Consider the following 69,266-nt stretch of genomic DNA (forward strand, 5'->3'; position numbering starts at 1 on the left):
AGACTAGGGATGAATTACAGCAAGGCTGTCTCACGGTATCTGGTTGAGTAAGTGCTAGAATGGGAAATCCCAGATCAAGTTCCATGTTCCATTGGGTTGTGTTACATAGAGTGCCAGGAATGCTTGCGGACTTAAGAAAGCTTCTTTCCATTGGCTTTCTTTTCATTTCACAACAGAGGGGAAAGAAGATACTGTCAGGAAGTGCCTGGGCATCTCTGAATTTGTATAAGGATAAAAGAGGGTCATCAGGCTTTTTATTACTGTGGTTGAACTTCCCACCAAGACCAGTTTTGCAGGTGGTATTTCTAAAACAGCAAGCACTGAGGCTGGCTGACATTCCAAGCTCAATTTCAAGTAGATACTACAACCTTCAGCATTGTCTACAGACCACAGCTAAATTTTGTAATACCCAGAGATTACCAAATTATTTGCACAATTTCTAATTTTTGACATTTTCCACTTTCCTCCTAAATTTTAAATATGTCAATGTTATTTTTATTCCTCCTCTAGTTTATTTGGTTCTTAAAACTGATGCTTAAAACAATTTTCTTACTATGGGAGAAAAAATTAAAAAAGAAGACACTCTCAGATGAATACTTCCTAGCTAGGTTCCATCCAAGGGAGTTATGAGAGGTCCGTGATACAGGACACCTTTAAGTATCACTTGAAGGATACATAGACTCATGATTTATAAGGTCTGTGATCTGTGGATCATAGCTATGTGCTGGCAGAGACATCAAGATGACACTTATAGTGGGGTGTTCCAGGAAAGCACTGGACAACAGGAGAGGGGGTATCTGTCCGAAGTTTACTCCTGACAGAATGATGGAAAGGACTTTCAGAGGTCAGACAAGGGAGGCGACCAGGGAAACTCAGTGGATTACACAGGTCCTCACTGTTAGAGTCTCCCTGTTCAACACCCCTTTATCCTTGGTTTCTGGCCACTTCCCTAACACAGCCTGGCCTGTCAACAGCTAGCTGAGGCCACTCAGGGATACACAGAAACAGTGATGCGTGGAAGTCGTGGCGGCAGCAAGACCAGGTTAGGTTTCAGTGAAGCCATTTAAGTCTCAATGGAGAGGTTTTTTTTTTTTTTTTTTCTGCTCAATAACACATTCATACCAACTGAACAGGAAGCAGACAAGTTCAGTACAAGTTCAACTTCTACCCCACCTCTTCCCTGTGCCATGGTTTAAGACAGGCTGCAAGACCTAAACTTAGTTTCACATTACACCCACACATACTTTGGTTCCATTGTAAAGCGAGGTCAGCAGACAGCATATAAAACATGAAATACAAATCAGAGTTGTTGTGGATGTATTGCCAAGAGATCTAATCACTGGCAAATTCTACCTCTCGGGATTGTAATCTTTGGCTCACCTCCGCTGCCTGCCCCAGGTGGCCCATAGGTAGACAGTGCAGGATCAGGCCCGTCTATATCCCAGGCATCATGCTCATCACATTCTTAGTGACAAACAGTCTGAGGTGACAGTGTGACAGCAAAAGCAGATGGGAGCCATAGTTTTAGTCATATCCCATATTTCTCCATTTTTTTTACAAGCCAAGAAGACTGCTGATGATATTTGAAATGAGATGTCAATGACCAGCAGGGATGTCATTCTAGCAGTAGTGATGGAGTGGGGGTGAGAGAGGCCAGCTGGACATGACAAATGTCAGATTAGATCAATAGTCAAGTCATACACATGATAAATAGAAATGACAGTGACGTGCAAGGAAGGCTGTAGATATGTGTATTTAATGAGACCACACCAGCATTTCAAAGGTTCCTGACACAGAAAAGTTGAGAAAAACTGGGTTAAACAAAGACTGATTTCTTTGTGCAGGATTTTTCAGAGCCTTTAGTGTGCTATTGTGTGTTACGGATCTCCAAGAAGCAATTTCACCTTCAAACTCTTTTATTATGGACATTATTAATATCTCATGGGACATGTCTCCATTTGATAAATGCTAGACTAGACAGTTACCACATTGCATGATTTCTATTCAAGGTGAGGCTTTAAGAAAATAATTATTGACATTTCTTTCCATTCCATTATTTTAGGTTCTACCATTTATTTGGGTAACAATAGCACTAAAGGATCAAACAGACAATGTTAGCAAAACTGATCTAAACAAATGGGAAATGATATAAAGCAACTAAACTTTGATCTAATAATTGACCAATAAACCATCATCCCTATAAAGTCAATGCTTCCAAAAACAGAAAGTAATTTCTGGAAAATACTGAACATGATTCAGTAAACATTTGCAATGTAAAAGAACATGGGAGAAAACTGCCAAGGAGATTAACTTATATGTAGCTTCAGAAAAATTATGTAGTTGATAAAAGGTTATAAATGGGAATGTGATCATTATACTATCCCCAATAATAGCTACTTCTTCATTAGCTCTTGTATCAAGATTCTCACTTCCTTTAAATAGTCACTGATGTCTCGAATATCAGTCTTTTGGGCTTATTTTTTTTAATATAACAATATGGGGAAAAGGCTATCCCTGAGATTAAAAAAACAAGAGGCCCATGAACATGCTATGTAATGTACTTTTGAAAACTTGAAAATCTACAAAAGGAAATATGAATAAAAAAACAAACTTTAAATGATAATAAATTATTCTCTTGCAAAGAAATGGAAAATGTTTCAATCCTCTTAACAAAGAAATATTTTCAGAAATGCAGACCTGAATATTTTTCAGAACTTTTCTGTTATTTAATATATTTTGCAAACTGAGATAGATAAGCCCTTATGTAAGCGTTATTACCTTAAATAGGTATGTATTGTTAAATTTTAATTAGGGAAATTTGCTTCATCTCTGAAATATAAATATGCTTATATATTTAGTTACCACAACAATAGTGTGAGATTGGAGTGTGGACACTGAAAAAGAATGCCTGGCTGTGAATTTTTGCTGTTGTTATCAAAAGCAAATTCCTAGGAATTTCTAAACTTGCTCCATGGTATCTTAGAACATGAGAGTCTGATTGACTAGTTCTCTTAAACACACACACACAGACATATATGTATGACATATATGTATGTGTGTGTTTATTTATATGTATGTGTGCGTATACATGTATATATCAATACATATGTGTATATGTGCTCCTTGGTTTTTTCAGTTAAACTTTATTGGAGGTCAAGCTGTATCAATGCATATAAAGCTGCTTCATAATTTTTTTAGATTGCTGCTTAATAGTCCATTCTACGGCTATTTCATAGTTTACTTAACTGATTGCTTTCAAAAATTTAGATTTTATTGGCTTTTATTTTTGCTTTTGCTGTCACAGAAATGGTAAAAAAATATGTCTGTACATACTTGAATGTTTCTGAGTATGTCTGTATGATTAATTGCTAAAAATAGAACTGCAAAAGCAGAGTCTGTGCATTTTTAAGTTAGCTAGATATTGTTAAAAAATGTCCTTCAAACAGGTTTTTACACCAGGACCAACTACCCTTAAGAGGGCCCAATTCCCCTTTTCTGTATCTGGCTCTACTTCTGGAATTTAGCCTATTCCATTGGCAAGTACCACACTATTAAATTACTATAACGTTATGGTTGGCTTTATATTCTCTAGGGCAAGTTTTCTTTCCTTATTCATTTTCATTCTGAATTGTCCTGGCAATACTTGCATGTTTATTAACTCATATGAAATTTAGAATCAGCTTGAATAGATCTAAAAACTTAACAAGAATTAATAGCTTTATGATATGGAATTTTCTATTCAAGAGTAAGCTATGCCTTTCTACTTATTCATTTGTTTTATGTTTTCAGTAGAATTTTAAAATTTTATTTTTGTAGACTTTGCATGTAGCAGGTTTTATGTAGCAGGTTTACCTAAATTGTTACCCAAAACAGTTTTGTTAGATTAAATTTAAACTTCATGTTTCTACAGAGAAAGTACAAATCTTAAAGTTCCAGGAAGTTAGAGAAAACCTCTGGTCCTTTTGAAGTATTCCATGGGATTTTAATGAATCTCCTTTGTTTTTCAATTGCTTGGATGTGTGGAATGCTGAAACAGAGAGATGCTAGTGTAGCAAGATAATCAAATGAGAATTTATTTTCTGTTGTATTTTCAGAGAAAAGTATTTTTTCCCATCCCCATCTTAATAGCCAAGCTTGAGATCCAAGTCTGGTACTCCCTAACACAGAAAGTAATTTGTGACTTTGGTGTGAAACAGAAGATGTGAAGCCACCTGAAGGCAATTCTTCATCCAGGTTTTGTTTGGAAATATGAACTCACTAGGAAAGGCTGATGTTGAAGTTTGAATAGAAGAAAGGACCTGCCATGGAGAGGATGAGTATCCTAAGACTGGGAAGAGATCAACATGGGAGGCGCATTCCCTCCTACAGCAAAGATTCACACTCCTCTTCCATGCAGCACATGATGGAGAATGGCTGTGGGATGTCTTAGCCAAGTTTTCTATAAGGAAAAGCCCAGGGCAAAGATCAAGATCATAAAATTTTACTTAGGAGATGCAAGCCCAGGGCAGTGAGGGTAAGGAAAACAGGGAGAGGAGGCATGGAAAAATGAGAAGCAATGTGATGCAATGAATTATGAACTGGATACCACTTCAGAAAGCATGAAGACATTGCAGGCTGCTCAGAAGTCATGCTCACTTGGCATGAAGGTCTCCTCCAGGCGAGTGTGCAAGGAGGAACTGCACCTTATAACAGTCCACAAGGACCAAAAAAGACGGGTTCCTCCCATCTCCCATTTCTCAATGGTCAAGATTCACCTCCTAGGGAGGAAACTCCCTGAACTTCTGAGTTTCTCCTCCACCAGTCCCTTGGTGGCACTCGGGAAATCATATCCCACATCCTGCCAGAAGGGATATCAACCAAGCCTGAGATAGAGGGGCAACAAGGTTCAGGTGGAGTACCAGCCAAGCAAGGTGAAGGAGGAGGTGATTGGGAGAACTGGAAAAGTCATAGAGGGTTGTGTTCCCACGGAGTGGAGTCCTGAGCCTGAAGACAGTGATGGCAAAGACAACTACAGCTGTGCTTTCATCTCGTGGTTCATACACACCTTTAAATGATCCTAGGGATCCAAACCCTGGCACCTTAGAGACTAGAGGCTCAGAGTCAGATTTAATTTTATATTTTTGAAGTAGAGCAACGTGACATCTCTAACCATTGAAAGTTGAGAAGAAAATTCATTATCAGCTATACCAGAAAAAATATAGCATAATCATATTACGTATAGCAACAGCTCATTTTACTAATCCAAAATTCTTTCAAGTTCCCATTAACCTTCCTAAAATTGTCTAAGGACAGTTATAAAGAATTTTGCTGACATTTCTCACTTTGAATTTGGAAGAAAGGAGCAAAAATATCATGAAAAGTACTTACCTGTCTGTGTCTGTCATCCTCACCTTCATTTAACTTTGAGATGTGACCTCCACTTTCTAAAGAGCAGTGTCTTTGCTCAGATTCCAGCAAGAGTCTAATATGTGCTAGACAGTGTGTTAGACATTTTCACTTATTTTATTTGATCCTCATAACAACCCCTGTGGTTATATTACTTGAATACATTTCATAGAATCTAAGTGTAGAAACTGAGATCTTAGATTAAGTTGCTCAAAGTCACATTGCTGATAAATAGCACAGACAGATCTTAGAGGAGATGATGAAAAGTACCCAAAATAATTAATCATTAATGTTTGTGAAAATATCAAAGTGAAGAAAGCACTAAGAATTATATAGACTATTTTCACTCACCTGTTATGAACCTTAAGAAAAATTTAATAACTTTGTACCCAGTATGGAGTTAATCATACGAGACTCCTTTTTCCTCTCAGTGAGACACTAACACTATTTTTTTAAACAGAATTAGCACCAAGTCATGGACCTTTTAATACTCTAATTAATAAACCCATCATCTGGAGAGGTCAAGCACACATCACAAACAGACTCAGGAATTGTAGTTTTAGAATCTGATCAAGTTATATTTTCTCTATTTGCTGCAGATTAAAAAATGGCATTAACAAGTGAAACAGTCACATCTTTTCAGCATGCTTCCTTATTTTTCAGTATTTATTGTACAAGTACCTTGTGTCATATTATGGACTTTATTGCAGACATTCATCATCACTGGATATGATGCTGAAAATGGGGCTGTGTTTTCTTCCATATCGGCTCAGAAAGGGCACTCACAGACGTGAATGCATCTGAGCACAATAATGAATCATGGAACAAAAGACTATCATTAATAATTAGCACAGCTGGAGTAGGTTTCATCTGCATAATTACCTACCATCATTTTTTGTCTCACAACTTTGACATGACACAGAGCAGTCACTGGAATGTTTTTGTTATTTTAGAAAAATATCTTCAACTGTGGTAAGGATGCCTTGGAATGTGGCTTAAAGAGATGCCTTTCAGGATAAAGCACTTGACCTTTTAGAAAGAGCAAGAAAAGTTTTTCATTTTTTAATGTATGTCTGAAAAAAGAGAGTGCATTATTTGTCAACACCAACTCTATTGGACTTCTCATCCAGCCATAGAAGGTTTTGAACAAACACAGGCAAATGTACATGAATGCATTAAACTCAATATTGTTCTGTCTCAAATCCATAATAAGAGTAGTTCATATTCACCTGAAACAACTTGTACCAAATTGTCCAAACATACACGAAAACCCAATTCCTACCTGATCTCAGCATCCTGATGTATTTGTAATAAAGCAAGGAATCTGTTTTTTCCTTTTCTCTTTTTCTGGTGAGTATTTATCATGCATGGTATGAAAACAAAGAATGTGAGAAACATGATAGCTAGTGGGAAAGCAGCCACATAGCACAGGGAGATCAGCTTGGTGCTTTGTGACCACGTAGAGGGGTGGGATAAGGAGGGTAGGAGGGAGATGCAAAGGGAGGGGATATGGGGATATATCTGATTCACTTTTTTATAAAGCAGAAACGAACACACCATTGTAAAGCAATTATACTCCAATAAAGATGTTAAAAAAAAGAATGTGAAAAACAAAGAAGTAAAGTCTTTTAAAGACAGAATAAAAAACCTCATTTTGATATTGCCCCTATTGAAGAGCCAGGTTGATTTTTCTATAGTATAAATCTGATCATATCACTCTCCAAGGGAAGCCATTTGATGACTTCTCACTTCTCTTATCTACCAAACTCCCAGCATACTTATGGATATATGACCCCTTGAGTTAATAGTCCAGTCATACTGCCCACCTGACATCCCACAGTACATCGTGCTCTTTCTTACTTTCTGTCCTCAGCGTATGATATTGTCCATGCCTGTGATGCCTCCTCATCCTGTCACTGGTTGAATGCCTCCCTCTCCTGCCTGCATAGGGCATACAGCACTTACTTGTCTTTTTACGTCTCCGTCTCCCCCATAGGCTGTTAAGTCTCTTGAGGGCAAGAACTGGAACTTGTACCATATTATATCCCCAAGGTCTGGCTTGAAGCCTGAAATATCATAACCTCCCATTTATTGAGTGAATGAATGGAAATCTTATTATCCTCAAACTACTTATAAGTGATTACTGTGTGACAGGGCAATTTTTAAGGTTTTTATTAATCTGTGACAGACTAATCATATAGTATTTTCAATCTCCACTCTCGCAGATGTTGTAGGTTGATTTGCTTGACATGTTATGGTGAGGATGAGCAGCTCTGGGTTCCATTTCCCAGACTCTCCTGGAGTAAAACATGACTAGGTATATGACATTGAGAAGTTATTTCTCCTTTCCATGCCAGAGTTTCCTCATCTGTAAAATGAAGATGCTTATAAACCTTTCCTTGTGGAGTTGTTGGGAGGATGAAATATCGATAAAGCATGAAGGTTGCTTGGCACTGGGCGGGGCATATAGTAAAAACACCATAAGTGTTTGCCATTGTAGTTAGTGCTTGTCACACACAAATGACTGCCAATAAGCCTTGTTTCATTTGGAGTTTTCACCTGGGCAATTATCTTACTCTTTTTTCTCCACATTTCCTTTTCATTCGAGTAATAGAATTGAAATAGATCATCTCTAAGGTCCTTTTGGCTCTAAAATAGATTGTAAAATGTGTCCAGAGAACTATGCATTTGTAATAACCCAGAATGAAAGGCAGCAGGGTGGGAGAGGGTGTCAAGGATGGCAATGATGGATATAAAGAACAGGGAAGGAGTACATTCCAAAACAGTTTCCAAAATAGCAATTAAGGGGGATTGAGGGCAGGAAAGATGATCAAACAAAAAGCATTTCATTTTCATTTCTTCCTGTCAACTGTTTCAGCTATCAGAGAGGAGATACCCCTCTTGATAACTTTAGCCTTTGTGTATTGGTAATGCCAATTCTATGCACAGATAAAGGCAGACAATAGAACAGTTGGCCTCTAGTCTCCCCATGGAAGTAGCAGAAAGGATCCTATTGCAGAACTTACAAAAACACTGTCAAATTAAGCTGAGTCATTTAGGATTGCATTTGGCTGCATGAAAGAGAAACCAACCAGAGCTTAAACAAACAGAAGGCTATAGATCTCATTTTACAAGGACACTAAAGATGGACAGTCCAGGGCTAAGAAATTCTTCAGGGAAACAAGCTCCTCCTATACCATACTTTGTCACCCTTAGCATGTGACCTTTGTCTTTATGATCACAGAATGGCTACTGCACCTTCAGGTATAAAGTTCTCATTCCAGGCAGGAGGAAGGGGAAAGGGCAAAGGACAATAGACACATCTCCCCTTTTATTAGAAAAAGTACGGTTTTATTTCCTGGAAGCTCCACTAGTAGACTTCTCTAACATTCCATTGGCCAAAAGTGGGTCATATGACCACCACTAGTTGCAAGGAATTCTGGGCACATTGCCACTCCAAGCAAAAGCATGGAATTCTTTTACTGCAGAAGATAGATAAAATAGACTTGGTGTAGGGAACCAGCATGTTTACCACTTGCCTCCTAGTCAATAAAGTAAATTAGGCTTGACTAACACACAATGAAACATATAATATATATGTTGTTTGGTGACAGCTGAAATTAGATTAAGAGAAACAGGCTGACAACAAGACAACAATCTTTATATTGCTTAGAAATTAATCAGGTCTAACCTTCCTTCCCCTTGCACTCACTGGCCTCCCTTCCATCTCCTGTCCTCTGCCTAAAAAGAAAATTGTGTTTAGCACACCAAAAATCTATTACCACTGAGGCAAAAACTTTCCAAATAGATTCGTATGCCTTGTTATTTAACATATTTCAAGTTAACAACTCTCAATTTTTTCTACTCATTTTTATCAGATCTTCATAACACATTTCTATGTTAAATTTGTCACATTGTTTCTCAGTTTCTGTTCTTTCTACCATCACTATTCTGAGGGTGAGAGAAGTAAATGTTCCCAATTGTTAGGTCCCTGGAGATTCCAGATTGTAGGATCCACAATTATTCCTTTGTCTTTTCAATAGCTTGTGATACATAGTCTAAAATACAGGAAAGCTCAGTACAGAGAATACACAGACTATATTAAGGAAATCTCTAGAAGTAGATACTGTGCTGACTTAAAAAAAAAAAAGTGAGGAAATGTGAAAGTCAGCAAGTTTCTTACATGTAGACATGCATCTAACTCAAAATACTTGTACAAAGTCATCTAGGAGATATTCAAAATATAACCCAAAGAGATAGCACTAAATATCCAAGGCTCTAAATTTTCTAAAACAAGAAAATATCCAGGAAATTTAAAGCCAGAATTCTTATATCAAAAATTGCCCTTGGACTTGGAATGCCAAAATAATATCATGAAAATGAGAGAAATCTTGATGCCATCTGCTGAGAGGTAAGAAGAGAATCTGGCAGTTTACCCTTATATTTTGGGCCATTGATTATTTCCAGATAACTTATGGAAAGTTTCCTGTGTGAATCAGATTCTCTAGATCTTAGGGATTATCCAACAGGCTCCAAATGCTTCTTTACACAATCTCTGAGACTATACATATGGTGAAAGGGTGATAATCACATAGGGTTTTGATCAGAATTTTAGCCTAGGATGAGGAAATATATTTAATCACTGTTGCAAATCAGCTCCATTAATACATAAAAATGTTTTCTGGTTGATAAAAAGACAAAGCAACCTATAAAACCATAGTTCAAGACTTGGACAGATACAAGTTACAAAACCACTCAAACAATTCTCTGAAATCTATACCAAGAAAAACAGACAGTTGAGCACCAGGAAAGGTGTGCTCTGATCTCATGCCTTCAAGGACAAAGAATTGTTTGCTCTTGTTGCTGTTCTTGCTGTCATTTTTTGTTTATTAACTTTTGAATGTTCTCTTGAATTGCTGAGTAAAACGTTTTCAGTTTCTCATTCCATATTCTGGAGGTAAAAATACATCTACTATAAAAATATAATTAGCCAAGTTCCAGGATCAGTTAAAGAAAATTAATGACACATTTGTCCAGACCACATGCCAGTATGGCTGGTTGAAACCAGGGTCAAGGAAATCAAAGCACTTACTCTGTTAATAAAAGTAGAGGAAAAACAGGAAAAACAATGGAAGCTGATAATAAACCACTAGCCCATTGGAAGGGATGCATTTAAACAGGACCAAAAGAAATGCCAATCTGTTGAGAACAAAAATCTTGGAATCATTTTTCAGTTGGCTGAAAAAATAGAATATACCAGTATATGCAAATGACAGACTCTCTCCTTGCCCACTATCAGATTCCCCCTCTAAAATGTAACAATTTATATTTTAAACTACAGAGTAACATCAAATCTGCACTGCTAAGCTATTGATACCATGGAAGAGACAGTATTCATTACTTTTCCCAGCCACCTTTGCAGTGAGGAGAAAATGATATGGCTGAGTCCCCACCAATGGGGGTATGAGTTGAAGGGGTAGGTCCCTGCTGGTCCAAGGCAATTAAAGTGTTTGTGAGATGTCCACACTCCTCTCTGCTACCCATGTGGCTAGAAGTAAAGTCCTCAAAAATGACAGTTTCAAAGTGAAAGCTGCCTAGATCCCTGAATCACTGTTGGAGCAGAGGCTATGAGCTGACTTTCTTGACTTATCCTATTCCAAGAGCAGGACAGAGTTGAGTTGCAATTAGGTTTGAACTTATTTGAGTGTGTTCTCATATTCTTCTTCATTTAAAGGAATGAATGGTCACACTGATGAAAATGGAAATTTCCTCTTTTCTTTTTGCTTTTTAAGAAAAAGGTAAGAAAAAAAAGCCATCAATTTGGCAAGTGAAGAAACAGTAAATGCTCTTTGTCCTAAGATGATTAATCAATAATAATTTCTTCCTTTGATGACTTAATAGCATGACTGGTCACATATAAAAAAAATTGGTACATGAGTTCATTCAGCAAATATCTATTAAACCCTGCTAATTGTCAGGTACTGGTCTAGGCATTTGGTACATATAGAGAACAAAACAAATAAAGAGTCCTGCCTTGAAGGAATATACATTTCTGTCAATTGCCAAATTATCTTAAATCAATTCCTCTTTTTAAAAAATCATTTTCTTGGGACTTTCCTAGTGGTCCAGCAGTTAAGATGTTGCACTCCCAATGCAGGGGGCCCAGGTTTGATCCCTGGTCAGGGAACTAGATCCCACATGCTGTAACTAAAAGCTCCCGAGTACCACACCTAAGACCTGGCCCAGCCAAATGAATAAATAAAATAAATAAACATTGAAAAAATCATTTTCTTGATCAAATAATTTTTAAAAAAGGATTTCTTCAACAGTTCAAATTTTTATAGTCAGTATGATCTTTATCAAATGGCATCACCCTCACCATCCCCATCTCCAAAAAGAAAACTTGCTAAATATATGTACCTCTTGATTTTCTATGAAATCAGAGCTTTGGCTCTGCGTGGTTATAATGATTTATATTTGCTGACCAGAAGGTCTTTAAAAGTGAGTGCTATCATTGGTTCCCATGGGTGTTCTCTTCCACGAAGATGGGACAGCAGCAAAATGTTGTCAAAGAACTTTAAACAAGTTAAGGAGTTTGAGAAACTGGTTATGTGCCTTCCTTATGGGCGTTTAAAGAAGGAAAAGGAGGATGTTTCTCACTGTAACACACTACTTTGCATATTACTATCAAACCTGTCAGGTCACATTTTAATGTTCTTAATAACTTCCTCATGTTTTCAATCATAAGAGGTAGCATGCTGTTTCCAAGCTTGAGTATCTGCTATCTCTTAGTATGGAAGAATTTAAATAATCTGGTAGGTGAATTCCCTTATCTGTCATTTTTATTTTTATTTTTTTGGCCATGCTCTGCGGCACGTGGGATCTTAGCTCCCGCACCAGGGATCGAATCCTTGCCCCCTGCAGTGGAAGCATGGAGTCTTAACCACTGGACCGCCAGGGAAGTTCCTCAGAGAATTCCTCTTAACCTCAAATGTTAAGTCTTCAGAGACACCTTGCCATATATTTACTCTACTTAAAAATATCAAGAAAATGAAACAGATCAGTAGAACCATTAACATAACAGATAATCCTAAATTGTGTACATAGGCGAGCAAAACTTGCCATGCCAAAATATCTCTTTGGCATGCAGACTATTTTGAGCTGAAAAAAATTAAGGCCCAGGGCTTCCCTGGTGGCGCAGTGGTTGAGTCCACCTGCTGATGCAGGGGACACGGGTTCGTGCCCCAGTCTGAGAAGATCCCACATGCCGCGGAGTGGCTGGGCCCGTGAGCCATGGCCGCTGAGCCTGCGCGTCTGGAGCCTGTGCTCCGCAACGGGAGAGGCCACAACTGTGAGAGGCCCGTGTACCGAAAAAAAAAAAAAAAAAAAATTAAGGCCCAAAGGACTCAAGAAGAAAATTTGACATTCTCCCTACCTGCCTAAAAAAAGTTTAGATAGAGAGCCTGTTCCAGAATAGAGCCATCACTAGAGATGTCTGCAAAGAATATGGGCCAGGTGTGGTGGGGAAACTCGGCAGGGCCCAGAGATCAGAGTCCACTCTGTGTCCCATTGTCTCTGTGTGGTGAAGCAAACATTTGTTTCCCAAACATTTCCTTTTCTATCTTCATGTGAATAGCCTTCCTCCCCCTTAAAGTCCCAAACCACTACCCCCAACATCCTCTTTTGTCCTTAGCTGAAGACAAAAGGTGAGAATTTCAGCCATTTTGGCAAATTACTCAGTTTTCCTGGGTCTCTCCCATGTATACATGTTACTAAATTTTTGTCTGATGTTCTCCTGTTAATCTGTCTCATGTCAATTTAAGTCTTACCCCAGACAAAAGAATCTAGAAGAGTAGAGGAAAATTTCTTCCTCCCTGACATGCACGTATTATTTTGAGGCACATTACTACTTGACTTTATTTTTTATAGGTTGATGTTAAGAATAGTAAGCAATTGGGGTTTCCCTGCTGGTGCAGTGGTTGAGAGTCCGCCTGCCGATGCAGGGGATACGGGTTCGTGCCCCGGTCCAGGAGGATCCCACATGCCGTGGAGCAGCTGGGCCCGTGAGCCATGGCCGCTGAGCCTGCGCGTCCGGAGCCTGTGCTCCGCAACGGGAGAGGCCACAACAGTGAGAGGCCTGCATACAGCAAAAAAAATAATAAAAAAAGAATAAAAAATAAAAAAATAGTAAGCAATTGAATTCAGGCAATGCATGTGTGTATACATGTTTTCCCATGGATTATGGCAGGAAGTGGATGTTGGGCGTCAAGCTCTCCCAGAGCTTGGAGAACAGCACAAGGCAAGGTTGAGTAAAAATGTTACAATATTAATAGTAGTAGCCACCATTTATTGGGTGTCTACTCTAGGCCAGATACTTTATTATGCTATCCCATTTAACTGTAAATATTTTTTCTCACTTCTTAGATGAATAAATTAGAGCTCAGAGAGGTTAAACAAGCCCTAGACTCTAAAGCATCCAGCTAATAATAGACAGGGATGATATTTGAATCTTGGGTCTGTCACTGTAGCCATCGTACTTTCAAATATGCCACAAATCCAGTTCCCATAAAAGAGAACACAGAACTGGATGATTTTTCAGTGGTAGCCTGAGGGTCTAGACTTCATGTCAGACAAGGGTTAAAGGCAATGTCACCATGTGAGGCTGAGTGACAGGCAAATTTTCAAGCTGGTGGAGGAGTAATTGGGTACTACAAGGTGTCCAAATGGGAGACTCAGTGGAATAGAATTAAACAAAACTTGAGCCATTGTTGTTACAGTTTAGCTCTTGGAGTCTCTAACCTCCTTAAAATGGCATCCTGTTCTCTTAGGAAGAAGCCTGACACCTGTGCTGCTCTGAGCACTCGGGCTTTCCCAGGGAGTCCATAGGTAAAACAGGCTTCTCCTTTCATCCGAATTCCAGCATTCTAAGGGGACCTAAACCTGCTCAACAGGTTCTGAATATGTAAGAAGCCCAGCAACAGCAGGACAGGTGACCTCATTTTTAAAACCTTATTCAAAACAACCCTCATCCTTGTCTTCCCCTTGACATTTAGGGGAAAAGAAGCTGAAGATCCCATGCAAAAGATAGCTACCCTCTGATATCCTAGAAGCCATGATGAGCTCCTGTATCAGGAGGCCAGGGTTTCTATAGCATTTGCTAGAATTTAAAGGACCAATTAATTACCCTCCCTTCCCTACTAGGTTTAGAACAAACTGAGAAACATACAGAGGATTCAAATGAGAGATCAGAATGTCAATTTTATTGCTGATGGAGCTGGATTTAGAATAATATTTGGACCAATGTCAAAGGGACTTCCTAAAATGCAGCCTTACCAGGCCCCCTGACTTTCCAGAACCATCTGCAACAGGCCCAGGTGTTCATTTCCGGCCCCCCACAGGCAGGAACTGCCCAGGAGCTTTGCCAAATGGAGAAGAAAACTTCCATTCCTTGGCAGGGCAGTTGCAAAGGAAGGAGACAAAAGAGGCTGCCATATGCAGCAAGGGGCCTCTGCCCCTTTATGGGAGGATCACTGGTGAGTAGATGGCAGATTCCTGCTATCTCACCAGTTAGATAAATCAGGCTTCCTCCCATGGGTGGAGTGAGTGGTGTAGAAAAGGCCAAAGTTTAGTGCCTTTCTACTCAAAGTCTATCCTTGGGCCAACATGGTCCTCTGGAAGCTTCTTGGAAATGTAAAAGCTCAGGCCCCATCCTTACTTATCTTACTTACTTGCAATCTATGTTTTAACAAAGTCCTCAGATGATTTGTATGCACATGAAAGTCTGAGAAGCATTGCTAAACAGAAGTGCTGACACAGAAATTTCAAGACAGAGCAAAGGAATTTCCCCAACAGAACCTTAAGCGAGGTGACCAGAGGGGCCAAAGGCCATCTTCAGTATTTCATAGTGAAGCTTCACTTGACGTAGGTACCATAGGATTTTAACAAATATTTGGGACTTTAAACTAAAGCTATAGTTTCAATTGTCTCAAATTAAATGAATTAGCTAAATTCCTGGACTACTTTTAGTGAGCCCTTGCCAAGATAAAGACTGAGCAAAGACAAGGAAGAAAGTAACAGAATATGATTGCATTTCTTCACTTAGGAGTCCTTGGGGTCAAGCATTTCAAGAACTGAGAATCACCATCAAATGGAATCTAAATGACAAATCCTGTGCAGGGTCTACCACATGGAGAGCTCTTTGGCCTACGTCTGGCTTCATTGAATCTATACTATGTCATCTTTATTTTATAGGCAGTTTAGAGTCGGAAATACAGGCTGAGAACTCTCTTGATGGCAAGTTTAGTGCTTGTTGACAGATTTTGCCAAATACAAGTGAGTCCCAGTTATTTACTCAATTCTTTGGTAACCTAAATGTTATATTTAATTTTCTCTCCCACAGAGTGGTCAGAGGTTCAATCAGTTCTATGGCTTTCACATTTGTATAATCATAACCAAAGAGTATTTTTTAAAATTTTTAGTGGAGTACAGTTGATTCATAATGCTGTGCTAGTTTCAGGTGCACAGCAAAGTGAATCAGCCCTACACACATACATATCCATGTTTTTTTGTCTATTTTGTCTAACCACGTTTATTTGTATCTCCCTCAAATGCCAACGGTAAGTTATTGCCGGCAAAAGGCTGTTACCTCATGGCCACAATCTGCCCTGAGTTTGAAAATTTCAACCTCAGGTTGCCAGGGTTGTTTTCATAACTCCTCTTAGGGCTCAGTGAAAGAATCCCTGCTTTGCCAACAGCACGGCTCTACTGTCTTTCTTGAAGTCTGTACTACTTGTGAGCTGTTAGCTGATCTTTCTTCATGACCACTGATGGCACAAGGTGATGGATGGATGAAGTCTTCACACCTAGTGCTGCCTATTAAAGAGAGAGAGATTGGAAAGAGTGCTTAGTTGATAAGAAGGAAAATAACTCACTCTTGTTCCAGAACTGAACTGGTATAAACTGGCACATTCCAAATGAGCCATTCCTTTTACTTAACATTCCACTTGGTTCCCTGTTAAGTGTTCAGAACATTCTGATATTGCTTATTGCTCTTTCCTACAGAGTTCAATGGAACCTATTCAATGGCAGTGTGCCCAATAGCATATGATGTATAGCTTTTTTTGCTAATGATATATATTTACACAGAACATATCAGCCTATTACCTAAAGACACTTTGGCAGTAAACTGTTTTAGAGGCACACAAGGGAGAGAGATGATGAATATGTAATTTTGATTTACTAAATGGTTTTTCTTCTTAAAATGAAAATGTCAAAGGCCCAGATTATGTGGGGAAAAAATCGTTTTCCTTATGTGCTGTTCCTTCTGTGTGAATCTTTCTTTGTTCTGAAACTAATTTCACCTGAGAAGCCATATCAGCATAGCACAAAGAAAATTAGATATTTACTTAGGAATTATCTGATTTACTGGATAATCCTGAAGGCCCTGAAGAGCCTTTCGAATGGTGATTTGAGTCAGTTACTCAGGAAATTAAAGAGATGTCATAAGCTTCAATAGGTGGAGTATGGTGCTAACTTATTTGTATTAGTTGTTTGGATTTTTCTGGGGAATTTATTCTCTTTCATTTCATCTTAGGTTGTATCAAACAAAGTAAACTACGCCAAGTTGCTCTAAAGTTTGAAAATGATTGCTTATAATACTGAGATAATTTTATTTACAGAAAAAAAACTATTTTTACCAATAATAACCAAGCAGCTAATGGTCCATCTTCTAATATTTTGCCATAATGCATTCCACTTCCATTTGAATAACTACTTCTCTAAAGCTAAGGTGTTATTTATTTTAGTGCCATTTCTTGCTGGCCTTGCATGCAAACATAGATATAATAGCTTCATTTAACTGTACATTTGGAAAACATACTCCCAAAATGAAAAGCCATTCTTATTATAGTCAAGTCAATTTATATTATAGCAAACTATTATTAGTAATGTCAGAGGAATAATGTGGAATGCTGTGTTTGAGCAGAATTTTATTAGCACTTACTAAGTGGTCTACAACCATTTTCTCATTTGCTTTCCACAATAATTCTGTGAGATAAGCAAGTCAAGTAGCACTATTCCTATTGTTTTATTGTTTGGGAAACAAGCTCAGAGAGGTGATAGGACCTGCCAAAGTCATACAGTTAATGATGGATTTGGTCACAGACCCAGGTCCTCTGGTTCCTTGTCCAGTTCTATTGGGTTGTGAAAAGGGCCCAGGGAGACATTTCTCACACGATGATTGTAAAACCCGAGAGAAATAAAAATATTCTCATTCTACGTTGAAAATTTTCTAACCAGATAACCAAGGAATCTTCTTTAAGGTAAAATAGATGTGTCAAAAAGAAGAAATTTAGGGGCTTCCCTGGTGGCACAGTGGTTGAGAGTCCGCCTGACAATGGAGGGGACACGGGTTCATGCCCCGGTCCGGGAGGATCCCACATACCGTGGAGCGGCTGGGCCTGTGAGCCATGGCCACTGAGCCTGCGCGTCCGGAGCCTGTGCTCCACAACGGGAGAGGCCACGACAGTGAGAGGCCCGTGTACCACAAAAAAATAAAAAAGAGGAAATTTAGGATGTTTTTAATTTAGTAAAAAATTCTTATGTAGCCTTTTAAGACTCAGTATAACTTGGAAAAATAATACCTTATACTTACACAACTTTTTACATTTCACAAGGCAACTGTATATAGGCTATCTCATTTAATGTTCCTAATAGTCCTATGGTTGGTAGAACAGGTGGAGAAACTGAGTCTCAGAGTGTCCAAGGGACTTACAAAGATTTCCAGGTGGCAGAGGTAGGGTCAGAACCCTGATCTTCTTCAAGGATGGTGTTCTTTCCACTACTCCATAGCTCATTGTCACATATCGTATATAAGATGAGGCTTAACACAATTAATTGGGCTTCTTGTCACCACTACTCACATTTTTCCTGTGCCACTGGGAGACAATCAACAAACACTGTGTAGCAAATCTGATGGTATGAAAAAGTTCAGCAGAGGAAGTTAAGCTGTAGGTACTTCTCCCAAGAGTATGGACTACCAGCCATACCTTTAGTCCTATGCTCTGAGAGGGAATAGTCACAGCTTTCTACTCAACTCTTCATTGAAGCGTACCATCATAGACATTTTGGCTGTCCTGTTCTTGGAGATGGCCCAAATCTGATACCCACTGGATAGGGGGGATTTGGAAATATAGAAATGTCTTAAGAATTAATTTTCACTGACAAACCCATTAAAAATGCCTGACTTGAAAGAATGATACTTGTGAGAGATTATCTACATCCTACATTTGTTTCATTTCTTCATTCTTTTTTCTTTTGTCCCAAAATGTGATCTGCAACGATTTAGAGCTAATAGTTTACAGCTGAAGAAGATAAACTTATTCAAAATAAGTTATACAGTACTCCAAAATGATACTGACTAAGCCCGTGAGGAGAAAATGCTTGCATCTCAAGATATAGAAGGGGAAGTTACCAGACATTTCTTATCCACATATAAGGATTTGAGACAAACACGATTTAATCAAGGAATGTGAACGAGAACACATTTTGAATGTCCTTTCCATCTTATTTTCCAGTAGCCTCAGCGTTCAACAAGAACATCTACTCTACAGACGATAAACTTGTTAATCAGTTTTCTGCAATAAAGCTTATCTCTGTGAGTACATTACTCATTCAAGAGATTCTAATGTAATAACCCTACATGCAACTTTTATTCTCCCAGTAATCTTAATTATCCATTTTACTGCTATGTGCTCAACTGTCAGGATACAATTGGCCAAGAAAAGCTTTTTTGAAAATTATAAACATCTTGAGTTTCGAGTCAATAAAGTTGATGGCAATCTTGAATTTTATTATTAAATTTCCTCAAAGCTTTCTACCCCCTCCCTTCTTAATGGTACCCGTTGGCTTACAGCACTGTTGGTATTTGGTCTTATAGTGTTTACCACCCACTTCAGACCACTTTCAGAAGCAAGTTGGTTACAAGATGGCCCAGTCCTGGCATGCAGTGGGCTGCTACCAACCTTACCTAAGCCAACCATAGACCAATTACCTATTGAGGGAAAACGAAAACAGAAAGCATGCTGTTTTTTATTCATTTCAAGAACAAGGTATTTTCGGGACTTCCCTGGCAGTCCAGTGGTTAAGACTCCGACATTCCACTGCAGGGTGTGTGGGTTCCATCCCTGGTCTGGGAATTAAGATCCCATGTGCCACGCAGCACAGCCAAAACAAAAAACAACAAAAAAAAAGGTATTTTCAAGTCACTCAAAGTATCTCTGATTCAATCATCTATTCAATTATTTATTCAAACATTCATTGAGTACCCACTACGTACCAAACCAGACTCAGCCCAGGCAACACAATACTGAATTAACTACAATTTTGCCACCCAAGCCCTCCACCCCATCCCACTCTGATGCACCATTCTGCAAAGAATTTGCAATCCAGTAGAAGAGAAAACAGTTAATTATGATGCTATTAAGTAAGCACTAATGGATATATGAGCAGCAGTATGACTAGAACAAAATTCAGTTGAACTTGCAATACAATCTTAGTGTGTGTGTGTATACATATACATATATATATATATATATATATATATATATATATCCCTCCCACTCCATCCTCACCCAGAAGGATTCCCAAATGAAAGCTATAGGTCTGTTCTATACTCTCTCTGATCCTCAATTTCTCTACCCACCTCTATGAAGGTAGTACCGTCATCTGAGGATGTCTCAGAAAAAGCTACTACCAGAAATTATCTCGAGTGATATACATGGCTAAATATTTTTGTAATCTTAAGCAAAAATATTTATTGATTTTATTTTTTGATGTAGAAAATAGTCAAAAGTCAAGATCGTCTGCTAATTTTGTCACACATGTTTTCCTATTCTTTTTTGAATGTTTGAAATTTCCTACATATGGCAAACTCTCTCTCCTTAAAAAAATATAAATAAAGGAAATCTAATTTAAAATTAAAATTGTTTCATCCAAATGTGTTGTATCATAATTCAGTTTTGTTTGAAGACTGCCATTCTTTGTTTTTATGAATTTTAATATGAGATTAGAAATGACAACAAGTGTGTTTGTGTGTGTGTGTGTGTGTGTGTGTGAGAAATCTTACAAAAACAGGAAGGTGCATTGTAATGCCTGGTCAAATTCAGTGCCATGAAGAAAATATTTAATCTGGGTAGTGAGCTGGGTTCATCCAAAGTTTAGGTAAAAGCCACCATTAGCCAATGCTTGGTTCTTTGAATCATCTTCCTCATCTTTAACCTCCTCCTCCTCCTCCTCTCCCTCACCACCACCGTCATCATCATCATCATCATCATCATCATCATCATCATCACTACCATTTATCAAAACTTTGCTAACTCCAGGCATAATGCTGGATACTTTATGCATCATCCTCATGACAACTCTTCTAGGAAACTGAGACTCAGATTAAGTAAACTGTGTATGCAGCTAGCTAGAGAGACAGAGCTAAAATTAGAATAAAGTACATCTAAGCGTTAGGCCATTCCCAGTAGTTTCTTAGCTAAGGCAGAGCCGCCCTTCATCGCAGCCCAGTTGCAGCACAGCCCACGTGTAGGGCTTCAGTGCAGCTTCCATAGGAGCGCTGAGCCAGCAGCCCTACATCCCAGCACTCACGTGACCTCAGTCTTGTGACTTGCTTCTGCATCAGCTGGGGTAGTGTGAGAGAAGTCGAGGAGAAGAGGAGCGTGTCCTCAAAGAAGGTCATCTTTAATCCTTCTACGGCTTCTCTGTGTCGCTCCGATTCTAAGGCTGATTTCACATGAGCCTCGTTTTCTCTCTAACTGGTTTCTTCTTCCTCTCACTCACTTAAAAAAAAAACAAAAAAACAAAAACAATTTTGTAGGTCAGATGCTGTAATTTAATAGGAATCTAAGAGTAACTGCAGATGGTCCTAAGGTGCCAGGGGTGGTTTCTACTGGCTCCTTTCCTTCCAACCCTGTAACAAAGGTTGCCACCTGTTATCAGGGAGCAGCTCAATAACAAATTCCAAGATTGGAATTAAATTGCTTTGACTTCACTACAATTACTTCTTTTGTTGGGCAAAGTGTATTCAAATTATGCAGTTTATTGGATTTTTACCAATCTCTTCAACCCTTAGGTAGTTTGTAGAATGTGTGCTAGAATGAGGTAGGAATTAGAGAGAAAACGTGCTGGTTTTTTTTCAATCCAGACTTTAACACTGAAATTATTAGCAATTTTTCTGTATGAAAAAAGTCTGTAAAATCTCATTAAGTATCATCGAGAAAGAAGAAAAAAAAAACTTTGTAAGCTTCTTGTTCAATCACATATCCATTTTCAGATTTTATTTTTTTAATTAAAGTACAATTTATTTGCAATATTATATTGGTTTCTCATGTACAGCATAGTGATCCAGTATTTTTTATAGGTTATACTTGATTAAAAGTTATTACAAGCTAATGGCTGTAAGTCCCTATCCTATACAATATATCTTTGTTGCTTATATATTTTTTACATACTAGTTTGTACCTCTTAATCCTATACCCTTAATTTGCCCCTCCCCCTTACATCTCCCCACTGGTGACCACTAGTTTGTTTATATACCTGTGAGTCTATTTCTGTTTTGCATATCCATTCAGTTATATTATTTTTAGATTCCACATATAAACGATATCGCACAGTATTTGTCTTTCTCTGACTTACTTCGTTATGCATAATACTCTCTAGGTCCATCCATGTTGCTTCAAATAGCAGAATTTCATTCTTTTTAAGTCTGTGTAATATTCCACTGTACATATGTAACATATCTTCTTTATCCATTTGTCTGTTTAGAGGTATTTACATTGCTTTCATATATTGGCCATTGTCAACAGTGCTGCTATGAGCATTGGGTTTTATGTGTCTTTTTGAATTAGTGTTTTCATTTTTTTTTCTGGTTATGTACCCAGGAGAGTGATTGATAGATCATATGGTAGTTCTATTTTTAGCTTTTTGAGGAACCTCCATACTGTTTTCCATAATGGCTGCAATAAATTACAATCCTATCAACAGTGTAAAGGGCACTTTTCTCCACATCATCTCCAAAATTTGTTATTTGTAGACATTTTGATGATAGCTATTTTGACAGGTGTGAGGTTGATACCTCATTACTGTTTTGAATTGAGCTTCTTTAATAATTAGAGATGTTGAGCATCTTTTCATATGCCTATTAGCCATCTATATCTCTTCTTTGGAAAGATTTCTATTCACAACTACTACCCACTACCAACTGCATTTTTTTGTTTGTTTTTTATACTGAGTTGTATGAACCGTTTATATATTTTGGATATTAACCCTTTGTCAGTCATAATATTTGCAAATATTTTCTCCCATTTTGCAGTTTGACTTCTTTTTTATTGGAGTATAGTTGTTTTACAATGTTATGTTAGTTTCTACTGTACAGTGAAATGAAGTAGATTTCCCTGTGCTATATAGCAGGTTCTCATTAGTTATCTATTTTATACATATTGGTGTATATATGTCATTTTCAGATATATTGACTAACTTTAGAAATCATATTTTAAATATTTACCATGGGCAAGATGATCCCATATTAACAAATATTCCTATAGCCCCAGAAGACACTGACTAGATTCAACTGCTATGGAAAGCCACTTCTACAATTAGCATCCTGGCCCTTCTTCCAAAAGGAAAGTATTTAAACTCTATAAATGAGTGGAATACCTACTTCAACTCCTGCTTCTTTCCATTTTGCCTTCTCTCATTGATACAATATAGCTGTACATAGACTACTACTATACTTCTAAAAAAGCTAGTTCTCAGGGAGGTGATGGGGGTATTCAGTCTGATAGCTCTCAGACACTTTCATCAGAGTGTTTTTGCAATACTATTCTATGAAAATTTGAGGACAATGAACGGTGAACTTCAATGTCCTTGATGATATGAGCCAAAATGGCACATCAGTGATTTCCAATATTTACATATGATTTCATCAGTATGTAGCATCACTGGGTCATCCATATTTCAAAGTATTCTGGCAATAAATTTCATCAGTTTAATCTCTAAACTGAAGAAAAATTATTTTTTTGAATTTTATTTATTTTTTTATACAGCAGGTTCTTATTAGTCATCAATTTTCTACACATCAGTGTATACATTTCAATCCCAATCGCCCAATTCATCACACCACCGTCCCCATCCCCCCGCCGCTTTCCCCCCTTGGTGTCCATATGTTTGTTCTCTACATCTGTGTCTCAATTTCTGCCCTGCAAACCGGTTCAACTGTACCATTTTTCTAGGTTCCACATATATGCGTTAATATACAATATTCGTTTTTCTCTTTCTGACTTACTTCACTCTGTATGACAGTCTCTAGGTCCATTCACGTCTCAACAAATGACCCAATTTCGTTCCTTTTTATGGCTGAGTAACATTCCATTGTATATATGTACCACATCTTCTTTATCCATTCATCTGTCGATGGGCATTTAGGTTGCTTCCATGACCTGGCTATTTATTGTAAATAGTGCTGCAATGAACATGGGGTGCATATGTCTTTTTGAATTATGGTGTTCTCTGGGTATATGCCCAGTAGTGGGATTGCTGGGTCATATGGTAATTCTATTTTTAGATTTTTAAGGAACCTCCATACTGTTCTCCATACTGGCTGTATCAATTTACATTCCCACCAACGGTGCAAGAGGGTTCCCTTTTCTCCACACCCTCTCCAGCATTTGTTGTTTGTAGATTTTCTGATAATGCCCATTCTAACTGGTGTGAGGTGATACCTCATTGTAGTCTTTATTTGCATTTCTCTAATAATTAGTGATGTTGAGCAGCTTTTCATGTGCTTCTTGGCCATCCATATGTCTTCTTTGGAGAAATGTCTATTTAGGTCTTCTGCCCATTTTTGGATTGGGCTGTTTGTTTTTTTGATATTGAACTGCATGAGTTGTTTATATATTTTGGAGATTAATCCTTTGTCTGTTGATTCATTTGCAAATATTTTCTCCCATTCTGAGGGTTGTCTTTTCGTCTTGTTTATGTTTCCTTGGCTGTACAAAAGCTTTGAAGTTTCATTAGGTCCCATTTGTTTATTTTTGTTTTTATTTCCATTACTCTAGGAGGTGGATCAAAAAAGACCTTGCTGCGATTTATGTCAAAGTGTGTTCTTCCTATGTTTTTTCTCTAAGAGTTTTATAGTGTCCGGTCTTACATTTAGGTCTTTAATCCATTTTTTGTTAGACTTACCAGGCAGATCAAAAAGGTAAAGTACTAGGAAATCTAACCAATAAAAAGTATTAGTTGTAGAAACAAGCAAAGAGTGATAATAAACATGATAATACTGCTAATAAATATACAAAATTTAAATAAAATGGTCAATGTTTCCTATTACTAGAAATTTCTTCAAAGAATGCAACAGACTAGGTCTTTTAATTGATAATTACCATATTTTCTTTCTCCTGAAATCGATTCATACAAACATTTGTCAAGTACTTACAATGTATCAGATTAGGAGCTGGGAATAAGCAGGAAGGAAACACAGCACATATGTCAGTAATATTCTACAATTATTTTGGTTGTACCATGCTGTCAATTTGAGGGGAGGGGGTGATAAATATTTTTTAAAAGCAGGACAAGCAAAAATATTCTTAACATGTAACATCTATGGGATAATCTTAATGAGCTTTCAAGTAGGTTTCTAGATTACTTCCATTGTTCCACATTCTTGAAAATATCTAAAATATGGGGCAGCCCGATGCAAATGAATTCTAGCCACCATCTCATCTTTGCCACAATCACTCAGGATTCCATGCCTAGATGTGAGCTTCTGATTGGTTGAGCCAGGTTATAGTCTTGCACACCAGCTTTCATGAGACAGGTCCCTCAGCCTCCTTAATAAGAAGCAGGTCACTGCTCTCACCAAGATTAATCCAGTGTAAAACCTCTCCGAAATGGAGAGGGTACTCCATGGCTAGGCAACCAAAAACACAAGAAATGATCACATCACTCTCTCACCTTTGGCTCCCCAACATCTTTATATGTTTTCATTCCTAAACCATTCCTTCAAAAATAATAAGTAAATAATAAATGTTTCACTTAATATATCCACTGTTCTGCATCAATAAAGTGGCAGGATACAAAATTAATACAAAAATCAGTTGCATTTCTATACACTAACAATGAAGTATCTGAAAAGGAAAAAAGAAAGCAGTGCCATTCATAATAGCATCAAAAATAATAAAATACTTAGGAATAAATTTAACCAAAGAAGTGAAAGATCTGAACACCAAAAACTATACGACATTGATGAAAGAAATGGAAAAAGACATAAACAAATGGAAATATATCCCATGATCTTGGATTGGAAGAATTAGTATTGTTAATATGTCCCTACTATCCAAAGCTATCTATAGATTCAATGCAATCTCTACCAAAATTCCAATGACATTTTTTACAGAAAAAGAAAAAGAATTCTAAAATTCATATGGAAGCACAGAAGATCCCAAATAACCAAAGCAATCTTGAGAAAGAAGACAACAAGCTGGGATCATCACACTTCCTGATTTCAAACTATAATACAAAGCTATAATAACCAAGACAGTATGGTACTAGCATAAAAACAGACACATAGACCAATGGAAGAGGATCAAGAGCCCAGAAATAAACCCATGCATATATGGTCAACTAATATTTGAAAAGGGAGCCAAGAATACTCAATGGCAGAAAAGATGGTCTTTTAAGTAAATGGTGTTGGGAAAAATGGATATCCACATGCAAAAGAATGAAACTGGACCCTTACCTTATGTGAGAAAAAGTTAACTTGAAATGGATTAAAGACTAAAATATTTTCAGACCTGAATCCACAAAACTCCTAGAAGTAACCAGGAAAAGTGCTCCTCAACATTGGTCTTAGCAAGCACTTTTTGGATATGACACCAAAAGCACAAGCAACAACAGCAAAAATAAATAAGTAGGACTGCATCAAACTAAGAAGCTTCTACACAGCAAGAAAACAATCAACAAAATGAAAAGGCAACCTACAAATGGGAAAAAATATTTACAAGTCATATATCTGATAAGGGATTTATACCCAAAATATATAAGAAACTCATATAACTCAATAGCAAATAATAATAATAATAATAATCTGATTTAAAAATAAGCAAAGGACATGAATAGATATTTTTCCAAAAATATGCAAATGGCCAACAGGTACATGCAAAAATAATCAGCATCACTAATCATCAGGAAAATGCAAATCAAAACCACAGTGAGACATCACTTCACACCTATTAGAATGCTATTATCAAAAAGACAAGAGATAACAAGTGCTGATGAGGATGTGGAGAAAAAGGAACCCTTTGGTTCTTTTGGTCCCTGTTGGTGGAAATGTAAATTGGTACAACCACTATGGAAAACAGTATGGAGTATTTAATTCAAAAAATTAAAAATAGAGCTATCATATTATGTAGCAATCCCAATTCTGGATATAAATCTGAAGGAAAAAATTGACTATTTTGAAAAGATATCTGCACCCCATGTTTACTGCAACATTATTTACAATAGTCAAAACACAGAAACTACACAAGTCTCCATCAACAAACAAATGGGTAAAGAAAATGTGGCATATACATACAATGGAACATTATTAGGCCATAAAAAAGAAGGAAATCCTGCCATTTGGAGAACATGGATGAACTCTGAGGGCATTATGCTAAGTGAAATCAGTCAGACAAAGAAAGAAAAATACTGTATGATCTCACTTATATGTGAACTATTAAAAAAAAAACTGAACTCATAGAAACAGAGTGTAGACTGGTGGCTGCCAGGGATGAGGTTGTGAGGGAAATAAGTAAAGGTGATCAAAGAGTAACAACTTTCAGATGTAAGATGAGTAAGTTCCAGGGATCTAATGTACAGCATGGTGACTAGGGTTGACAATACTGTTTGTATACTTGAAAGTGGCTAAAGAAGTAAATTTTAAAAGTTCTCACCACATAAAAACTAAACAAATAAAATAACAATGGTAGCTATGTGAGGTGATGACTGTTAACCTTATTGCGGTATGCATTTTGTAATATATATGTATATCAAATCATCACAATGTACAGCTTCAACTTACACAATGTTATATGTCAATTTTCTCTCAATAAAATGGGGAAACAATTTTTTTAAAGAGCCTAGATAGGCAGGTGAGAAGCTCAGCTTTCATTTCAGTGGACACATATCTCCCTTGGAATATGATATCTCTAAATCAGCTGAGACCAGAGTTGCAGAGATTAGATGAAAGACTTTTGTAAATGGTGTATCATTAAGAGTTTCATGTAAAGAACCACTTCAATTTACATCCCTTATACACACACCCATGTCTTCTGGTTCTAGAATAGCACCATGTACCACTGGCTGATTCTTAGTATATGTTGCATCAGGCAGGACAAACACTGATTTGGCAAGATAGTATCTTCCAGCTGGTGTTTACAAAGTTTTCAGTAGGCTTTTCCATTGTTCTCCAAGGCCATGTACTTCTTTTTTTTAAAAATATTTATTTAGTTATTTATTTGGCCACATCAGGTCTTAGTTGCGGCATGTGGGCTTCTCTTTAGTTGTGGTGTGTGGGTTTTTCTCTCTCTAGTTGTGGTGCACAGGCTCCAGGGCATGTTAGCTCTGTAGTTTGTGGCATGCATGCTCTCTCGTTGAGGCACACAAGCTTAGTTGCCCCGCATCATGTGGGATCCCTGACCAGGGATCAAACCCACGTCCCCTGCTTTAGAAGGCGATTCTTTACCACTGGACCACGAGCGAAGTCCCTAAGGCCAGGTACTTCTGAGGGATGGGTACATAAAACCTATGAACCTTAAGGATCAACCTTGTATCTTTTTCTATAAAGTGAGTTCCTAGATCAAAAGCAATGTTGTACAGGACACCAAGAATATGTAGAAGTCATTTCATAAATCTATAGCAGAAACCTAAAAGGCCATAAAGGCAAACTAAATCCCCAATAATTATCTACTGTAGTGAGGATAAATCGAAGGAGTTCTCAACAAGGCTGATTAAGAAATGGGAAGAAAATTAGAACCTGGTGGGTCTAGAGCTAAAGGGCAAACTAAGCTGCCAGGCTGACCCCACTGCAAGAAAGTAAGCCTGCCATCCACAGCAGTGTCCAAGGAAGTTCGGCAACCCATGCAGGAAATGCCAGCACCACTGCCCAAGGGACCCTAGGCCAGGCAGATGGGCTACAGGAGGAGTACCTTTTGGCAGACGCATGTTCACAAACTGAGCAGGAGAAAACATGGGAGCCCCAGGGGGCTTTCTCATTTGTTACACAGCCCAGACAGTAGCTGAGTATTTGGGGAGCATGGTCATGCCCTCAGAGAAGAGGCTGTACCATAACAAGGGCTCAGGAGTTCAGAGTGGAGCTCAGATCCAGGATTAACTATGTGGTCTGAAGAGACTGACCTCAACTTACTCAGTACGTGATTTCAGGTGACAAGACTTTTCCAGATCATACATGTTGGTGAGACCAGGACTACCAAGGCCACATAGAGCTGGGAAAGCAAGGATTACACCATTGCTTTATTTATAACTCACCTATGCTTATTAAATTCTCCCTTACTCGTGTCTTATTCTTCCATTTCCTCTCACTTGACCCACATTATTTTCCATAAGAGAACTACTCCCCTGTGCTCTGGAATAGATAAGGCCCTAAGTATTAGTTTTTTAGCCTTGGTCATCTTTGTATTATCCTCAGAAGAGTCTAACACTGTAGCTTGTCCATAAAGTTACTCAACTATGTACTGAACTGCATTGGTTTTTATTACCATATTAAGACCAAGTTACAAGGACTTACTTTCTAGAGCCACGTATAATCACTCTGATATAAAGTACCACTGTAAAGGTTGCCCATTTTGACATCAATATAACAGCTTGGACTCACTTGAAGAGCATTTTATACGCGGAGTGGTGTTGCAATTGCTAAGGCAGCTGCATTCTTCCTAGAGAATAGCAAAGATTCTTTGAAGCAATCAAAAACATATAGTCATTGTGTATGTTAGCGCTGCCCTTGAAATAACAAAAGGCATTTTGATAAGAGTTCTAAGCTACAAGTGTTTCCATGGGTGCTTGAGGATAATGGGCACAGATTCACACTCCTACATTTACGGTTGACTCATCTCTTTTGTGACTCTTCTCAGTGAACAAAGAAGAATGAAATAGACATGAAGTGAACATATACTGAGTCGTGGTGTGGGGGACATTTTTGCCTAGTTTTCAAAGAAATGGTTTAGTGCACTGAGTTCAAGTACAGGGAATTGTGGGAGTTAAATGAGTTCAGAAAGTACCCATGGGTATTATTCAGCCTAAATCTGAATCAAAGAATCCAATAAAACTCATATTATAAACGTGTCAAAGAGAATCAAATTAGAGCTTTGTGAATTTCTGAGGGGCTTTTCAAGTTAAATCACATATTTTTTAAAAGTTGAATAAATGCCAAAGTAAAGTCTTTTCTTAACAAACACATTTCAACAGCAGGCAAACAAAGCAATGATTTCTAAGTCTCTGCTGATCCCTTGATAATCCAAACCCCGTACCACGGCCTTCAAAACTGTAGGATCTGGGTTTTGATCCACATGCCAGCTTCACCTCAGTTCCTTTCCTTCTGCCACACATTTCACCTTGCAGCTAAATTTTTTTATAGCTTTTGCACATTATGTTCCCTTTGCCCTAGAAAATTCTGCCCCCCTCCACAGCCACCTTATGTAACTGGCTCCTTTTAATCCTTTATGGCTCAGCCTAAATGTGACTTTCTAAGAGAGATCTTCCTAAAATTCCAATTCAAAGCAATCCCAACACTAGCAGTCTTGTGATGGAAATTGACAAGCTGATTGTAAAATGTACATGGGGATGCAAAGGGCCAAGAATACCCAAGAGAATCTTGAAGAAGATGTAAAAAGCACTAAGGGTAAAAGTAAAGAGTGATAGACTGAAATACAATAAAATAAGAATTCTTCATCTAATGATACAGTTAAGACTGAAAAACCAAGCCACAAATGTGTGTGTGTGTGGGAGGGGAGAGGGGGTTGTGTAGTTTTGTGTCCAGAATATGTAAAGAATTCTTCTAAATCCATAAGACAAAGAAAGACAACCCAGTAGAAAAACGGGCAAAAGACTGGTACAAGCACTCCACAGAATAAAATAAACAAATGACCTGTTAACACATGAAAAAATACTCAAACACATTAGTCATGGGGAAATGCAAATTAAAACCACAATAAGAAAACATATGCACACCCTCTAACATAGCTAAAATTTAAAACTCTGACAATATCAACTGTTAGTAAGGATGTGAAAACAACTAGAATTCACATTAATTGTTGGTAAGACTATAAACTGGTACAACCACTTCAAAAAATAAAATTGGCACATCTACTAAACACATATGTATTTATATTTATACATCTACATCTACATATGTATTTATTCTTTTTCAAATTCTTTTCCCATTTAGGTTGTTACATAATACTGAGCAGAGTTCCTCGTGCTATACAGTAGGTCCTTGGTGGTTAACCATTAAATATATGTACATGTCAATCCCATATACTTTAAGTCACCTATAGATTATTCATAATACCTAATACAATGTAAACACTACGTAAATAGTTACTGGCATATGTCAAATCCATGTTTTTCTTTTTTGGAACTTTCTAGAACTTTCTTCCCCAAATAATTTTGGTCTGCAGTTGATTGACTCTGCCCATGTGGAGGGGCAACTGTACTATGATACAGTGATTTCTCTCCTAAGTATATAAACAAGAAAAATGTATACATATGCTTCTCAAACAACATAGTACATAACTAAAAATGTACATAACAACACTTCGTAGTAGCTTGAAATTGGAAACAATGCAAATATCTACCAACCACAGAATGGAAATGGTTAAGTAAAATGTGGCATATTCATACAATGGAATACCAAAGAGTAATAAAAGGACAAACATTTAACAACATAGAGGAATTTCACAAATATAACATTGAGTGAAGTAAGCTAGACACAAAAGCATATACACTATATGATTTCATTTACATATGCCGAGAAAATAGGCAAACCAATCTATGGTGCTCTTGCAGTAGTGGAGGAAAACAGTTTGCCCACATTTAAATTTTTTAAGTAGTATTGTAGAACTAATGAAGAATTTATTTCTCCTTTCCACACTATATTTCCACATCTGTCTTCTCCATGTGGTTATTAACCAGATAATTTCTAGGTCAGAACTTCCAAAGCAATGCTGAGGACAAACTCCGGGGACATGATGAGTTCAGGACATGGGTGAATATATTTTCCCAGTAAAAACTGAATGTTCCTTTAAAAAATATAACCATATATTTAAAGCAAAACAAAAATGTGTGCACACATACACACTCATACTTTCGAAAACCTATGTAGAAATCACTAGACAAGACAAATTTGCCACTAAATTTATAGCTTATAAAAACCAAAACACCGGGCTTCCCTGGTGGAGCAGTGGTTCGGAGTCCGCCTGCCGATGCAGGGGACACGGGTTCGTGCCCCGGTCCGGGAGGATCCCACATGCCGTGGAGCGGCTGGGCCCGTGAGCCATGGCCGCTGAGCCTGTGCATCCGGAGCCTGTGCTCCGCAACGGGAGAGGCCACAACAGTGAGAGGCCCATGTACCGCAAAAAAAAAAAAAAAAAAACAAAAAAAAAAACCAAAACACTAATGAAAGAGTCAAATAGTAGCCGTCTGTTGTATTTTGTCCATCCAGTCCCCCTTTCTCTTTTCTTTTGGTAACAGTACATATCTTTCCTTAAAAAAAAAAAATACAGTTTATGTAGTGTTAGTGAGGCTGACTCTATCCATTCCCAGTCTCCTATGGGAAAGGCAGGAGTAAGCCTTCCCCTGGCCATTATGACTTGTTCAGGAATGGACCTACGACCCAACCAGGATCAGCCTGTGTCTTTGCTGAGATTTCATATGTAGAAGTAATACAAGCAAGTGTTTCCCCCTCTCTAGAGTGGCAAGTTGAAAGAAAAATGAAATCTGGGGTCGCCTACAGTCATTTTTCCTAACCATGAACAATAAGCCATCTTTTTTAGATAATAGATAAGAATGAGGACAATATGGAAGTGCAGTCAAGAGAAGCAGGATGGAGAGAGACAGAGCTCTGAAAACAAACTTGGGCCCCTTGATTCATAACATTTCTGTTTCTGCTTTAAAGAGTTTGTATTGTGTTTCTGTTATTTGGAGCTAAAAGTCTCTGTGTACTCTAGACCAGAAGACAAATATACCAAAAAAATATTAGGGGAAAATTAAAGATATCTGCCTGTGTTTATACCTACATAGGTCTTCATCAGACAGATTTTAAAGATTTTCCAGGTTGTTTTAGCAAACTTCCTGTATTTACTAATTATTTACAATGAGTTGGTTTAATGATGTCTGCCAAGTCTTTCACAGTCAATTCTTTCAGATAAACTCTAAATTATTTATTTAAAAAAATACATAGGCTCTCTGCACACCTACTAGAGTCATTTTAAACATTTTACTGATCATAGCATCTTCATCAACAGAAGTTTGGGGAAGGAAAAGGGGATAAAATTCAAATCAACCATTTCCACAGTTTTTATTAACTTTGTGAAACAGTGTGTCAAGAGAAAATATTATGAGTTAAAATGAGTTTTCTGTATTATTTAGAGACATTATTTACTCATTATATCAGAGATGGCAAAATTGTAAACTTCATCTAGGGTGCTTATTTCAGTATCCCAAATCAATGTAGCTTCCTTCGCATTACTAGTATTTGGAAAGGTCAGGTATTTTAAAACATCTTTTATGTCATGGGTTGTCCCAAGAAAAGAATACTTATTTCTGGTCATTTTAAGAGATGTTGTTAAAATTATCAGCATATGACTTTGGAGGCTTTGATTTAAAAGATTGATTTCTGCCATGCAATAACCTACCATTTGGTTTGTGAAGAGATATCTTCTCCATGAGTTATGAATAATCGTCAAGGTAAAAGACAGTAACTCTTCCAAAGAACAAAGCCATGGGCAGACCCATATCTGCAACAAGTGTCTCACCTCTTCTAGAAAGAATGGAAGGCAATGGAGTAGTGTGATATTAAATCTAGAACCCAGAAAACATGAAATTGATTTGTATATATCTAAGAAAGAAAAGGAAATAGAAAACATGTCCTTAGGCACTGAGAATTGGTATAACCCCTGTAATCTAAGCCAAAACACAAGAAATAAACCTAAGGAATTTGAACTAAAAAATGCTTACATTCGTAATGGTCACGATCACTTCGTGAATATTTACCACTGGTTACTGGGACCAAAATAGCAGAGACAAATAAACTATCATTTGAACTCATCCAAACTATCGAGAAGCAACTCAAAATACATATCGTGGGGATGGTTGTTCATGCACATCAATCATACTGTCAAGAAACAAAATATATTTATTATTGATCTGGTCAAACAAATAACCGACTTTACCTTACAGTCATAACCTAAGAAGTAGTCTCTCTCCCTGATAAAGTCTTAGTGTATATATACATGTGTATCTATAGTAATATTTATGTGTTAACTATTTGTATTTTCTTTTTATTTTTTATACACTGCAAACAATGGTTTTCAAAAATTAAGAAGAAAACACAACATCTCCAGGGGTCATAGCAAGCCGTCTTCAAACAATATAAATCCAACAACACATGAGTCATACACCAAGTGAGTCAGTCAAATCAGAGGCTATGCTAAACCGGTGATTCATCATTAAACTGAATTCATACTCACATTTTTTCCTGTCGCTTGAAGGCAAACACAAGAGATTAAATTATTTTTAAAATGCATCTTCTTGACAAACACAGCAGAATTGCAAGTGAAGCTGGTAACTTCGTTTGATGCCAAACTTCTCCGAAGTAAATCAAATCTCTCTGCACAGCCCAGACTGAGCCCTCTGTATCAAAAGCCACTGAGAGGTGCCAACACACAGGGCAACACAGGAGAGAGAACCTGAAATGCCAGGTCTCGACCTTCTAGCACATCAGGGGCTTATAAAGGATGTTCAAAGTAAGGAAGAGTGGGCACTGAGTTCCCATTATCTTCCTGTGCAGTGTGGGCAGATCACTGTATTTCCCTGAATCCCAGCTCATCACTGATGAAATTTAAATGATGCCAATTAGCCTACGTGTCACATCAGGTTAGGGTGGAGATTAAACGTGTGGTTTGCTCTCTATACCCCCAAAGGAAAATGAATAAAGGAAAGCATCTCTACTCTGGCCCTGGGCCAGCAATACCTGTAATTCCCACTTACTACTGCTTTTGAATTAAGGCATTCATTCTCAACCCTGCTGCGTGATAGGGTCACCTGGAGAGCTTTTTAAAATATCATTGTCCAAGCCCAATCCCAAACCAACTAAATTACCATCTCTGGAGGTGGGGTTTAGGCACTCACTGGTAATTTTTTTGTTACCCCAGCGATTCTGATGTGTAGCCAATATTGAAAGCCGTGAGAACAGTCCCACACTTTTTGCATCATCTGGGAACTAACTTGTTAGAAATGAAATTCCTGGGAACCACCTCAGATGGACTGAGTCACACGCTTTGGGGACAAGATCCAGCAATACGATTCACATTTTAACAAGCCCTCCAGGTGATACTGATGTAAGCTAAACTTATAGAATATTACAATGGAATAAGGTATTAAAGATCCCAGTTAGGGCTTCCCTGGTGGCGCAGTGGTTGAGAGTCCGCCTGCCGATGCAGGGGACACAGTTTCGTGCCCTGGTCCGGGAAGATCCCACATGCCACGGAGCGGCTGGGCCCGTGAGCCATGGCTGCTGAGCCTGCACGTCCGGAGCCTGTGCTCCGCAACGGGAGAGGCCACAACAGTGAGAGGACCGTGTACCGCAAAAAAAAAAAAACAAAAAAAAAAACCCAGTTAAAATTCAGTGTTATCTGGAAATAGTAACATGTTAAATCATTACACTGACTCGAGTACTTTTAGTTAACCTTTTCCTGAAAAAATAGGACAGAGAATAAGAAAGCTTAGATGGAAAAAGAAGTAGAATTGGAGCTGTAACCAGTGCTGTCCAATACAAATATAATGTGAGGCACAAATATGAGCCACAAATTCGAGCCCCTTTGTAATGTCACATTTTCTAGCTTTTATTTTTTATTATTAAAAAAGTAAAAAGAAACAAAATTACATTGAATAATATTTATTTAACCTAATATATCTAAGATGTCATCACTTCAACATTAATCAATAAAGAAATTATTGATGAAATATTTTACATTGTTTTCATACTAAGTCTTCAAAATCCGGTGTGTTTTTTATACTTACAGCACATCTCAATTTGGACCAGCTACATTTCAAGCTCTCAATAGCCACATGCAGCCAGTGGCTACCATATTGGATAGAACACATCTAGATGACTGCTTCTCAAAGCTCGACATGTAGTTGAATTACCTAGAAATCTTAGAAATGCACATTCTGATTTAGTAGACCTGGGATGGGGCTGGAGAACCTGTTTTCTTATAAGCTCCCCGGCCTGGCCAGCGGTTTAATTTGGTGAGGAAGAATGCAAGATGAAAATGCAGGGTCTCTTGTTTAAAAAGCAGAAAAAAAGTACCTTCAAGGGTTTTAAAATATAAAACTTCTTCCCTTTTTCTGTGGTCTCTCTTCAACCTGTCATAGTGTTTTGTCTTTGCTATTTAATGTTACACTCCCTGCTCACGGGATGGGGAGAGGAGGTGGGGAGTGCGGAACGATATTCAGGGTTGAGCACAGACCTTCACAGGCAAGGGTAGAGGGGCTACCCTGGAGTTCTACACGTGTGAATGCACCACTTCATCCAGTGTACTTTTGTGTGTGTGTGTGAGAGATCTTAGTTCCCTGACCAGTGATTGAACCCGTGCCTTTGGCAGTGAGAGCATGGAGTCCTAACCACTGGACCACCAGGGAATTATTCCCTGTTATTGTTCTTGATGTTGTAAAACCTGGAATTCTACATACAGAAGAACTCTACATACACAGTAGTTCTAAAATTTCCAAGATTTTATACCACAAAAGTAGGTCTTTTTGCTTCCCTATGAGGAGAAATTGCCTCTTTCAAACCTGAATCCCTTTACCTCCGAGAGAAGGAGGCTTCACTCTGAGAATCCCTGGCAGCTTGGCTCAAATGAGACAAATAAGCTGGCCTTTTAAACAGTGAGAGGTATCAAAAAAAAAGCCAGCGTCAAGGAAACCTGACCTTTCCCTCCCAGGCTCCTCCTCCTGACAGGCTGATCCAAAACCACACAGAGCCTGACCATTGTCAGAGATGGTGTAGGAAAACTGGGTGTATGAGAATCATTAGAAACTCCTATCCTAGCTTTTTTTATTAATTGATTGATAATCTTCCTTAAATCACAAAGGTTCTGAGGTGACTTAAAAGGAATATATGCCATATAAGAGCACAATGAAAATAAACAACAAGAAAGATATAAATCAGCTTACACTGTTAGAATCAGAGGAAAAAGTAGGACCCACTTTATGGGCCAAAAGGTCCAACAAAGTAACAATGGTTGGTTTGCAAATCATTTCTGAGTTTCTTGCCACCCAAAGTAAAAATGGGAACACTGTCAGTTTCATTGTTTTCACACATCCTTCATTAGGAGAAAACACCAGTTTCCCAGAGACAGCAAAACATTTTCAGTACTTAAAACCAAAAGAAATTACTCACCTGGATGCTGAGAATTATGATGGACAATGTCCTCGGTAATATTAGCAGGGGAGCAGTGGGGAGGTTGTCATAACAGTCTTCTTTGGCTGATTTTTATGGTTCCTTTCTGCAAAAGGCAAAAGCACACTTGAAAATATGAAATAGAACTAATATGTCTGTATTCCCTGTCATTTCATTCCTCTGATTCAATTCCATATTGGATTAGTATATGTACATGTGTTCTCACAGCTGGGCTTGCTAATTGGTAGGGGTAGAGTGCAGGCGGACACATAGGACTTGCTGACAAGCATCATACAAGCTCTTTGAGGAAACAATGTCTCCTGTTGATTGGTTATCTGGCACTGTGTCAAGCTGCAACAAAGAAAGAATTCATAGGCATGGTTGCATGGTCTCTGATGAAAGGAACAGGCTCCCATATGAAGACCAAGTTCTTATAGCCTGTTACTACTGTTATGGCTAGAAACCACTTTCATCTTCCCCGTCTCTTAGAAAGCAAGTCATGCGTTTCTTTATACCCAGAGTGGAAGTTGGATGATACAAAAGATTGCAGGCATTTGCTGAACTTACACTAGTGACTACAGTGACTGGTGGCCTCCTGAGAATGTCCAGACCTTCTGGATTAATGTAAATGATTCAGCTCTAAATAAAATGTCAGCCTAGCCAGTGTCAAGCTACTAATGCTAAAGAAGTTATTAAAACAGAACCAGGAGACATGACCAAATGAGCTCACTGTAACATGTGAAGCTATGGCTCAAGCCCTAGTTGAGCACTAAACAAATGTCCCTTACAGAGGCAGTATCATGGAGAGCAAGAGGGAACTATCAATAAAGGGTCTATCACTAAAATAAATTACAAATCCTTTTATTGCAGTAATAGTTTGAAGATCTTTGAAATCAAATTATATAGATTAGTGTGTGAAGTAACCAAGGGACAGGAAAGGAGTAAAGAGACAGTGGGCATGGGGGTCTGATATCAGGAGAAAGAGAAATCAAAATTTTTACAGGGTGAAGAAATGGGAAAACAATTACTTATAAATGTAAACTCTATGCACTTCAAGTTCTAAAATTCTATGAGAATATGATCATGAAGGAAGAAAGAGATTTCAGTGTTCAAATCAACTTTCTCATATCTGTTTTAGGTATGAAAAATTCTCTATGGCCACTTCAATTTATAGTAAAGTTAATGTATAAACTTCAGAATTTAAACAAAACATCATCACTTATATGTATTAAGAATTTATCATTTTGCCATAAAATTGGAACTCTAATTCCCTAAGAATTTATTGGACATTTTTAAAGTCCCACAAAGGGTTAAAATATGTGCTTATGGTCACTTTTATTTTAGTTTTTTTTTTTAATTTTAGCCGTTATGTGTTACTACTTTAATTAAATTTTTTGCTACCAGTGCTCATTTTAATGTATTAAATGTCATTCCTAATGGAAGAAAAGCAGTTTAACATCATCTGAAATTTGGTGGAGCCTTTGTAAAGCTAATTTTTCTTCAAAGATGGATCGTAAAAATGCCTTGAGCTCATAGATTTGGAGCCAAAGTCATGTCAGTTTAACTTGAATGCTCAGTGACCCAAGAAATGGATTACTAGAAGCTTATTAGGCAAAGGAATATCGTCCTGAGTCTAATAAAATTCTCACTGTCCAATCAAGTCTTCAGCAACCGAGTTCATCCTCATTCTCTTCTTTTCAACTTCACAGAAGAAAGAATAACCTTGAGATGTAGGTCTCCATGGTGCCCAGCCTCTTCAATCTAGGGCCCGACATTGCTATGAACTCAGCACCAGGTTTCCATCCTCCGCAGGGGAATCTGGAGTGGACAGCACTCCCGCTCCATTGCACAGATCACAGTTTGTAATCACAGGCTGGTGTGATTATTTAATTCATGTCCATTCTTCCAACAGAACATAGGTGCCCAAAGGGTGGGCAGAGTGCTTACTTTGCCCCACTTTGTGCCCTGTCCTGTGCCAGGCCCTTCCCCAACACCCGATGATTGTTGACTGAATAAGTGAAAATGGAAGCTGGGAAGAGACTAACAAGTTTCATTATGTCTGCCTCACCCTTAATCCAAACAGTAGAGAGAAAAAGAGATTTGGTTCTGATTCTCATTTATACTTTAAACTTTTCTAGTTATATTTTATATAATATTTTAGTTAGACTATTTTAGTTTGAAAAGTATGTTTCGATTGATAGGCATTTAGTGTGTTTACCTTTATTTGGTAAACAACATATATGAACAAGTCACTGCATAATACTCAGGAGTGCACAACATGGCACAGAGCTAATGAACAGTGACAAGGAAGTTGTATAGGACACAAGGACTGAGAGGAGCTGAGGGCCTTTATGAGACCATAGGCCTCACAACCAAATTACATCCACTCCTGGGAGAATCGCCGTTCACTCTGAGACTTTGCCCAGGCTGGAGGATGCCATACACGTCGACATAGAATCTCTGATCTTTTTCTCTCATCTCCTAATTCTTCTCTCTATCACCTCCTACACCCAAAGCTGGGGAGGGCTCAGGGATATGCATTAGAATGAAAAGATTGTATTTAATCTGTTTCCTACCTTAATCGCTTGACAGGGAACCTTGACATTTTTCTCCTTTAGATTGTTTTTTTCCAGGATAGATTAAATTAGAATCCCCCCAATCTTCAATCTTTTAAGTAATACATACATACATATATATATATGATTAGGTTGTCAAAGGCATTAGAACATTTTTTTTCACTCTAGGGGAACAAACAATCCAGCAAGGTAGTCAGACAAGCGCTGATCATTCAACCACCCCTAATCTAAAGGAGAAGGGTAGCCCTCGGGGCGAATTGTGAGTCAGGGTCATTCCTTTCTGGTTGGCTCAGAAAGGGTTTCCCCTCTCAGTGCTCTTTGGTCAAGCTCCAGGGTGCATCTGGCACCCAGTTCTTATGATGATAACAGCACCTTCTGCCTACTTTGCCCTGCACTTTCATGTGAAGAATCCCAGATTCCCAAATTACCTTCCCTATCCCATTCACCCCCATCCAGTCTCTCTGCACCCAGATCTGGGATAGCCAGCCAGCATATTTACAGTGGTGATAAACTGATAAAAATTAAAGGAGTTGGTCCCTGGAAGTATTTGTATTAGAGAAGCAAAGGAGCACAGGGCAGGAAGGTGCACTGAGTCAGTGAAGGTGGAAGAATATTAAAGGCTAACAATGGTGCCAATTGGGTTGGGGACCTGCAGTTCTCAGAATACACAAATACGTATAAGAAGGTCAGTTTACTTGGTAGTCCATATAAAACTGGTGAGATCAAAAATAAAAAATAAAAAAATTAGAAACAAGCATTTGGAAAACATGACGGAAGCAAGCAAAGGAGAGCTGTTTTGGTTGGTGGCATTCCCTACACTTTCGGTCAGAGAGTCACTAGATGAATACACGTTGTTCACACTCTATCACTTGACCCTTCAACCACTGCTCCCTTAAACCACTGCTCCCTTTTAGGTCACTAAAACCTTAAATTCCTCCCCATGTATGCCTTTTCTGAAAACCTGGATCTTAATGTAGATGGTCTGAACTATGTTTATTAACCTAAGCTACAGAGAAACTACTTAGTGTTCCATCCTCTGAGGGCATGTAGACTTATCTTCCTTTTCCCCTTTACCTTTCCTCAGTGAAGTTTCCCAGTAATCCACAAAAAGAAGTAGGAGTTACTTTAAATAGCCTGAGAATTACTTCAGCTTTCATCTCTCAGTGACCTTTAGCCATGAAGTTAATCGTTACTATTAAAGAAGCTCACTATCACTTAGAATTGACAATAGAACTGAACTTTTTCTCAAAAGCATCTTAACACTTCAAACCCAGCCAAGTTTTACAGCAATCAGAAAAAGCTTTCCGTTGGGCAGCAGGTGACAGGAAATGGGCAGACTCAGGTGAGGCCACAAGGAGCTAATGATGGGCCAAGCAATGTGGGAAAAATCAGCACCACCATTACTCCAAAAGGGGTCCCATTGGGTCTCAAGGCCAAATGCTAGTACGGCAGCAGCTCTTATTTCCTCTTTGCTACCATTCTTCTCTTACCTGTTCCTCTTCCTCACCCTTTTTTTTTCAGAAGAAAACATCAGTGATGAACCGTTACACATCATCTTACCTTCAGTATTTTAGTTTGCTAACTATGTAGGCTGTGTGCCGGGTCAGCATCCCTTGTGTCAAATCTCTTCCCCTCTTCCTAGTCGGTCTTCCCCCCACCCCAAATCTAATCCAGCTTCTCTCGCTCCCAAACTCCTCATCTTCTCTTCTCCCCACCACTGAGACGTGTTTATCCAGGGTCTAATCACCTAACTGCCAGAATCTCCTTGATTCCTCAGAGGATGAGTCTCACAGGGCTACATCCAATAGTTTTTAATAGTTTCAGGAAATCTCCAAAACAAGGCTGTTTGATGCAAACCGGGAGCAATTTTATGCAGAAATGTGCTTACGGAGACAGAGAAATCAAGAAGTTCTAGCTTTAGGCATCAATTTGGGTAGAAGAGAAATCCAACAGTGAGAGTAAATGGCTATTAGATTATTAATAGTCCACCTACAGTTGTAAGATATTCAAGAAAGAGCAAGGACAGAAAAGGAGCCAGCATCATAGGCAACACATTCACTAGGTATTTTAAATGCATTAATTTGATTCCATTCCACAAATATCAAGAGCTGACAATGGGCCAGGTGCTATGGTACGTGCTAGATAAACAAAACATATCTGTTTCCTGTCCTCACAGAACTTGCAGTTTAATGGGCAAGAGACATGTGATATGGTATGAAAAGAGCTATGATACGAGAAAAGGGTGAAGTTGGGGCCCATAGGAGGACTGCTATCCAGACAAGGTCAGGGAACACTTCTTGAAGACTTAACATCTCAGCTGGGAACTGAAGTCTGGGCAGGAATTATCCAAGCAAAACTGAGGATCAGGAGGGTAGGGGAGAGTTTAGTTTTGGCCATAATCCTGTGAAGTATGTGTGACTGGCTCTACTTTCCCAGGAAGATAACCAAGCCTCACAGGGATTAAAGCAGTTACTCAAGCTCCCAAATCCAGTCAGTGGCGGATGTGGGCTGGGTCCTCAGAACACTCAAAGCCTGAGGCTGGGCTGGTTCCTTGTGCCACACCAGGCCTCTGGCTGTACCTCACCTCTTTACCTGTTCTAGCCCCATCAGGATGGAAATGTCTGGCCAGAAAGGAAGGGATGACAGTGCTGGCCCGTGGGGATTTTATCGCTAAGCAACAAGACTCCCCAAAGGAGCATCCTTCCAATAACCTGAGAGCTCCTGAATATTTTCTCTCTCTCCTCAGGACAAGTTCTAGCATTCAAGTAAACTTGTTCCTGGAAAAGGGCATACAGCTGGTTTCCAAAAGCAAAAGAGAAGCTTTATTTGGAGCAGAACTGTCATGAGTACCTTTAAAGCAAAATCTTTTGTAAATATTGTAACATCTTTCTCTTAAAATGAGGCGTACCTGGCTTACTGGGAGCTGGCTTTTCAAATCATAGCAAATCTCAGGAGATCAGGGAGTATCAGAAATAGAGAAAAAAGACCTTCATAAAATAGTCAACTTTCATTCTGGCCTCCTTCAGAGGCTTGAAATCCTCTGAGAAGAACATAAAGTGACCAAAGTAAATTTCCACCACTAAATATATTATTTAAAACCTGAATGGCAAAGGGCAAACCTTGTAGATATTAATGAAGAAATAAAACAAATATTTGACTTTTTGTTGTTGCTGTTACTCAATGATATTAAGCTTGTTTGGAAGCCTGCTTACCAGATTGGAGGCCAACATCTTGCAGGTCAAATGAAAGCCTTTGCAAGTGAAGAAAATTTCCTTTTGACATGAGTGAAAGTGAGAAGCAGGTGTGCAGGACACACAGATGTAGACAAGTCCTTGCCACTGGAAGTCTGTTTGCTGTGCAGGTAACAAAAAGAAACACATTGAACGCTTTACTTTGCACTCAGAGACCAGGATGGAAATGAACATTCCTGCAGCCAGGCAAGGCAAGGAAGCCTTCTGAGGGTACCAGCTGTGCTTTCAAGAGGATTCATGTAAGGTGGGGTGTGCACAAGGCTCACATATCCGCTGACTGGCCTGGATATTTCTGGAAGACACTTGAAAGCCTCATTTTGGCGAGGTGCTTTTCTCTCTCAGCTCTCTTCCCTTCTTCACATAGCAAAATTCAAAAAGCCTTCTATTGGGAGAAGCCTTTCTAGCTACAGCCCTTTTGGCCGTTAGCAGGTTGCTGCTGCAAGCCTGGCTCCAGGTAAATGCCAATCGCCCAGTCTCTCTCCTTTCCAACACCAAAGACATTCACCCTGACCTAGGGCTCCTCTCACACATTTCTATTCCTGAGGAAACGAGGATTATCTCAAGTCGCACCAATGATTAGTTCCAACTTCCTTAAATCTAAAAAAAAGATGTTCTTTAGTTCTGCCATTCCACCTAGATTCCCCACATCTCTATTCCTGAAGGTATCCGATCTGAATTCATCCTGGTATCTGATACCAGTTATCAAGTCTCCCTCTCTCTCTCTCTTTCTCTCGTTGCATCCCTCACCACTGCCACCACTACCACCACCTGGGTGAACTTTGAAGTAAGTCAGGGATAAGTCATTGAGCTAGGAACCAGGTCTGTTATTTACTAAGTTGAGAGGGCCCACATTTCTATTATCATAATCTGGGGCTGCCATTGGCTTAAATAGCTTCCTGTTTTCTGCCTCTACTCTCTCCCCCGCCTTCAGCCCCCAACACACTTGCACACTAGAGCCCTTGACCAAAGAGTAATAAGAACGCTGTGTGTCATTTCAGTTCTTACATTTTAGCTGTAACTTGCTTCTCATTTACAACAAGGCTGAGATAGTGACTGGAAATAAATCAAGACCTGAGATGTGGAAGGCAACTGGCACATAACCACCCACTTTGGCCTTGTTGCTTCTCCTAACCTAGGGTAGTGGTCAAGAAGACCAATTCTGGAGCCACGTTGTCCAAGTTCATACCCCAAAATTGCACTTTCTAGCATTGAGACCTTGGTCACTACCTGGCATCCACACTTCTAGGTCCTCATCTGTAAAATAGGGAAAGAAACAGTGTCAATCTCTCACGGTTGTTACCAGGATTAAATGATTTAATATGTGTGAAGCACTTAGCACCTTCATAAGCCACAGTAAACACTGGCTGTTGTGACACCAGGCAAGACAAGCTCTGATCTCAGCTAGTAAAGTTTGCTGCTTTCCAAAAAAAAAGGAGAATTTAAACAATTTTTTATTTTTCCTTGACACTGCTTTCAAGTTTTTAGTTTAATGTTACATGGGAGGCATGGGAGGTATTTTGAGGTTTATGCTTTAGAAACGCTATGCATGATTGAGAGACTTTTACAAAGTAAATATGAAGTTTGATGGCTCCTCCTTCTGTGGATGTGGAGAAACTCGAATTGAGACAGATTCTTCTGAAATTTCTCTGTGAAGAGATGAATTGTCCAGCTGGATCATGAGATCTGGTAAACTATAAATAAATCTCTTTCTTCAAATCACGTTGTTGGAAGACAGCTTTTTATGTCATGGCTTTTCATAGAAATAACTGATGTTATTATGTTTCTAAAGTCCTTCATCCTAAGAAGAAAAGACTTCCTACAACTTCCCGCCATATATACATTCTGTCCTTGTCTAGATGATATTAAATGTGTAGTCACAGGGAAACAATCAGTGCAAATGCAATCTGCAAGTACATGAAGGCACCATGCCTGCTGGACACTGAGTGCCCAGATTAAATGTTGAATGAATGAATGAATGAAACAGTTCAATAGTAAAGCATTGAGCTGCTGTAGCAGAAAACCTATTTCTCTTGAGAATGATAAAAAATTATTTTTCAGACGATGCTTAATCTGAGTTATCATTTCCACCCATAAAGCTTGGAAGTTATGGAAAACTTCTCCCCGCCACAGCCATAGTACAATTGTGCAGACATTCACAGGCATTTTAGCAGACATCTGAGCAAAAGTCTCCCATGGCACCAATTTGCATTGCAAAGAGTTGCCTTTGCAGCATTTCCAGTGTTTGCTCACTTCAAGTGGTAGGACAACCATGGTCTTGTTTAATCAGTAATTCTGTTTTTCTGAAATCAAGAAAACTAGGCCTTGACTTTTCTAAGCTAGTGAGTATCTAAAAGCAAAACTCTAGGACCTGTTCTTAGGTGTAATTTCCTTTCATCTCCGAGCCATGCTGTCAACCTTTGGGATGTGGATAAGTTGCAAGGGTCCCAGCTTCCCCATTTTTGTGTGTCTCAGTCTGACCCTGAGAAGTTCTCTGCTTCTGATATTCTGGCTACTGGCCAGGTCTATGGTTCAGCTCAGCATATATTTATTTTATATTACCCTATGATGGGCTCAGGCTCCCTCAGGCGTTCTCTTTTGTACCCTCTCTGAGAAACAATGCCTTTGGTCCCTTTCCACCTAAAAACAAACATCAGGCCATCTGGTCAACCAAAGGGCCCTACCTTGGACTCCATAGGGTCAAAGTCTTCAGTGATCAACCTTCTGTTTCCTGTTGGTGACTCCCCAGATATTCTGGCTGAAATACATAGATACCATACATTGATCCATTTCATTCCAGGACTTGTCTCACATTGTTACCTTCTTCTGGTCTGACAATTCCAACGTTCAGCATTGTCAGTACCTGGGTCTGATACCTGTTTGACTCTTTTCAGCATTTCTAAAGGTACTACTTATCTAGTCCCGATGGATTTAGAGAGGGAAAAAATTGCTTCAGGTCAAGAGTCTTCTTACAAAGATTATCTGCTCCTTTCTGTGTGGGTTTTCCCCCCCCATTTCTTTTTCACAAAACTTCTCCCTTTGCTCTTATCTGTCGGTGGAAATGAAAGGCCATCGCAGTCTGTCTCTATAGCTGCAGAAAACCTGATGACACTTTTGATATCCATCAACATAGCGCTGCCATATCCATTATTATGGATCACACATAAGAAGATGGAGCAGCTTCTGAAACACGTTTAGAACCAACCAATAAAAATGGAAGAGTCTACAGCATTTGACGTTTTCCAGCCAAATTATAATTAATCACAATCAATAATGAAATCGTTTGCTAGTTCATGTTCTGGATAAGTTTTCTTCTTGTTTTGTGTGGTTTTATGCAAGAGCGTAGAAGACCTCAAGAGGCAGAGAAATCTTCTAAAAACAGATGTTAACATCTGCCATTAATGTGCTTAGAAGGAAACTGAAATCAAATAGATTTTTCTTAGAATTTCAGGTTGGGTACCTCAAAGTGTGCCTGAACTAATTTGGAAAAAGACTAGATTCAGCAATTAAAAGGCTGATGCTCTGTCTCTAAGACCCAGCCAATTGCAAATAAATGTTGCACTTCCCTCTTGTTTTCTACTGTTTTCTTTCCAACTTTGAGAACTCTTAAGACACCAGTGGCATTATTGGAAGACCAACACCATGAAGAGTCTAAGGAGGAAATATAGCCCATTCATTAATAACAGTGACTCTTTAAAAACCAGATGCTTACTTAAAACATTCCACAGGAATGCAATGGAGATCTCTTCTACATGCTACTAGAAGCTTAATACTTAACCATATTATGGTCCAGTGCCTTCAGCTCTGTCCTGCCCTGCAGCATGTACCCAAGCTTCACAAGTTAATGGGTCATTCATCACACTGGATTTTTCTTAGCTCACCCATTTGCTTAGAATTCAGGATTTACTGCCAACATTCTCACTCTTCCACAAAATTAATATAGCACTATTAGGACCTGGTGTACCCTGAAAACATCCAGCAATCTTAATTCCACATTCAAACCTTTGAATCCAAGAAATATTAATCAAAAAGATAAAAGTCAGAGCAAAGGGAAACATTGTGTATAGTTCTAGTTAATCAATTTTAACTGTTTCCCATTTACAAAAATTTAACGATAGTGACTCAAAATAAATTAAAGTATTAGAAGACTAAGAAAGAAATGACCTTTTAATGAAGACCTGTTGAATTCCAGCAGCTTTTCATAAGTTATCCAATTTAATTCTCCCAACAACCCTGCAAGGAAGGCATTATTATCCTCTTTTTACAGATAATGAAATTGAAGCTCAGAAAGGTTACTTGCCCCAATTTACATCTACTAAATGGATATATAAGCATTAAAAGTTGTATATAGAATCAGAATTCGAATCCAGGAACACCCACTAAACACACACTGCCTTCCTAAAATCAATAGATGGTGCCATTATTGGAACCATCAATTAATATTTTCCCTTTCATGTGAATAATAAAGTTAAATATACATTATTGACAGGGGTCACTCTTAAGGGAGAAATTTTTCAAGACCAGTAGTTCCAAATCTGGCTAATCACCTGGAGAACATTAAAAAAAAATATTTCCTAGGCCCTACTGCAGAGTCAGTAGTCTCCATAAATACCAAGGTATCAAGGCAATTTTTATAATCAGCCAATTAGGGAACTATTGACTCTTATGATAGTAGTGACAAAAAAGAAAAGAAAAAACACTACCACTTGGAGACACAATGCATCAGTTTTTTCAAAGTATAGCAACAGCCTTTGTTTCATCTCATCCCCACGTACACTTGCTGGGCAGGATGTGGGGTATATATATTTTACCCTTTTTAGATGCAAGCAGAAACCAAGTTCGGTGAGGGAGGGAAACTTGAAGGAGCTTCTTCCACCTTCTTAGGTAAAAAATGGACCACCTAGGAAAACAAAACTGGGTATGGATATACAGCATTAAGAATATAAATTCCACTTATTAGATGTCCCTCCCTTCTCCCCTTTCTCCAGGATCACTGTTTGGAGAGTGTTAGGCGATGGATCGTCTCCTCACAAAACTCATACGCTGATGTCCTAACCCCAGCACTTCAGAATGTGACCTTAGTTGGAAATAGGCTGTTGCAGATGTCATTAGTTAAGATGAAGTCACACTGGAGTAGGGTGGACCCCTAATCGAATATGACTAGTTTTCTTACAAGAAGGAGAAATTTGGACACACACGCATGTACAGAAAATACCATATGAGGATGAAGGCAGAGATTGGGGTGATCCCAAAAACCAAGGAAATGCCAAAGATTGCCAGCAAACCACCAGAAACAAGGAGAGTGGCATGGAACAAAGTCTCCCTCACTGCTTTCAGAAGGAACCGACTCTGCCGACACCTTGATCTCAGACTTCTGACCTCCAGAACTAGGAGACAATAAATTTCTGTTGTTTAAACACCGGCCAGTTTGTGGTACTTTGTTATGGCTGCCCTAGCAAACTAAGAAATAGGAAACACCTCCCACCTGATGATCAGATTACACGTTAGTGTTTCCATTAGAGAGAAAAAAAATCAATTTGTTATCAATAGGTTTCTGAAAGGCAGTTGTGATAGTGATAGCTCTTAGGAGGTACAAGTATCTCTGTAACAAATTAACTCAGAGAAGTAGCTTACTTAGTCTATATGTTGTGTTGTTGTTGTTGTTTTGTTTTCTTGGTTTTTGAAGAAGAAAAATACAATAAAATAGCAATAAAAATAATAAAATGGATAAAAAACATCCTCACACATCTTACCCTTAGGCTTTTTCTCCCTTCTATTTAGTGGAAAAACACTTAATTTGTATGTCTCTAATTGTGATCAAGGCAGTTGTATAACATAGATAATCATGAACCAAAGCTTCATTCCACTTACCCACAAATGTTATGTCCTCACACTCCCAGGATTCTGGGATAAGGGGCTTCACATTGCTTCCATCCCCTCCTCTGGAGTGTAGAAGTAGTTACTCTTCAATTATGTGGTAAACATCATATGAGGTCCCAAAGTCCACACAGATGTTTCACAAAGAATTTTGCCCCAAGATGCAAATTATTTAATGAAATAAATTGAACCTAACCTGTCTTGGTCTTTCAAACAAAAATACTCCAGAGTAAGAGCTAGAAGGCTTTGTCAGGTATTTGCCAAGTTCTCTCTATCTCAGATAGCTCTGTATGGCATCCTTGCAACCACACATCCATTGTTTTGGTTAAGTCCTTTGGACTGATTCTTCTGCAAATAATAAGCACACTTTCCAGTTTTGAATAAAAGCTTTGTAAAACCAGCAGTGTATACATATTTTGGTCATTCATATTGCATAACCTGTTTTAAAGGGCACACCTCATGGGTGACTTTTATGATGTAAAGATAAGGTATGTGGCCAGTTAAAAATATCTACAAGAGTACAAAGATTATGTCAGCATAACTAGTGTTCAGTCAATTATGTAATATTTTCAAGTATCTGAATATCTGGTCACATGTTGACCAAATACATGTGTATCTTCTCTTAGTTTGACATATCATGGTCATGCTATATAATTCAAAGGAACCCAACATGAGTTACTAAATCAAAAACACAGTCCATGCAATTCAGCATTTGGTCTGAAATGGTGACCCCGGGAGAGGCTACGGTAGAAGCCTGAGAGCTTGGTTTAAAATCTGAAGTCACCCCGCACTAAAGTCCCTTAACCCAAAGTGCATTGATGGTATTTCATGCTCTACACTTACCTGTGTAATAACAGATCGAGCCTAAATTAGCAGAACATGTAGAGGAAAAAACCAAAGAAATAATCTGGAATTATGCCACACATCTAACATGAAGTCCACTGGACGAAATAAAACTTTCCCATGGAGGAGCATAGGCCATGTGTATACAACTGCAGTTAAATCAAACAGAATCGCATTTTGGGGTTTTGGCTGATTCACGGCTGCTTATCTACAAAGCCACAGGATGGCAATAGAGAAATTCCTGTTGTGCAACTATTGTCCAGATGGTTTCATGGAAAAACACATGTGGCCAAATGCTTTGGTTCTAGTCCAATTTGCCTGAGATCTGGGCAAATTGGTGCTTTAGGGAAGCCCATGCTCATTCTGGCTACAAGTATACACAGCCATGGTCTTTCATGATCTGACTCTATCTTTTCAGCCCACACTCCCACACTGACAATAACCCCTTCCCTCCTCCAATCTATGATCTTCCAAAAATAAAGAAAAACACTCATTGGACATCTACCAGGAGCCAAAAGCTGTTCTTGGTCCTGGAATTACAAGAGGGATAGAAACAGAAAAAAATCACTTTTCTACGGAGTTTATATTCTGACAAAGGAACACTGACACTAGACAAATAAATGTATAGTATGTGTGGCAGAGATGGCCTTCTGTCCAGCAACATTTCCAGAGTTGAGTTGTCACTGGCAGTGAGCCAGACAGTGACTACATTTCCTGGCCTCCCTTTCACCCAGCCGTATCCATGTGACTAACTCTTGCCAATGTCATGTGAGCAGAACTGATGTCTGTCACTCCCAGGACAGGATTTTTAAGAACCTGGTGTGCCTTCTCCATTTCTTCTTCTTCTTCTGGTTCCTGCTGGATGCAGAAGACTCTGAAGCTCTGAAGGCAGAGCCTCAGGACAGAAGGATCCAGGTACCTGACTCCCAGGTGAAGGTCACTCCTCATACAGCTTCGCCAGATCCTCCAAGTCAAGATTAATTGCTTTATCTACTGTGTTCCCGAAATGTGTTTTACTCACCTTTCACGTGAAGCTCATCACATTGTATCATTATCTGTTTACAAGTCTGACTCCCCATAGCATGTGATCTTGAAGAGACAGGATAATATTCTACTCACCTCCATGTTCCCAATTTACAACTGAGAGGCTGGATCCTAAGAGTCTAATCACTGCCTATCCAGGGGCAGCAGACACTCTTACCCAACCTAATCCATTTACCAGACTCCAGTCAAAGTGATTTTCTTAAAAGCATAAATCAAATCATATTATCCCTCACTTAAAACCTTTAATAGACTTTCCAACTGCTCTTAAGATAAAGACCAAATTCTTTCCATGGCGTCCACGGCCCTGCAGGACTCAGCTTGGACTTAACCTGTCTACCTTCATTGCTCAGCAGTCTCCCTTTACCCCTCACACTTCAACTACCATGGCCTCCCAGTACTTCCAGAGTGTCATGTTTCTCCCTGAAATCAGTCTCTTCTCTTTCCCTCCATCTGGTACTCTTCCTACCCTTCAGATATGAGTTCTTATATCATCTCCTCTGGATGCCTTCCCTGACCTAAGCTACAGAGGGATGACTTACTACATACTCTCAAAGTACCCAATCTTTTTCTCATAGCACTTACAGCATCCGTAATTACGTAGTCACATGCCTGGTCATTTAGATTAATGTTTCCTCCCATTTAAGTCTGAAAGGCCCATGAAGACAGAGACCACCACACGGCTTTGCTCTTTATTGTATTCACGGCACCAACCACAGCACCTGACTCATAAAAGTACTCCATAAATATTTCTTCATTGAAAGAACTTCTTAAATTAGTAAACTGATGGTTCTAAAGTTTTATTTAATATTCTGTAAAATATAACCAACTTGGTTCCCCCCAAATACTTATATTTCCTGCACTAAAAGAGAACACTAACAAATACACACAGAAACACACACACACACAAAACCAGACTTAATGAGTTTTCACACAGAGCTTTAAAATATATAACTAGACACATCAGGTTGTGGTTTGTAACTTCAAGCTATACCCAATTATGAAAATGAAGATGATGTGTATGTGGCTAGACTAAGGGCTATTCTCTCTCGAACATGAGTTATCGGGAAATCTTCCTGCACTGAACATTTCAGAGTGCACCGCAGGGCTAGATTCAATGCTCACTGGAGTTTTCCTGCATAAAAGATCGCCGAGATAATGAAAGGCAAGTGTGTGTACTTTTGTGTGTGCGGATTCAATTAAGAGTCATTTCCTAAGCCTATCCCATGAAGTGGAAAGTGGACTCTAGTTGTCTACTTGCCATATCTTAATGGAATTTTTCAGACTATAAGCATTAGTGTGGTAAGAAAAAATATATAGTCTCTTTAGGGAAAACACCCGCTCGTTCACTTTTCCTCTCTTATGCGCTAGAGAAAAACATATACAAATCTGCAAAGTAGGCAAATATTAGGCCTATATAACTAAATATGTATATTTCTCCTTTTAAAGTTGGTTTTGGGGAATTCCCTGGTGGTCCAGTGGTTAGGGCTCCACGCTCTCACTGCCAAGGGCCCAGGTTCCATCCCTGGTCAGGGAACTAAAATCCCACAAGTTGCAGGGTGTGGCCAGAAAAACAATAATAATAATAATAAATAAAATAAAGTTGGTTTTCAATTAAGAAAACCAATAAGAATACAAGAATCCCTTACATTTCTTTCTTTTTATTAAAAAAATATTTCTTAGGAACTACTTTGGAGAAGTATTTTATAATAAACAATTTTAAACAAAAGTAAAGATAGTGTAATGAACCCCCGGTATCTACCATCAAGCTTCAATAATTGTGAATATTCTGATGTTATTCTTTCCCCTGAAGAAATTGGAGGCGGGCGTAATAGAGGTCAAATTCGAGTTGTTCAGCAGAGTTGTCCCTGTCTCCTCACCATCCTTCCTCCTCTCCACCCCAGCACTTCTCTGACCCAACCAGAGATTACCTGCTTTTTGTGAAGCAGGATGAACTGTACTGCCATCATCATGGCAAATAGCAGAGGATTTTTCAGTGACCCACTCAAGAGGACTCCCTAGTTAGAACATCTCCAAAATAATCCCACTCTTTTTAGTACGAGGCTTATATCAGAAGCATCTTAAGATGACTCTGACATGAACATATTCAAGATCAATTTTAGAAATTGATGTGCTACTCAGAATCTGATACAGACATGCTCATGACTCGATCTCTTTTTTGTACAGGCTGCTTTACAAATCCATGCAAAATGTAGTTCAGTTGCAACTATTAAAATTTATAATTATACTTCTTTTTTATGCTGCTGGGTTTGAACTTACACTGGTACTTGTTTTTATGTTCAAGGAGCAATCTAATAATTTTTAGACTTTGCCTTGTACTTTAGAATTACTCTGAACCTGGCTACCATCCTGGTTTTTCAATAGCTTTTGGCCAAGCACATGAAAAATTTGGCTTGACTAAAGGAAGACAGAAATGAATATTTGAGTCATCCAGCATTAAAGTAACCCAGGGAGTAAATAGGCTTTCTGCATTGTTCCAAGAGAGAAGAGAGGTCTTTTGGCCTTATCTTGAACTTGGTCTGGTAACCTTGATAAAATTCGTTCTGCTCTGACCTTGGAGTGCACAGCCACCAGCGGCTTTGCACCCTGCACTCAGTCTCCTAATGGGTGATCTTGCTGGCAGAAACAGTTTCAGCTTGCTGCTGCAAGACTGGGGGTTGTATCTCAAATCCTACACTCTCCCAGCCTCTGTGCCTCCTTTAGATTAACTACATCTGCAGAGGTGACCTGTACTGATTCCCCCTTAGACATACCTTGATTTGGGACTGTTATATCTGCTTTGCTCAAGGTACATGTGTCTTTACCTATTAGAAAGTACGGATCTGGTATCCACTCTCTTGAACTGCTGTCCAAATTTTCTTCTTGTTTAAATCCGTACCACACACAGCTGAGCCTTTAACACCACTTGAAGTCTCTCTGGACTTTGCAGATATGGCCGATTCCACCAACACCCTAATCTTGGATAACAGGAAGCTCAGAAAGTACTAGGTCCTCGTAAGGGCCCTTCTAATCTCTGCTCATTTATTCATTCAATTAATGGTAATATGTTCAAGGCACTAGATGTGAGCTGTTCTCCACCTGACTTTCCATCAGCCAAGGCCTCTTTCCCGTGGACCTTTCCTCTTGTAGCCTTCTGAGTGAGGCCTGGGCAGTGCCACTTTGTCTAGAAGGTGACCTTTCAAATAGTTGGCTGTTCTTGTTTCGGATATTTCTAACTCATCAAGTATAAGCTCAAGAAATGACACCTGAAGTGGCAGGTGTCCCGTCCAAGCATCCCCCAGGAATGTCATAAACACCCACCCTTCCCTGAAATCTCTCCTCTCAAAGGTTCAAATGCTTAATCCTAGTGAACTCAGGCATGTTCTTCATTTCCCTGAACCTCAGGAAGCAGACACACATTTTCCAATACCCATGAAATGAACAGGGTGTGGAGAGTGCCCCCTGCATTTCAGAGATGTGGTGAGGCTGCCTTCTGGACAATGACCACAATCCTAGTGGGACTGGAGCACCAACAAAAAACCAAGGGCAGATTCTGAGGTGCACCATGCTTTATCTTCTTCTCAGGATTGTGAGGGACGCACTAACCACACTAAACTCTGCATCCGGGATGTAAGCGGAAGACCAGCCACTAAATCCTCTCCCCTTCTGGGCTCGGACTCTCCCCCATCCATAGCAGCAACTGTCCCCAAAACTCCCTGTGGTCCCTGTTGAGGCAGGGAACCGGGAAACAAGGCAGGTGGCTGGTTTTCCAGAGCTGCTGAGCGCTGGCTGAAGCAATCTCTGTCACCTTAAGAGCCCTCTCTAGTTCACACACTTAGAAAAACATTGCCAAGTGCATACAGATTTCTTGGATCATTTTCAATTACTAAGGGAAGGTACACAATTGTTAAAGAAAACTAAAAAATACCCACAATGACTGGGAAATCTTTTCACTCCCCACTCTTTAGGCAATTTGTTCTGATTGCAACTATTTCAAAAGACAAGATTACACACCAGGGAAGCAAAAAGATAAAAAAGAGAAATCTGTTTCCTGCTGGGGCCCTATCAGAGCTCAACCCGAGTGAGTTCGGAAGCAAAGGCAAATATTTTTTCTGCCCTAATGAAACCTTGTTAACTATGAACACGGGGCCTGAACTGATCTAGTGAGAGGACTTGCTGGGTCACTGGGAGGTCAGGGGTCATTGCCATTCACATTTTTTTCCTTAAATATTTACTAAAAATGTCTTCATTAAGATATATAAAGAAAATGAAGCATAAATCTATCTTTTTCAGGTAGAAATATGTATCACCGGCATTTATAAGATATAGACTAAAACATCTGAGTTTTCAAACCTTGTTTCTTTTTGCCCTATTTTGCCAGTTCTCTTTCACAGTTAGCAACTCTCTTGTCCTACTGGGATAATGTTTTAACTGTGGTATGTAGGTTAAGGGTATGCTATTTTGTTTACAAGGGATAAATTGTTGTTATAATTGCTGTAGGAAACAGCAGACCAATGACCCTGAGGACTCCCCAGGAAAAGTAGTGAGCCCTTCTGTGCGTTAAAATGATCTGGGCTCCACTTATGGTAAACACAAGGCAGAGCCATGGAGCTGGGTACTTCCTCTGGGTTGGGGGAAGGGATGGACACAGTTACAGCATTTGATCCACCACCATCTTCTTGCCTTGAAGTTTAACTCCCACCTAACTGAACACCTCCGAAGCAAACACAGAGCAAAGCACTGCTTTATAGAACCTTGTTCCAAGAGTAGGCAAGAAAAGTAGCTTGAACACAATAGCTAGGTGTTCTATGTCATTCATTTTATTCAGTGATCCAATAAGTTTTAACAGTGTTTCAAAACCCATGTGTGACCAAATTGCCTGCATAAGAGAATGCAATACAGGGCCAATCTGGAGCACAAGTACATAGTTCCAGAGCTACAGCCCCTAAAAAGGAGTGATAATGGGAAAGATTATGATTCCACCCCCCTCTCCCCCTGGGAAGCTTATGCTTAGATATTAGACATGAAAAGTAAAGGATAGAAAGGTACACCCTCTAAGATTCTTTCTAGCTCCATAATTCTTTGAGTACAGAAATAAGATTTAACATGAGAAATGTTGTGTAGGCCCAGGAAGGATACCAATCTACACAGGTGTGCCATTGTTTATTGGATTCCTGCCCCATATCTTTTACAGTTTATTTAGTTAAATAAAAACTGATAAGTTTGTACAAAGAGTATGTTTACATAAAAGGCATCACTGAGGTTTGAGTTTTAAAAATAAAAACTTTAAAAAGTAGTTGGAGAGACTTCAGAAATCACCCAGTCCAGGATTTTTTTGTTTTACAAGTGAGACATCCTGGCCAGATTCAGAGAGGTCTGTTCCTTCCAGGCCTCCTTCTCCTGGGAGGCAGAGGTGGAAGCGGATCCCAGGCTCTGAGGCCAGCACTCTTACCTCTGTGATGTGGGGACCACCCGCGTGACAAGTCCCATTTGCCTAATGAGGAAACAGCGTCATCTAGTGGATATTTATCAAAGTTTTCTAGGTGAGCTGTGCTTCAGCTCGTATACAGGGGGATGAAAAAATCTCCCTCTCTCATCTCTGCTGTCCCTGATTGCCCAGGACAATATTTCTGGATCGTTTTACCTTCTCTAAGTTTTCCGAAGCCCAAGCATTTCCCAGTGGGACACTCTCCCATAACCCCTTTGCCCACTGGCATTTTTCAGTCTCTTCTCGAGCCAAACTCTCAACACAGCCATCAGGAATCATCCACCTCAAGGACCACAGCCATCATGGCTGTTGTCCTTTGAGTGTTTCTTGATTTGAGTTTTCAGCAAAATAATGCTCTTAACCATGATTTCAGGGCTTCTGCCAACTGATGTGTTTAATCAAAGAAATGTTGTCTTTTCTTATAAAGATCCAGATTATGCTTTTCATTCAGCCATGCTAATATAACACTTGCATTTCCCTTCCTCCCAACAAATCAGGACACTTCTGTTGCCTTTGAATTAATTCTAGGCGTTGCCCAGGACAATTCTGTGAACAAGCGTGTGGGCTAATTTCAGATGAGCACATCTATTCATTCATCTTTAATGTTCTCAAATATTTACCAATCTCTTACTATGTTCCCGTGCCCTCAGGACCCTAATTTTGGAGTTAGAAAACAAAATACATCAACAAATACTTTTCTTATATGATGAATGCTCTATTACAAGTAAGCTCAAAGGGAAGGGGAAAAAGCCATTCTGCTGAGGTTAGAAAAAGCTGCACAGGGACGTGGATGGACCTGGAGACTGTCATACAGAGTGAAGTAAGTCAGAAAGAGAAAAACAAATATCGTCTAATATCCCTTGTATGTGGAATCTAGAAAAATGGTAGAGATGAACCTATTTGCAAAGCAGAAATAGAGTCACAGATGTAGAGAACAAACTTGTGGTTACCAAGGGGGGAAGGAGGGGGTGGGATGAATTGGGAGATTGGGACTGACATATATACACTACTATGTATAAAATAGATAACTAATGAGAACCTCCTGTATAGCACAGGGAACTCTACTCAGTGCTCAATGATGACCTAAATGGGAAGGAAATCTGAAAAAGAGGGGATATATGCATATGTATGACTGATTCACTTTGCTGTACAGCAAGAAACTAACACAACATTGTAAAGCAACTATACTCCAATAAAAATTAATTTTTAAAAAGCTGCACAAAAGAGAAAACATTGGACCTGAGTTTTGAAGGTAGGTAGGCCTTTGGTTTGTGAAGAAAGAGAGGTGGCAATGGCATGCTAGGCAGGGGGGACAGAAAGAACAAGGGCCCAGAATGAAGACAGTACATGGGATGATAAAGGATCAGCAAAAATCTACTGTATTCACCAAAAAAACAGGGTCCAAGAAGACCAATTGGAAGTGATGCAGAAAGGTAGTTTAGGATTAGAATACGAAGATGCTTAGATGCCATCCTGAAGAACTTGAATTTTATACGCAATAAGATACCATCAGAGTATCCGCTACAGTAAAAGACTGTTTTGAGGTCTCTAGGAAATAAAGTACTTTATTCATTCCAAGCATTTTGAAGCCGTTTCCTTCATAAAAAATAAAAAGCACCCTCATTGAACAGCTGGTGGAACAGAGGCCGTGTACATGAATCATTTGCCAGTGTTGGGGCAAGAACTCAGACCTGTTGGCTCCCAATCCATTTCTTTGTAATAAAGACAGCTAAGATCATGAAATATTTATCAGAGGATAAAATAGTGTTAAATTAGAAACTTTCTGGGTTTTCTTCTAATTTTGTTCCTGTATACATTTTCTGAAAGTACATTTAAATATTCACAATCATACTTTTTAATCATCTCATTCGCATTCAACATGGGCCTGCTTTATAAATGGGAAAATAACTTGATAGGCATTCTATTTAAAAGCACTAATAGAAGAAATAGGCAGAAGTTTTTCAGACTAAAAGATGTGATAAAAGAGAATAAGGCACATGTAAACCACTATGGGCTGAAGAGTAAAGGAGCAAGAAGGGTCACCTGAAGCACTGGAAAAGCACAGTTGTGTAAAGATTTCTAGAAAAGTCCGTTGGCTTTATGAAGACATCATTCCCATTGGTGTTAAAGATAATATACTAGCAGGTGTCATTAAAAGACAATCTTGGCAACCAATTCTAACTTGGTAAGCTAGAAGCCAATGTTTCTTTTCAAGAATTTTCTGTTTCTGAACTTGGGCCAGTGTTTTCTATTTCTGCTTTGCTGATACAAGTAGAGAATCTACCTACCAAAATCTTGCCTCCAAAGACAACCCTGCCATTCCTGCTATTATTTCTGTTTTTAACTACGTTCATTCAAGGATCAGGTCTTACAAAGCTCCACTCCTTTACCTATGTCTTTGCCATAGATAATACAAGATAAGTATCTGAGCTGGTATGTCTCTCCAAATGAATGCCAGACATTTCACATAGAGCCAAAAGCCAAAATCATATGATACAGTGCTTTGGCCAATGCTGTTACCATAGTATTTTATGTCACGGCTGACATTCCATTCACCACGTGAACAACCAATGGGATGGAGAACAAAATGGACAGCCATGCTTCTGAAGGTGCCAGACCACAAAGAGTAACTGGACTTATGCAGCTTCTCCTTGGCCCAGCTCCACAGTCAGCTCGTGGATCCAGGTGTGTCATTTCTAAATTCCCCTCTCAGAAAAGCGGTAGCAGGCAGACCACAGCGTGTGGGAACAACCCAGGGCCGGGCTGCCCCCTCGGCTTCCCACTCTCATACAGCCAGCTCCCTTGGCACTCTGCTCTGCTAGGAGCTGCCTCCGAGGCCTGGGGCTTTCCGAAGCCGGATTATGGAGCAGTCAGCCTACGGCCCTGCTGGCACACCTCTGTTAGTTGCAAACAGAGCCATATGACCACCGATGCCTCAGCTGGAGAATTTCTTCTCCATACCTAGCCTTCTGAAAGAGGATGTCTGCTTTGTGGTTATCACTGCCTAACAAGTAAGAAATGAAAACTCTAAGCATTCCAAAAAGAGGGCAGGACTGAGGAGATTGAGAGTCTGTGTCTGGAGAGCCCCAGTCCCAGGTGCCAGCACACTACAAGGCAGAGCCTCCAGACTTCAAGGGGGGCTATGACAAGGTGGGTGCCATTTCTGAGGAGAAGGGTTCACATTCAGTGGGACCACCTTTTGTGAGAAGCATGTGTAGGGAATGAGTTCAACTGAACAGCTGTAAAAAAAAAAATCGAAACATAAACAGCCACCGACCATGAACCCAGCACTGGGCTACGGAATGATCTTCGTCCCCTCTCTTCTGGAACTTACAGGTGACACAGAGCAAAGAGGGCTGGTCTGCTCTTCGATCCGAATCAGTAGGGGCCTCCCAGAAGAACTGACATTTAAACAGAGAATAAGAGAAAGGGGTAGAGGAAACCAGGGTCCTTAAGGCATAGAAACAAAGGGATAAATTTCAGAAATTATTGGATGTCTTTGATTGACCGAGGCAGGACTGCCCTTCTAGAACAGCTGACATTTTGTCTTTCTGCTATTATATGGCCTGCTTAACTTTACAAATACAGCCCCAAGACTCTACTCAAGTCTGACTAGCACATTTCTCAGGGGCAGCCTAGAAGGGGTATTGTAATGTCTCTGGTATCCGTAAACTCTGGCTTACCACCTGAGTTTGTAAATAAGTTTTATGGGAGCACAGCCACGCCCACCCATTTACATACTCTCAATGGCTGCTTTTGCTCTCCAGCAACAGAGCAGAATAGTTGCAAGAAAGTATGGGCTTCCCTGGTGGCGCAGTGGTTAAGAATCCGCCTGCCAATGCAAGGGACACGGGTTCGAGCCCTGGCCTGGGAAGATCCCACATGCCACGGAGCAACTAAGCCCGTGCGCCACCACTACTGAGCCTGAGCTCTAGAGCCCGCAAGCCACAACTACTGAGCCCGTGTGCCACAGCTACTGAAGACTGCATGCCGAGAGCCCGTGCTCCACAACAAGAGAAGCCACGACAGTGAGAAGCCTGCACACTGCGACAAAGAGTAGCCCCCGCACGCAGCAACGAAGACCCAACACAGCCAAAAATAAATTAATTAATTAATTTAAAAAAAATGAAAGTATGGCCCATAAAGCCCAAAATATTCACTATCTCCCATAAATCCCAAAATATTCACTATCTGGCTTTTTACAGAAAAAGTTTGGCAATGCCTGCAATGGCTGATTGACACTTTGTGAACCAAATTTGTGAAATAGTAGTCAGGGATCTCCAAGTAGACCATTGCCCTTCAGACTGGGAGCTCACACGCCAAACGCAAAGCTTAAGACAGCCAAGGACAAGCCAGCTCACAGAGTCGCAGGTTGGCTCTAAGAGATGGAGAGCCTGATGAACCCCCTTCCATGTGCTGGCACCCACATATTTGTGGAGGTCATCAATATCAGACTCAGAAGAGTATATTCCACTTAGCAGAAATACAGCCCATAGCACCAATGTGATTTCACAACAGCACTCTGGACAATGGATCAATTTCTCTTCCTCTACAACGGGAAATGATTTCCTATGAGGGACACGCTTAACTGGAATCCCTCGCATGATGGCTTCAGAAAGGATGGTAGCAGCCTGGATACAGAGGCACCATTGATTATAGAAGGTGAGGGTATGATAATGTAGCTGGGTCATCAGAGGGATCAGAGAGAAGCATGGGCAGCTTCATGACAGAGCCCTGTGAAATAGTCTTCCCACAGACCACTGGTTTCCTCAAGGAGGAGGGAATGGGGTCCATGCCAACCAAGAGGTAGAAAGCAGTCTGATTGACCAGGCCTTGGTTAATGACACCATCCAAGTCTCACACTTCAGTGCACACACTGCTTTCTGAGGCTAAGAACTAGGGTATGATCAGGGCAGGAGGCAATGGGGTGGGTTCCAAGGGCTAAGCAATGAAAAAAGGACTCCTTACCGGGCCAAGGCTGGCCACCCATCATGGTGACAGGTCCCTACTCTGGGTGTTAGAAAGCTGCGGACACTTAGAGCCAGCAAGAAAATCCCTCTGTAAGAGGAGAAAGAGCAGGGAATCGCCATGTCTGTAGAGGATGGATAAAGGGGATCAAGTAGGACTTCTATTCAAAAATGTGAGCTTTGGAAAGGCTGAGAAGTTCACGGTGCTTGACCACACTTTCCAAATTTTCAGGAGATCTTCCCAGGGCTTCCCCTGTCATCCCAGCTTGCCTTCTATTCTTACTTCAGTGCTTGATGCCATGGTTGTGCATCCATGCAGACCCTGATGGAGCCTGTGGATGATATTATTGGCCTTCTCTTGCTGGGTTGAGCCATGGCATTTTGTGGCCCTAGGGAGGAGTTGGCTGTCCTGTAACTGAAGGCACTAGTAAGCCCCTGACAGCATGAGTTCCACCCTCATTTCCTGCTGGCACTGGCTGCTGTGAGAACAGGACAGTGGGAATCATGCCCCTTGTTTTCCCTCGAGCTTAGAGTACTCAGCCATGTGAGGAATCAACCAAGGTTGAAGGTGGACCCCAGGCAAGGAAAGCCATAGTAGCCCAGGGACAACATGCCAGCCACAGCCAAAACACAGGCAGTAAGTTATGATAAATTCACACAACTGGCAATTCAGGGATTGAAGGTCTTCCGAGACAAATGAGGATCTGGGTTACCAGACACAGGCCAGGTAGGGCTAGCAGTGATTTGGTGCTGGCCCACAAATTGGGGAGCTGAGGATACCAGGGCCAAAAGGAACACGAAGCAGACGGTCCATGTGAAATGGCAGCTGAAATAGACAAGAAGGAAATGTGACTCTTAAATATCCAAGGCTAGAGGTTAGAAAGCAGAGGGGATAGAAGGGTGCTAGAGGGCAGAGCTGGGAGAGAGCCCTGGGGCTGCGGTTAACACCCGTGGCCTTCTCTGTAGGTGAGCGGGCAGGCTGTAGGAGCAGAGCAAGCCAGATCCTGGGCGAGTCATGATCTGCTAACCCTACCTGACATCCCGGGTGTCAGTGAGTAGGAAAACTATTGTTTCCAGGTGAGTATGTTACGTAACGTTGGATAGAGATCTGGACTGTGTACTAGGCTGCCTGAGACCCTTCTCTGCTTACCAGGGACTGTGCGTGTCTCACTGAACAATTTCTGAATCCAGTCTTCATGGGCTCTGACCTAGAGATTCAGCCTCGTGCAGAAACTTCAGAGAAGATGCAGCCAAGTATATCTGAAGGTCACTTGTGGTGAGCTGCTTGGAGAAATGTTTTCCATTATTGACCTGTCAGATTTTCACATCTGTATCCAAGCATGATTCTGTTCAGATTCTGTTGATGAAAGATTCCACATATGTTTCGTATAAAAGGCTTTGCCAAAGGAGTCAGAACACCTGACTCTGGCTGTGCCACTGATGAGGTCCTCCAACTTCCAATCTGTGGTTACTTCCAAAACGATACCTTACAATTATTCATAAATCAAACAGTATATTGTGATAAAGCATGCTGGCAAAAGACAGGCCCATATGGACTTGTACAACCCCCATAAAATCAATTATTAATGAAGTCCTTGGCTTGTAGATGCTGGTACCCACAATGTAATCATCTGTTCCCATGTACAAATCAAAGCTATCGTGATCAATAAAGACTTGTTAAACATTACTGAAGGAGTGAACAAATGGCACAGAGTTAATAACCTATTACCCATGCTATTGTTTTCCCCTTGATCCAAAATGTCCCTTTTTCCCTGTGCTATTTCAAGCTTGCAGTACACACTTGCACTAAACATACTCTAATTCATTTAGCTCTAAAATCAGGCACTATTTGTTTATGTTAAAATTCAGAGTCATTTCACATTGACTTCCTGAACTGGCCCCAGTTCTGTAACTAGAATAAGAGTGAGAGTTTAGCCAGCATGAGTAAACTGGAAAACTCGACATTTTTGTTGAGACCTAGAAATGTTAACTAAACTGTCTATGAGCTCATGTGAAAGCAATTATTTGAGTAAAAGCATTATGCCTTTTTGTATTTGTTTAGTCAGAAAAATCAGCATCAACTAATGGTCCAAAATATTCTCTAGTTAGGTGTTCTGTATTCAGTCACAAACAGCTAGGGATTAACTTGGACCAGCCTTCCCAGTAGACTCTGATTCATCAGGACTCCACAGTATGAATATATGGTTAATTGAATTCAGTTAAGATGCTGTTAACTTAGCACCGTTGGCCCTCTGTATCTGAGGATGTGGAACCCGTGGATACGAAAGACAGGCTGTACTGCACCATTTTATACAAAGGACATGAGCATCTGTGGATATTGGTATCCGTGCAGTGTCCTGGAACCAATCCTGTGCAGATACCAAGGGATGACTGTACAACCAGGTGAGGATAATAACAGCTAACCAACCTAGAGGGCTTACTTCTGTCAGGCCCTGGTCCAATGTCTGTACATATATTACCTTGTTTAATCCTTACACCAACCCTACGAGATGTGTTCTACTACACTCTACACATATGAAAATTGAGAAGTATATTGTCTCATAAATAGGAAACCCAGCCAGCCTACTTCCAGAACCCCAGAATTATTCCAAGTGCCTCCCTCACGTGCATCTCCACTTTGTTTTTGTAGAGAGCCCATTATAAGTGAATCTTGGCATAATTAGGGGTATAGAGAATTGTTTCGTGTTTACTACGAGAATCAGAGGATCTTGATGTTGAAAGACTCCACAGAGATGGTCCAGTCCAATCCCTACCGCATCTCCCCAGCGGGAGCAGCCACCCTTCTCTCTGCTCACCCCCAGTGGCAGGGACTCACCAAACCCTGTAGCCCTCCCCTCCCACTTCAGAGAGCCTGGACCATTGGAAGGCTTCCTTTCCTTCAAGTGAAATATACTTTTCTATAATTCCACCCGCTGGCCAGAACTCTGCTATCTGAAGCCATGGGAGACGTGTATCCCCTTCTTCTCCTGGTAGCCTGCAAACATCTGGAAGCGTCATTATGCACCATCCCAAACTGCATCCTCCCCACCTCCTTGCTCAGCCCTCAAGTGTCACTATTTCAAGATCCAATCATCCCGCTCATTCTTCACTGGGCTTTCTAAGTTTGGGGTAAATCCCATTTGAAATGTGGGACTGGAAACAAAGACAGTTGTAAGAAAGTCTGAAGATGCCACAACAATTGCCCCCCATGACCTTAGGACACTTTTCTAGGTGCACCTCGAGACCACCTCTGCAGGTCGATAGCGCCCCCGACAGCTCACTCACATGTGACCTGTAACCCACCACGAGCCCAGAAGGACCTTTTTTCCCTATTAAACGCATCAAATCAAACCTGCCCCATTGTATATTTTTTAAGTTACTCTTTTAAACACAAGCTTAGAATTTGTCCACAGAAAGGCAAAGACAGAGAAACAGAGACAGAGATTACTCTGCATTCATTCCACCCCACAAATCTTTTCTATGGACAGTGAAGAAATTCAAAAGACCTGTTAGTTAGCTCACTAGACATAATGAGTTATTTTAGAAGGAAAAAGCAAAAAAAAAGGTGGTATTAGCACAGAGCTGAGCTGGACTCTAAAATATAAAAAAAGCCAAAACAAAGAGAAAGGGTCAACAGCTTTCAGGGGCTAGTCTCCTAAACTGCTTCCCTTGTTGGAAAAGTTATCAATCAGATGCTATAATTTCAAACATTTATTGAAACAAGAGTCAGGCCAAACGTCATAGAGGCTGTATGTGGCATATGGGTCACTGTTTTGTCACACATGACACTGTTTCCATGAACAATAGGTTGAACCTGGGGAAACTCACTAATTGACTCTGTCAAGCTCAGCCAAAATTCTAACCAAAAAGCAAGGCAGGAAGCTAGGCTTAAAGAGAGTAAACGATTCCTTCAAGATATCTACGGCACCACTGAATTCACAGCACCAAAGGAAGAAAACGATTATTCATATTTTTAGACAATTGTTCTTTATGTTACATAAACTTTGGTTAAATAATTCATAACTACAGAATCAAGATCCCACACACAAACTGCAATAGATTTTATCTGTGCATACCAAAGGGGTTTAAAATATTTGAAGTAGTGTATTCAGAGATGGTTTTCTTTTTCCTTCCAAATCTTTTCATATTCTTTATCACAAAACAGATTTCAAGTTTAAAAATCAACAAAGAAAAACTGGAACATAGAGTTTAACTAATAAGAAATAAACTAACATTGAGAACACCTCCTCCCTCCCCTTTTTTTTTTTTTACTGCAGGATGGAACTGGCTTGTTGAAAGCTAGAGAGCTAATAATTAAATCATGGTGTTAGTGGGTTTTATTCCATGTTTTGAAATTCAGTGAGACAATATGAAATGCGAAAGGGACATTATAGAAAATATCTTACTATTGTGTTGACTGAGGCATCAAAGACACCTTAGATGTCCATAACACCTACTCTCCCCAAGCAAAAGGGAAACTGAGACAACACAGTAACATTTTCCAATGACATTTAAAAGGTCTGTGGAAGAACTATAATGAGAATCTATTATTTTCTGACCCCTCACTGTCTTTCTTCAAGGGCATTTTGAATAAGGAGTTAAGAAAGCTTAACATTTCCTTGCTATAATAATAAAAGGAACACGATCACAACCACTGGTGAGCTGGTAATTAGGAAGGAGTTGTGGGACAGGAGAGAGAGGCAGCTTTTCCCATGTGTCCCACAGCGATATTGACCAAGACATCAATCTCCTTGGCAAAGATGGACAACCTCTGCTTCCTGTTTCCCCAGGGCACAAAGGCATCCGTATCTATGCCATTACACTGGTCACAGGAATAAAAGAAAGGAAAATGAGTACTAACACACATGATTTATTGTAATCAACTTTAATCCAGTACCCATAAATGTAGGGAGGAAGAAGGAAAACTGTCTTGCTATTATCTAGAGAATTTAATGATCATTACGTGGGGGAAAAGGCATACTGAAAATACACGGTATTCAACAAAATGGATATAAGCAGAAGACTTTTTTTTTTCATGAATAGTCTGTCCATGGACAATAAATATAGCAGTCAGAAAAACAGCAATGTGTATATGTGTGCACCGTCTATTTGCCCAACTTTCTGTCTTGTTCTATCCATCCTTTCCTCAACCTCTATACCTACTAATTCCACAGGACTGTGATTTTCATTTTAGATATATTTTGAGTATCTGAATACTATTCTAAAGATGCAAATCAGAACTAGGCTACAAGTTCAGTTAGCAATGTCTTGTTTTTTTTAGATGAATTTGTGATCCCAGAATTGGTAAAAATATGTATTCTATTCATCTCCTTGTATTTAACAAACATATCTCCTTGAGATTAATGACCTATGAGAAGTTTTGTTTGCTGTCCACATGTTAGGAACCCAGGAAGGAATGTCAATGGGGGAGGTTCTGGCAGGGATTTTTGAGTACAAAACACAAAAACACACAATGGGAGTTGGAAAATATTTGGAAAACTCAAAAACAACAGCTTGTGTTAATTCTCAGCTGATTTGTGGCTAGCGTTCACTTTTCACCTCATTGAGACTGATGGCAAAAGAGCAACCCGGGCCCCGTGCAGCTCTGGCTGCAGATGTTTTATTCTAATTCCATTGTTAAGAGAAACATGGACCATTGTGGGCGCCATGTATGTTTATTGTGAAACAGAAATATGTGGCAATTAAAACAATCCTATCTGCAATTAAAAACAATCAGGCACAATATACTAGATTTATGAATATGGGTCCCCTGACATGATCTCCATTTTCCAAGATAGAAACAAACAATAAACAAGAACAAAACAGACCAAAGAAACACCTTATAACACAGAACTGCAGCCAAGCACTTACGTTTAAGAAAACACAATTGCATGAGTTACTGATATTTAGACTAGTGATTTCAGAGATAGTAAAGCTCCAGAGCTCCTTCCCCAGTGGAAGCCCAGTGTTAGAACAAATAAGGTTGCTGCTGCAGTGGGTGCAGCAGAGAGGTGGCTGCAGCTCCACCAGCTCAGCCCTTTCTTGTTCCCAGGGGAAGCCTCGGGCCATAAGATTCTGAAGAACCTGGGTCAAAGAGAGAGAAGCTTGGCAAGATTGACTCCATCAAAAGGATTACTGAAACATATCTCTGACACCAAAGTGTTTAAATATTTAAAAGGCAACATATGCAAAAAAATTAAAATGACGTTGTTTAAGGGAATGCCTTTATTCAATTCAATGAGTACTTCAAAAGAAAATTCCTTTAGCCTACTATTGTATCTGGATCATTATTTCTCCAAACGAAGTAGAACTATATACTCCAAGCTCAGTCAATGACACCAACCTTCACTTCTCTTCTTCCACATCTCTGTTCAGTGCTTGCCCTGCATTTATTCAATTGTCAAGTTCTGTTTGTTCTATCCTTGAGCATCTATCAGATCCATCCCGTCTTCTCCATTCACCTAGCAGCTGTCTTAACTCAGACCCTTATCAACTCTCTGTCTGGATCCTAAAGTGATTGTGCTAAAAGCCAACAATATTGATGACTTCACTCGCCTGCTGAAATCCTCTACTGGCCCAGTGTTTATGGAGTCAAATCCACACTTCTTTTTGGAGTACCCCAAATCTGTCTGGACCTGGACAGGCTGCCTCTCCAGTTCTCCCCCAAGGGGAACCCTTCCCAGCACTCCATGTACCCTTATGCCTCTGTGCTTTTTCACTTATGTGCTTGCTGCTTCAAATGCCCTTCATTCTAAACATTTCTACAACCCTGAAGTCATTCCCCATCCTACCTTTTCTGCTTGGCTTCTACTCTTCCTTTAAGACTCAGACCCTATGTCCTCTTGTAAATCCTCCCTGGTATCCTTAAATGGCGTAGAAACTCCTTTCTCTATGCTGCCTTACTCTATTACATAAAACCCTTTGATAGAATATATCTCATTGTATTATAATCATCTACTGACAAGTACTTGTTATTCTCCTATATTGTGAATTCTTCAAGGATAAGAATTACTTTTATTCACCTTTGCATCTGCAGAATTTAGCTGGGACGTAGTAGCCGTCAAGGCATGGTTAAAGAATGAATGAATGAGGGAATGAATGAATACATGTGCTGGGAAATCCGAGGAAGAAGTTTACGAGATAAAAGGTAAAGACTTATATCAGCTCAATTTCGTGAAGCTGATGGGTCAGTTCAGCCCTGACTCTGTTCCCACACTTAATTTGTTCACTGGTGTATTCATTCATTGATTTAACAAACATTGGTTGAATGCCTGCCATGGTTCAGGTACTGGACAAGGCACTGTAGGTCACAAATAATAAAATATACTCCCTGCTCTCAAAAAATGTATAGCCCAGAGGGGGCATCAGATGTGTAAAACGTAAGTGCCAACAAGAGCCGTAGGAGCCACAATAGAAAAGTGGGGCAGGATGGAAGTTGAAGAAGCTCCTGGTGTGTCTGACTGGGGCAGCCCTCCTCGTGGAAGTGCTTCCTGGGAAGTGTCCTGAGAGGCGAGCCTGAGGGCAAGGCAGAGGAAGGCATAGGCAAACAAGGAAGAGAGTTGGTGCAGATGCCAGGGAGGTGAAAGAGTATGTTGTAATTAAGTGAAATGGACAGACTCTAAGGCAAACCCAGGCTCTAGAAGGCAGCCCTGTATGGAAATTTCAACTTGCCACCTGTGTGGACTTGGGAACACTCCACCTGCTGTCAGGTGAAGTAGTAATAGTACCTACTTGGTAGGAGAGCTGTGAACATTAAGTCAAATCAAGCAAAAAGTAGGTGAAATAGCTGGCACAGTATGTGAAGCTTGATGACAATGATGATGATTTTGGGCGCTACAACACGGTGCAAGATGAGTCTGAACAGCTAGGCAGGGCCCAACTGGAGGAGGGTCATCTACAACATGCCATGGAGTTTGGACTTTAATCTGTAGTAGCTGACAGAAAACCATGGAAGAATATTAAGTAATAAAGTGCTTCATTAACAGATTTGCACTTTAAGATCTCTTAGGCAGCTGTATGAAGGATAAAATGAAAAGTAGCACAAGATGATCCATGAGGGCTGGACGGAGACAACAGTTTGGGGGGATGGTGAGGAGAGGACAGACC

General features: G+C 39.6%; 1 long non-coding RNA gene across 1 annotated transcript; it reads right to left on the reverse strand.

Annotated features, from left to right (window-relative positions):
* Positions 1-20,859: 20,859 nt before the first annotated feature.
* On the reverse strand, positions 20,860-45,771 carry LOC308626078. The gene is made up of 4 exons (XR_014017197.1): positions 45,629-45,771; positions 42,909-43,049; positions 37,121-37,226; positions 20,860-21,227 (listed from the first exon to the last, which is right to left on the reverse strand). It is a non-coding gene; the product is annotated as an uncharacterized lncRNA (long non-coding RNA).
* Between the last annotated feature and the right edge of the window lie 23,495 nt (positions 45,772-69,266).

This window comes from Mesoplodon bidens (assembly GCF_964165515.1).
Source record: "Mesoplodon bidens genome assembly, chromosome: 12".
NCBI lineage: Eukaryota > Metazoa > Chordata > Mammalia > Artiodactyla > Ziphiidae > Mesoplodon > Mesoplodon bidens.